The 72,089-nt window shown below is 40.9% G+C and overlaps 1 protein-coding gene and 1 pseudogene across 3 annotated transcripts; both read left to right on the forward strand.

Annotated features, from left to right (window-relative positions):
- The first annotated feature begins 16,631 nt into the window (after positions 1-16,631).
- Positions 16,632-51,691, forward strand: KLF3 (KLF transcription factor 3). 3 transcript variants are annotated; one of them, XR_010024444.1, is made up of 7 exons: positions 16,632-17,067; positions 31,821-31,916; positions 38,876-39,362; positions 40,025-40,175; positions 45,295-45,455; positions 47,780-48,890; positions 49,964-51,691. XR_010024444.1 is itself a non-coding variant. In XM_063108002.1 (6 exons), exons 2-6 carry the CDS (start codon positions 31,860-31,862, stop codon positions 47,959-47,961), a joined length of 1,038 nt encoding a protein of 345 aa, XP_062964072.1. In that variant the 5' UTR covers positions 16,632-17,067; positions 31,821-31,859; the 3' UTR covers positions 47,962-51,691. The 3 variants fall into 3 exon arrangements, 2 of the variants coding, with proteins under 2 accessions (XP_062964072.1, XP_062964073.1); XM_063108002.1 differs by having other exon boundaries at positions 47,780-51,691; XM_063108003.1 differs by lacking the exon at positions 16,632-17,067 and adding an exon at positions 26,260-26,386 and having other exon boundaries at positions 47,780-51,691.
- A 2,127-nt stretch (positions 51,692-53,818) lies between these two features.
- On the forward strand, positions 53,819-54,682 carry LOC134385683 (keratinocyte-associated transmembrane protein 2-like; annotated as a pseudogene).
- Positions 54,683-72,089: the final 17,407 nt, after the last annotated feature.

A 72,089-nucleotide genomic window follows, 5' to 3' on the forward strand; every position in this document is an offset into this window, starting at 1 on the left:
GATATATTCAAAATACTAAAAGACAAAGATTGCCAGCCAAGAATACTCTACCCTGCAAGGCTATCCTTCCAAAATGAAGGGCAAATAGTATATTTCTCAGACAAACAAAAACTGCGGGAGTTCACCACCACACTACCACCCTTATAAGAAATTCTCAAGGGAGTACTGGGTTTGGTTCCTGAAAAATAACTACCACTGCCATAAAAACCCAAGAAAAATCAAAACCCACTAGTATAATAAAAATGGCATTCATGAAGAGAAAACAAACAAACACAAAGGTTATCTACAACCCAAGGAAACAACAAACACAGAAAACAAACAGTAAATCAGAAAGCAAGGAACAAAAGACACCTAAGACAACCAAACAATAATCAATAAAATGCTAGGAATAAGTCAACACTTTTCAATAACAACTCTTAATGTAAAAGGCTTAAATTCCCCAATCAAAAGACACAGACTGGGTGACCGGATTAAAAAGGAGAACCCAACTATATGCTGCCTTCAAGAAACCCACCTCACCCATAAAGACTCACATAGACTAAGAGTGAAAGGATGGAAAAAGATTTACCATGCAAACAGAAAAGAAAAATGAGCTGGAGTAGCTATTCTTATATCTGATAAAATAGACTTTAAACTAAAAATCGGAAAAAGAGACAATGAGGGACACTACATAATGATAAAAGGATTGATCCATCAAGAAGACATAACAATCACAAATATATATGCACCCAATGTTGGAACAGCCAGATTTATAAAACAAACTCTATTAGACCTAAAGAAGGAAATAGACACTAATATCATAATAGCAGGGGACCTGAACACCCCACTGTCAATATTGGACAGATCATCTAGGCAAAGAATGAGCAGAGAGACACAAGCTCTAAACAATACTCTAGACCAATTGGACTTGGCAGATATCTACAGAACATTCCATCCAACAACCTCAGAATATTCATTCTTCTCATCAGCACATGGATCATTCTCCAGGATAGATCACAAATGGGATTATATCAAACTAAAAAGCTTCTGCACAGCAAAAGAAACAATTAACAGAGTTAAAAGACAACCAATAGAGTGGGAGAAAATATTTGCAAAATATACATCTGACAAAGGATTAATATCCAGAATATACAAGGAACTCAAACAACTTTACAAGAAAAAAACAAGCAACCCAATTAAAAAATGGGCAAAAGAGCTAAGCAGGCATTTCTCTAAGGAAGATATACAAATGGCCAACAGACATATGAAATGCTCAACATCACTCAGCATCTGGGAAATGCAAATCAAAACTACACTGAGATACCATCTCACCCCAGTTAGGATGGCTAAAACCCAAAAGACTCTGAACGATAAATGTTGACGAGGTTGCGGAGAAAAAGAAACTCTCATACATTGTTGGTGGGACTGCAAAATGGTGCAGCCTCTATGGAAAATGGTATGGAGGTTCCTCAAACAATTGCAGATAGATCTACCATACGACCCAGCTATCCCACTGCTGGGAATATACCCAGAGGAATGGAAATCATCAAGTCGAAGGTATACCTGTTCCCCAATGTTCATCGCAGCACTCTTTACTATAGCCAAGAGTTGGAACCAGCCCAAATGTCCATCATCGGATGAGTGGATATGGAAAGTGTGGTATATCTACACAATGGAATACTACTCAGCTATGAAAAAGAATGAAATACTGCCATTTGCAACAACATGGATGGACCTTGAGAGAATTATATTAAGTGAAACAAGTCAGGCACAGAAAGAGAAATACCCCATGTTCTCACTTATTGGTGGGAGCTAAAAATAAATAAATAAATTCACACACACACACACACACACAAAAAAAAAAAAAAAAAAACCGGGGGGGAGAAGACACAACAATTACAATTCCTTGAAGTTGACACAACAAGCATACAGAAAGGACATTGTTGGGTGGGAGGGGGGAGAAGGAGGAGGGAGGGAGGTTTCAGTAATGGGCCACAATAATCAACCACATTGTATATCGACAAAATAAAATTTAAAAACAAAAAAAGAGAGAGAATGGGACTGGACCCACCTCCCACAGCCAGGAACCCCGCTCCAGTGCCTCGGGGCCCACCTGGGGCATAGAGAAGGGGGGGGACCAGACGTCCCTCCCACAACCAGGCACTCTGTGCCAGTGCCTTGGGGTCTGCCCAAGCACCAGTGTATGGAGCCAGGGACTGGACACTCTCCACAATCAGGCACCCCGCCAGCACCAAGAAGCATGCCAAAAACATCTCCTCCATGTGGGTGGCCCACCACAGCCACCATAATAACCATGGCTGCTGTGAAGGCGGGTAGATGCCACAACCCCCATGCAGATGGCCCGCCAGCCACTGGAGTGTGTTAACACAAGGAGAGTCACCAGCAGAGATAAAGAAAGGAGGAGGTTGTCTCTCTCCACAGAGCCCATTTCAGAGTGATGGAAGAGGCATCTGCTCTATGATAGTATTGGGGGACCTGATCACACCTCTCAGCACCGGACAGATCATTTAGGCAGCAAATCAACAGAGTAACCATTGTTCTTTCAGAGGGTGAGAAGAAATCTACGGTGATTAGAAGGGGAAGGGGAGAGAGAAAAGGTGATGGGGGGACAAGGGGCATAAATAATTATGATTTGTAACAATATATATGCTAGTAATATTGATTTGATCAACATATCTGAAGGTTGAACCCCAAAAGTGGTATAATCAATTTTGATTCAGTAAAAATTTTTTTTAAAAAAAGATGTTAATTCATTGTCTTCTGGTTTTCAGGGTTTCTCAGTTGAAATGTGTGGTCATTCCTAAGTCTATTCGTTTGTATACAATGTATGTTTTTCTCTGACTGCCTTTAAGATTTTCTCTACAACACTGGTCTTCAGCAATTTGATTATTGAGTCTTAATTTCTTTTTTTAATGAGTTTTTCAGCTTCTGGTTCATTAAGCTTCTTGGACTTATAAAATCCAGTTTTCATGAAATTTTGAAATGTTTCAGCCATTATTACTTCAAATATTTTTTCTCTCCCTGTTGCTTTTACCTGGTGTGGTAGACCACTTGATATTATTCCACAGATCACTGAGCCTCTGTTCATTTATTTTTTCAGTCTTTTTTCCCTCTCTGTGGTTCACCTTAAGTAATTAAATTGCTATATTTACAGGTTCATTAATCTTTTCTTCTGCAATGCCTAATCTGCTGTTAATCCCATCTAATGAAATTTTTATTTCAGATATTGTATTTTTCATCTCTAGAAATCCCATTTGGTTCTTGTTTACAATTCCATTTTTTCTGATTATTTTTATGTTTTCTTTTAAATACTTATACATAATAATAAAATCTTTCTAACATCCTGTCTGTTGATTCCATTATCTTGTCATTTCTAGGTCTGTTTCTGTTAACTATTTCTTCTCCTTGTTATAGTATTTTTCCTGCTTTTTAGCATGTGTAGTAATTTTATTGATGCTGATGTTGTTATTGTTGCACTATGAAGTGTCTGTATTTAATTAATTAATTTTGGGGGGTGTCTGGCTGGTATGGGAATCCAAACCCTGACCTTGGCGTCACAACAGCTCAATCTAACCAACTGAGCTAACCAGCCAGCCCTAAGTGTCTGTATTGTCTTCCTTTAAAGTGTTTTAGGCTTTGTTTCAGCAGGTGGTAAAGTTAACTGCTAATCTTCAAGCCCTACTTTTAAGCTTTACCAAGTAGGAGTCCAGCAAATATTGTAAACAGATTTTTAATTAAATCATTGCAGAATAGCATAATCAGTATTTACACCCAACCGCAGTCCTGACAGAACGAGGAGCCAGAGAAGGCACTGGAAAATCCAACTCTCTTTAACAACTTGGACACAAGTTCTACTAAAAGTGGGAAATACAGAATTGCAATAACATAGTCAGCAGTGATATTATGGCATCCAAAAGGTATAGCCTTACCATCAGTGTAATAAACATACATCATGCCCTATTTTTGAATAATCCCTATTTGATTAATAAGTGTTTCCATTCCAAATCCTCATATTATTCTTACCTTTTGCTGTTTTTTGATTGAGATAACCAAATCAACAGCAGGATGTATAAATATGTTTGATCTCTGCTTTTGTGGGCTTTGGCAAACAGCTAGAGCGTGTTTATGCAATCATAGGTTGTAGAAGTAATGTAAAGAATTAAATTTTTTTTTTTTTTTTTTTTACTGTTAGTGATTTTTCTGGTTTACTTGATGTAGGTTTCCTTGAGCTAGGGTAAGGAAAATTCTTTTCTCTTGATTTAATGCAAAGCCGTTAGGAAAAATAAGTGTGATATTCCTCAGGTTGCTTTCTGGCTACTTGACCCCATCTTAACATGACCTTTAAAATTCCTGTTGTTATATTTCTTTCATTTAATTGCATCCAAGCAATGATGATAAATAAAGATAATTGGGGCAAGGCAGTGGGTTTCCTAACCTCACACGGAAGCATGCATCACTGTCTTTGGCTATTTCAGTAAGCATTCTTCATTTAACTTCCAGTCTAACTTTATTTTTATGTAATATAATAGAACATTTTTAATGGAACTTTTTATAATAGGACATTTTGCGTGGATCTACTAATTATAATATTGAAAATATAATATCTAATAATATTTTTCTTGGGAAATAAAGCTCTAAATAATACTATTTTAGGTAAAGTTTATATTTCTAGGAATATAACTCAGAGATAGTATAGCAAGTGACAGGCAATAAGGTAAAAGATACAAAAATACAAATCAATACTATCTAAGTAATAGTATAGGTATCCTTTTTGTGGACAAATAAATTCAAATGGGAAAAATGACATTTCTATGGTCAAGGAAATTACTTGTTAGAATAATATAGAACTGTCTGTTAAGTATAGAGTTGTAACAGACAATATAAAAAAGACAAAGCCCTTGCCCTAATGAGCTTAAAAACAACTACTGGAGGTCAAACTAACTAGAAATGTATACTGCACGGGGGCTGGTGGTAATAATTCTAGAATATCAGAACAATTTTTTAAAAAATTTTTTGAAAGATTTGTTTTTTAAATTTGAAAAGGAAGTTTGAATTACACAAATTATTTTTTAAATACAATGATACAGGGAAGGTTTTCTTTAAAATACGTTCAACAAATTTTGTCTTCCTCTAGTTTCTGAAGACTATGGAGTAGAAAGATTGTTATCTGGAACTGAAATAACATAATCAACAGTGTTATTAAGGAGGGCATCAGACATAGCAATCACTGTCTGAATTATATAATGCATCTTTGTCAGGTCTTCCATATCAAATGGTCTAGATTAAATTAACTGGGGGGTTTATTTTAAAAGGATCTAAGCATACTTTTTCTCCAAGTACAGAGGAAAGTTAAGGGAAATACATTAAAAACTGTAGCTAATTTTGTCATTATCCAAAACACACTATTCATTTGATAGCACTACCACCTAATCAAAACCAAAAAGTTGAGAAGACTGGACTTTGGAAAGGTATTTTTAAATGCAACCCAACAGAGAACACCTTGAGATATTTGATGAGGGAAAGTAAGCTGAGATACCACCAAGAGTATCCCTCCTGGAACACAGTGATGAATTCTTGTCAGGATGTCTCCTATTTCCTCCTGAATCTTGGGAACTTCTCATCTTCTCAGCACCGAGTGGAGGAAAATTAATGGTATTTGAAAAATTTGACACATAAGAAAATAAACAAACACAGGAAAGGAGAGAAACTTGTATGAATCTGGGGGAAATCTTCATTTTTCAGATATCCAAGAAATAGTAAGAGAAACATAAGATGTTAATACGAGTTTAGGATTCTACCATCATCAACTTCTACTTCTTTTGAACCTTCATTTCTCTTATCTTCAGCACAGAAAAGGAAACTGATTAGATAAATTACTGCATAGCAAAAGGTAGACTCAGTAAGTTTCGAAAGTGTTCCCCCTTTTTTAAAAAATGAGTTTTTCTTTTTTAGATAATGAATTTCCTCTACTGTAATTCTACTGGGCAGAATTACACATTCTATTGTGTTAGAGCGCTGATGCCTTCATTTTAAATATTTCTCATAAACCTGCAGAATTTAAGTACTAGATACCATAATGTTTTATAGCTAACACATCCATTTGCAACAACAATGAGCAAATTTGAAACATAAGTCTAGATGGTTCATATAAAATTATTGGCTGGCTAAAATATTTTTAAAAATCTAATAAACTAAGCATCATACTGATGTGAGCATGAAGGCACTGTACATTGTAGATTTCTTGTTCCTGTCACAACCTAGTAACTTTAAATAGGCAAAGATCACCAAAAAAGTACTGTACATAGTTCAAAGTTCTCCAGATTTCCTTTCATTCCCCTCCATTCTTTTCAAATTTTCTGAAAATGTAATATCTTCAAGACAAGGGGGAGAAAAGACAAACACTGATTATATACGGAGACATATTTTAAGAATATTCACAATAGACGAAAGCACAAATCAATGAATAAAAAATGGAATAGATGGCATGCCTCCTTTGGTGTGAGAACACTTAAAAATAAGAGTTAAAATTATTTAAGTGAGGAAAGAAAAGCAGAGCTGAAAGGACTGGTAACTCTGTGGAGTGGGGGTGAGGGTAGGGTGGGGGACAGAGTCAAGGAGACAAACAGGATGCTGGGAGGTGAGAAATAAGGGTGGGGAGTAGTGGGCAATGTCAAGAGGAACTAACAAGGTCTGTTGCTTATAGTTACCCAGAAAACCTTAAGAACAATAACAGACAAACAAATGTAGCCTAGGGAGAGAAGCTAAAGCTCCCTAGCTGAGTTGGTGCACTGGTGTTTGAGAGCTGGAGGTAATCCCTCACATACTCATATCCACAACTGCTGACACTTCTGCTTCCCACGGAATCAACAGATCCTGGCGACAGACCATGGAGTGGATGAATGGACCTTGTACTCCAGGAAGTATATTTCTATTTCTTGAGAAATAGGAACTTTGGCTCTATTCAGTCTAGTCTGCTGGCTTTTCTGGTTTTTAGCTTGTTCTCTTTGGAGAGGCTTTTCAAGTATATAGATATTATTTTGAAGAAGAATTCCAGTTCCAAGAACCTGTGCAGGTCCTAGTATTCAAACAGCAGTTAGGAAGCCAGAGTCAATAAAAGGATCTGTTTGCCTTCTCCCATTGTCCTTACCTCCCCTTCAAAACTCCCAAGCAGAGAACCATAGCCCTGGGTTGACAGTGTGTTCAACGGACCACCTTGCAAAACTGTGCTTGAGATCCTACATTTAATTATACACAACTTTCCCATTTCTTTCTTAGCTATTTTTAAAAGCATACTTTTGTTACAAAAGTAATATATGCTCATTAAAGAAAAAAACAGAAGAATATTGTAAGGCAAAGAAAAAAATATCACCCTTCCAATCATTTTGATATGACCATCAATATCATTTTCAATATTTTCTTCTCTTAACAAATCTTTTTAAATTACAAGAGTGATGAAAAACTCTGCTGTTCATGCGGTCCAACCATGTGCTTAGTTTTTGCTAGAACAGATCAGCAAAACTTCCAAAGCATTTGTGAGTATAGACTGGCTTGCCAGGTTGGAAGACCAAGGAATAAAAGATTGAAATCCTCTGGGAAGCCAGCTATACCAAGGAAGCCTGTGCAACTGAGCTTTCACATGAAGGGAAATGCTTCAAACTTGAGGGTTTGAGAGGTATAGGCATGCAACACACTCAGAATGAGCAGAAGAAAGATGGCAGGGCCACTTTTCTAGAACGCAATTCTATCTCTTTGCTGGCTTCATCACTGAGGGAGAAAAAAGCATTGCATGTTTGTGTTTTTGTGTGTGCATGTGTGTGTATGTGTAGAGTGAGAGAGAGAGATGGTCCTTGACTAACGATGATTTGAGTTCAATTTTTCAACTTTACAATGGTGTGAAAGTGACAGGCAGTCAGTAGAAACTGGACTTCCACACAGTATTCAATGAATTATATGATATTCAGCACTTCATTATAAAGTAGGCTTTGTGTTAGATGATTTTGCTCAATTGTAGGCTAATGTAAGTGTTCTGGGCACATTTAAGGTAGATTTAGCTAAGCTGTGATGTTCGGCAGGTTAGCTGTATTAACTGGATTTCTGACTTAAGATATTTTTAATTTACGCTGGGTTTAAGGATGTAACCTCATCCTAAGTCGAGGAACATCATCAGGATATGTACTACCCCCTTTGGTACATGTGCCACAGTGCTGCCTCCTGCTCTGCACTGTTGGAACTTTATATTAAAATTACATTTAATGTCATTTTTATATGCTATCATGCAGCTCCTGTTCAAAAACCTTCCAGGTTGCCTAGTGTCAATTTCCAATTTTCTCCACAAAACGCCTCAGCTGACCTGTCCTACCTTGTCTCACACCACTTCTGAGTGGCCCATCCTCCTGTTGGACCGTTAGCTCCTGTGTACTTTCCATACCCCAAAATGTGACTTGTAGCCCCTTCGCCTTCAGCAATGAAGTTCTGGACAATGAACATAGATATGACCTCCTCCATGATTTGGGGGGATTTCCTGACCTGATGTGATTTCTTTCACAAGACCATAATGTCCTTGAAGACAAATACCAACTCACACATGAATATTCATATTCTTCAAACAAATAAATTAACCTTTTTGTCTGTTTAACTCCCACATCATTGTCCTTTTCTAAATTTTACTCATTTTATTCTACATTGTACAGTAATTAAGCAGAATTATATATACATATATATATATATTCTCTCAAATTCCTTGAATATAGGGATCCTATTATACATATTTCTTGCACTCCTACCTCCATCCCAGACCTATGGTAAATGTTCATGCAATACTTACTGAGCTAAATCAAATCCAAGATTTAAATGCCAATCATTTTTCCTTAATACAGAAAGGGCTAAAAACAGAGTCAGACCATTCCAAAACAAGCTGAAAAACAGCCTCATTCCAAAACAAGGGAAGTAGCTTTTCTAACTTATGGGTCTCCCATTCTTAATTCACTCTGTCTACCAGCACAGGAGAAATCTAGATGGTCCCCAACTCAGATATAAGTTGCATTCTAAATCTTTACATGTATAGCTCATTCATTTGGAAATTACAAATCATTTCCCTTTGAAGTAATACTATAAATAATATTTTAAGATCCTTGACAAATCCTCAAAAACTGATGTAAACTCTCAATAAAGCAGAAATAACACATTTGCAATAAAAAGTAGAAAACAAAACAATGGACATATTTTACTAGTAAAATAACCAATAAACAACCAAATACAAATAATCATTTTAACTTGAGTAATCATTATACAAGGAAAGCAAACTTAACTATAGAAAAGGGAGGATATCTTTCAACCATTCTCTCCTGGTTGCCATCATCCACCAGTTTCTTGGAGGTTGTTTTTTTTGTGGAATAAAGATGTGGCCTGATAGCTTAAGTCTTATTCTCAATCCCATCTGGCCACAGGTCTGAGTAATTTCAGGATCCACATGGAAACACGTTGAACACCCCAGTCACTCTTTTCTTCATCTCCTCACCTTCAAGGATCTTCTCCACTCCCCTTAGTCTCCACTTCCACAAGCACGTGCCAGAACACACTCTCCCTGGGACTGCTCCACCTTTAAATGATAAACTCATAGGTCCCCTTCCCTGACAACTCATCTAACGTTCCAGGTCACTCACTATGTTATGCCCAACACACTCCACTGTCTTAGTCCATTTTGTGCTGCTATACCAGAATATCTAAGACTGGGTAATTATAAAGAACAGAGATTCATTTCTTACAATTCTGGAGACTGAGAAGTCCAAGGTCAAGAAGCCTAAATCTGGTGAGGGCCTTCTTAATGCATCAGTCATCCCATGATGGAAAGCAGAAGGGCAAGAAAGCACAAGAGCATGCGACACTGAGAGAGTGAGTGAGTAAGAGAGAGAGAGAGAGAGAACACTAATCTTGCTTTTATAGAAAAACTACTCCCACAGTAAAGATGTTAATCTATTCATAAGGACAGAGCCCTCATGACCTAATCACCTCTTAAAGGTCCCACCTCTCAATACTGTTGTACTATGAATTAAGTTTCCAACACATGAAATTTGAGGGACACATTTAACAAGAGCATTCCACCCTTGGCACCCAAAATTCATGTCTTTCTTACATGCCAAATACATCATTCCATCCCAATAACCCCAAAGTCTTAACTTGTTACAGAGCCAACTCAAATGTCCTAAGTTCAGAATCTCATCTAAATCACATGCAGTTGAGACTCAAGACACAATTCACCTTGAGGCAAATTCCTTCCAGTTGTGAGCCTGTAAAACTAAAACAAATTATCTCCTTCCAAAATACAATGGTGGGACAAGCATAGGATAGACATTCCCATTCCAAAAGGGGGAAAGAGGCAAGAAAAAAGGGGGTAACTGATCCCAAGTAAGTCCAAAACTTAACAGGGAAAACAACATTAAACCATAAAGCTCCAGAATAATCTTTCACTCCATATGCTACCTCCTGGACACACTGGGGTAGGGGTTGGAGGTAATGCCTCAGGCAGCCCTGCCCCTATGACTTTGCTGGGCTCAGGCCATGCCATGCAGCAGTTCTTACAGGCTGGAGTCTTGTGACTGCAGCTCTCCCAGGCTGGCATTTTATGCTGGTAGCTCTACAGTTCTGGGGTCTTGGGGGTGGCCCTACTTCCATGCTCCCCTAGGTATTGCTCTAGTGGGGGCTCTCTGCAGTGGCTCCACCCCTGCAATAAGTCTCTGTCTGGGCCCCCAGACTGTCTGTACCCCTTCTGAAATCTAGGTGGAGTGTGCCATGGCCCCACAGCTCGTGCACTCTGTGTATCTGCAGAGTCAGCACCATATGGATGCCGCCAAGGCTTACCACTTGTGCCCTATGGAGCTGTGGCATGAACTGTACTTGAGCCTACTTGAGCTGTGGCTGGGGCAAGCAAAGGACACTGCACCAGAATTTGGGGAGCAGAGTTCTGAAGTGGCACAAGGTAGTGAATGCTGAGGTGCCACAGGCACCTCTCTGGACACCTTGCCCTCAAGGCTGTAGCTTATCTCAAAGATCTCCGAAATCCCTTCAGGGTCATTCTCCCATTGTCTTAATAAACAGAAAATGGCTTCATTCTGGCCATATGAATCTCTTTAGCAAATATTCATTTGGCCACATCCTTATTATTCTTTCTCAAACACTCTTTTTTTATTCTTCACATGAACAGGCTGTTTTCCAAATCTTTCCATTCTGCTTCCCTTTTAATTATAAATTCCATCTTTAAATCATTTCTCTCTTCTCTCATTTTACTGTAAGCTGCCAAAGGAAGCCATACAGCATCTTGGATGCTTTGCTGCTTAGATATTTCTTCTGCCAGATATTCTAGTTCATTACTCTTAAATTCCATCTTCCATAAAGCCCTCAGGCACGGACACAATTCAGCCAAGTTCTTTGCCACCTTGTAACAAGAATGACCTTACTCTAGTATCCAATAATATATTCTTCATTTACATCTCAGACTTTATCAGAATGGCTTTTACTGTCCATATTTCTACCAGAATTCTCATCACAACCACATAAGTAATCTCTGAGAAGTTCCAAATATTCCCTACATCTATTCTCTTCCTCTGAGCCCTCACCAGGATTGCCCTTAATACTCAGCTCATGGCAATACAGATTTTATCCAGCATTTAGTTCAAAACTGTTCCAGCCTCTACCCATTATCCAGTTCCAAAGCTGCTTCCATATTTTTAGGTAGCTGTTACAGCAACACCCTACTTCTCTGGTACCAATTTTTTGTCTTAATCCATTTTGTGCTGCTATAACAGACTGCCTAACACTGGGTAATTTATAAAGAACAGAGGTTTATATCTTACAGTTCTGGAGGCTATGAAGTCCAAGGTCAAGGGATCCACATCTGACAAGGGCTTTCTTGTTGCATCATCCCATGGTGGAAGGCAAAAGGGCAAGAGAGCACACATGTGAGAGAGAGAGAGAGAAAGGAGGCCAATCTCATCATTTTATCAGAAACCCACTCCCACAATTATGACATTACTTCATTCTTGAGGACAGAGCCATCATGATCTAATCATGTCTTAAAGGTCCCACCTTTCAACACTGTCGCATGGGGATTAACTTTCCAACACATGAACTTTGGTGGATACTTCAAACTATAGCACTCACTCTTCAACCTGTTAGGAATCTCCAGTGCACCAGTCCCTTGGCTATCTCTCTAGAGCCTCCTTCAGTTTCATCCCTCCAACTTAGATTCCAAGATCTAACATTTCAACTATTTGGGGGCCACTATCCTTTGATTGCACCATTCTTCCAAACACAATCCAAGACAATTGTCCACCTGCACTAGAAATGCTGGGAGGTCCTGGGGGGAAAGGGGTAATCACACATCCAGTTTGATCTTTATCAGAACTCTGGGTCACCTAACTAAACCTCAGTATTTTTAGACAATTCCAAATCGGATGGTTGGATGGGAGGTTGGGAAGGAGGAGTTAATAAGACAATGTTCCTGCTTTCATGGAGCTTACATTCTAATAGGGAAAGAAGGTAACAGACAGACAAACAAAATGAATAAGAAAGTTTTAGTTAATGATATGTAAAAAGAAGGAAGTAAAAAAGGACAATGACTAGACTGTGAATGGGATGGGGAGGTGTGATATTTTAGATTGTGTCGTCAAGGAAGTCATCACTGAAGAAGCAATATTTGAGCTGAAAACCAAATGGTGAAAAAAGAGTCATAGCCACATGGACATCTGAAACCTTGGCTTTCCCCTCATGGTTACAAGGTGGCTGCCACAGCTTCAAGCATCACATTCTCACATAACAACTTCCAAAGCAGGTCTAAAATTTCCTTTTATCAGGAAGAAAAATATTTCCCACAACACCCCAGCACACTTCCTTTCACGTGCTACTTGTCACAACTAGGTCACATACCTCCTTCTCCAACCAGCCACCAGCAAAAGAGACTAGGACTACAATGATCAGCTGAGAGCAATAATGGTTCTTCTGCTGGGCCAGCGAGGGGTATCCTTCCCTGAGCATATGCTGTCCTGAACCTAAACCAGACCAGCCTGCTGTCAGCAAGAAACAAGGGTAAAGCAGTTACCAAAAAGACAAGCTTGAGGTATGTCATTTATCCAGGATCTACTGAACACCTAACCATGTGCCAGGCACTGTGCTGGTGTTAGTGATAAAAAGAAGACCACTTTTACCATCTGCTATAGGTTAAATGTGTCCCCCAAAGGTTCACATATTGGAAACTTAATCTACACTGTAACGTTAGGAGGGTGGGAAATCGTATTACAGTGATTAAAAGGCAGAGTCTTAAAGAGTTGATTAGATTGTGTGAACTGTACCCTCATGAATGGATTAATCCATTGATAGTTTAATGGGTGGTCATGGGCGTGATCCTGATGGCTTTAAAAGGAGAGCATGTGAGGAGGTTAGCTCTCTCTTGCTCAGCCATTCCCCATGTGATACCTTATGCCACTGTGGAACCACCAGCAAGAAGGCCCTCACCAGATGCGCCCCCCCCCCCCAGACTGTGGACTTCCCAGGCTCTGAACAAGAAATAAATTTCATGTTCTTACAAATTACCATTTCAGGTATTCTGTTATAAACAACAGAAACAGACTAACACACCATCTCACTCTGCTCTTTAAAAATATTCAGTGAAAGGAACTCCGTCTTCCTTCCTCTTCACTATTTCAAGGTCCTTGGATTTATCAAGATACATGGCCACTTGCCTCCCTGAAGCCTCTTTTCATCTCTTCAGCTCGGAATAACTTCTCCTTCTTCTCAATTTATAAAACACATTTATTCATTTGACAAATATTTGCTGCACATCTGGGCCTTGGAAATATAATTTTACTGAAAACACAAGGTCCCCCAGTCTCACAGTTTCCATTCTAATGCCAGAGAGAGATTATTAAACAGCCAATTACGAGAAAGAATGAAAAGTGTTACAAGAGGTGAAACACAGGCGCTACCAGAACACTAAGGAGCACTTCACTCATCCAAAGTTGAGTTGAAGAATGGTGGTGAGAGAAGATATATTTTGAAGAAAGTATCATTTAAGTCAAGACTTAAGGGATGAGTAAAATCTAGGGCAGTGAGAGTGGAGGTCAGGAGTTGGGAGAGAAGGCAAGGAGGTTTTTCCACTTACAACAATGAGCATGTGCAAAGGCCCAGAGGTGGGGAAAGCAAATTGGAGGGAAGGAAAGGAAAACAGCTCAGCATTGCTGGAGAAGAGCATGGGAGGGGAGAACAGGGAGAGATGAATCTATAATGATAGGCAGAGGCTAGGTCAGCAGGGGTGGTAAGTTCTTAGACTTTATCCTATATCCTAAGGGAAGTCATTGAAGGAACTGACATGACTTTGGAAAAGTCACTTACTCCCTAGCTCCAATTCCTTTCCCACACTTCAGCTGCGCTACAAACAGCACGACCAAGAAACTGTGGCAATTGGCTGGACCAGGGTAGTGGCCAGAGAGTGAGTAGTGACCAAGGAGGTCCAGGATTCAGTGAATGATGGGCTATAATCTGCTAGGGATGGGTAGGAGTCAAGGATGACCAGCTAGTTCTGGTTTGGGGACCTGGAAGGATGGTGGTGTCCTTCGCTGCGCTACCCAGCACTGGATAGATTCCTTTTTATACAAGTTGCTGTTCAGCTGCCTCCCACAGGGCACTGAACACAGTGTGTTCATTAACTCTTTTTTATGGCTTTTCTTCTCCCTCTGGCATCTTCCATATCAAGACCACTCCCTTCTTATCTTGGATCACACTTTTCTCTGACAGGCCTATTTCACTCTTCTTCTTTGGGTTCACACCCACATGAACAATGTAAAAGAAAAAAAAAAAAAAAAAACCACAGTTTATGTGCTTCAAGTTTTCATCACTGTGTCCCTTGAGTGAAACCCACATATTTTGAGCCCCTTATATCAGCCAAGCACTAACATGCAAACAATTCCATCAGTTTTTCCGAGACAACAGATGTAAGGCATGCCATCAGACATTTCATGATGTCAGTGATCAATGAATTGCAATCAGTAATGGATACGAATCCAACTTATTACATCTTTTGTGCATTAAAAAAAAAACCTCACCCCTTTACATTTTAAAGGTAAATCATCTGGGACAGCATGATGGCACAGGAACTGGTGTCAGTTCTGGGTGTCTTCCATGTGGTCTTTCATGTACGTGCAGTATTTACAACATGCAATTTCACTACTTGAGGTTACCGGGTACTAACTTTATAATCCTGTGTAGCTACATGAAGGGGCTCGGAATATACTATATCACTATGTCCTAAGTAGTACCATGCCTGGATGAAGCATCAAAGTGAGAATGGTGAACTTAAAGGGCCTTTAAAACATCTTGAAGCAATAACAAGCCATAGACCGAAGCAGGGGTGTTTTTAAACATTACACTGGACTAAAACAATTGAACCAATTTGTCCTTTGTTCTTTTTATTGCATTCTTTATTACATTAATACTGTTTAAAAAGAAACTCAGAAGGTATCAAACTCTAGTACCAAGCTATACAAAGTCCTCCAACGGGCCTGCCTTGGACAGAGAGCGCGTTTCCTCAGGGCCGTGAAGGCTACTGAGCTCGCTCGCGCTGGCTCCCAGAGAAGTGACATGAAATCAAAGGTCTCCGGGCCGAGCCCCCGGCTGGCCCCGAGCTCTCTCTCTCTGGGAGGGACAATCCGACCAAAGTTTGCCAAGTTTTCAGGCAGGCCAGCCTGAGCAAGCAAATGCCGCCTTTTCGCTCCAGTGGCAGGCCCGGCCCGTGGGAGGTTCGCCTGGGAGCCTCCCGGCCTTCAAGGAATCGCCTGGCGAGGCGGGGGGCGCCGCGGGGACCGCCCCTCCGCTGGGCCAGAGGCCAGGGGTACCCGGCGCTCCGGGCCACAAAGAAAGAGGGCGCCAACGAGGTGTCGAGGGACCCTGGGAACTCAGGATCCTGTTCGGCTCCAAGTCCCCCCAGCGGCCCACCCCATCCCCAGCGGCCGCGCTCTCTCCCCGAGTCCGTCCCGGTCCACCGCGCTCCGGCGCCACCGCCGCCTCTGCAAGGCTTTTCCCTCGGATAGTTGTGTGTACTCGGCCGAGGAGGGGCTGCGCTGGCCGCGGGGCCCAGCCCTTCCCGCCGCGCCCGGGCCGCCCTTCCCGCTGGAGCCGGCTGATTGATGGCCGCGGCCGCCGGGTCCCCCGCCTCGGCTCGCCCGCGAGCCCGGCTGTGTGTTTTGGACGCGGCGCAGCGGGCTGCAGCCGTGCGACGCCCGGAGCGGGCAGCGCCGCCCTTCCTTCCCCCCGGGCTCGGGCGGCGGCGCGGCCGGGCGGGCGGGGCGCGGGCTCCGGGGCGGAGGGCGCGGGGAGGGGACGCGGGCAGGGACTCGGGCGGGGGCGCGGGGCCGGGCGCGCCAGGCCCGGCGGGGGGACGGAGGGCGGGGGCTCCGGGGCGGGGGCCGCGCCGCGCCTCGCGGGACAGGTTCGGCCGGCGGGGCGGCGCCCGGCTCGGGGGAATAATGAGTGTCTGTCAGGCCGTCCCCGGGTGACTGGGCGGGGCGGGGCGGAGGCGGCGAGGGAGGCGGGGGTGGCGGGGGAAGGGCGCAGGGCGGGGTGCGTGTTTGCGCGAGTGACTCGGCCGACCCCTTCGGCGGCTGCCTCCACCCAAGTGGGTGGGGACCCGCCCAGCCCAGGCGGCCGCGGCGGCTCCCTCTCCCCTCCCTGACCCTCCCACCCCGGGTCCCAGCCTCTACTTACCCGGCCAGCCCCGGGAGGCTCGCAGAGCGAGCGGCGCCGGCGTCATGTGACTGCCCGGAGTTGGTGCCAGGAGCCAGAGGGGAGCCAGGAGCGGAGCCGCGCGGAGCCGGGGCCCGATCCGGAGCGCAGCGCGAGCGCCCGCCGAGCCTAGCCGCGCCCGCCGCACGCGCGGCGTCCCCGTCCCCGTCCCCTGCGGCCGCTGCCGCCCACGCCGCTCGGACTGGAGCGCTGACATTACTGCGCGCTCGCGGGGTTCAAGGCAGCCCGGATCCGGGCCTTTATCTCTCGTCGGCCGCGCTCAGCACCGCGCCTCGCAAAGTAAGTCCCCTCTCCCTCACCTTCCCTGCCCGCCGCCCCTCTTTTCGGCTGGTCTGCCTTCATGTTTTCTCACGGAGGTGAGGGGCGCAGGGAATGGGTGGGGGGCGCCTGTGGGCTTGGGAAAGTGCGGCCGCTCCTCGCCGCCGGGGGAGGGGGCGGGGAGGGAGGCGCGGGGGAGGAGGCCCCCGGGATCGCGGCCGAAAGTGTGGGATCGGGGAGAGGCTCCGTGCGCTGCGGATGCGGGGGGCGGGGGAGCGAGGCCGGCAGCGCCCGCCGCGGCCCGGGGAGGCGCGGGCGGGGGCTCACCTGTGTGGTCCCCGGCCTCCGCCCGCCCGACCGCCCTCCCGCGATTCCCTCCAAAGCCCCAGAAATCTGTGCTGTCCGCGTGTGGCAACGTTGTGTGGAGAAAGGTAGCGCCGCGGCCGCGCGCTCCTGCTCCTCCCCCTCCTGGTCCCCCCCGCCTCACCCGGGCTCCCGTGTCCCGCTCCTCCCCGCCCTCCTCCCGCGCCCCCAGCCATCCCTCTCCCCGGACGGGGCGCGCGGTCGCTCGCCTGGCGGAGCAAACTTGGAGCAGCCTCCCGGGTCCTCCGGGAAGAAACTTGGGGCAATTCGGGCCTGGAGGCAGCATGCCATTCTCGGTCCTGGGAGTCCAGGAGCTGCCAGGGCGTCTGGATCCTCGGGGGCAAGAGAAAAGGACTGGCCGGGCTTGGAGAGTTCTCCTGGGGGCACGGAGAGAACCTGCCGCAGTGCCTCGAGCGGGGATTGCAGCGTGGCTGGAGGCGGAGAGTGCCTTAGGCAACTGGCTGCAGCGTTAGGTGCGGGTGGGACTGAGGGACCCATCCCTGGACCAGGACCCGTGGGACCTACCTAACATTTCAGAGTGGCTTTCTTGGAGATGGCAGATAAGACCTGGGATTGTCATATCCATTTCTTTGGCATGTAACAGGGAGAAACACTTTCCTGCTTTGAATTGTACAGCAATATACAGTATAATACTAGACGAAGAATGTGAGTGAGACTTATTTTTACTGTCAGATTAAACGGAAATTGGAAATTGCTCGCCTTCTTGTGTTTCACTAAAATAAACATCTTACACTGAATCACTAAATTTTTTACTAATTCGGAATTTATTTTTTCATTAATATCACTCAAGACACTTTAAATGTATTGGTTATGTTCTCACAAGAGTCTGGTATGTGGAGAAAAAGTAGGAAGGTATGAAAAGTATGAAGTGGTATTCTGACTTCATTTAGATTTAGTATCTGTAATTATTAAGCGAAATCAGGTGGGGAATAGGCCACCTGATTCATTATAGCTTTTTCCACACAGCAGTTTTGTGCTTTCCTTTTCTGAGTGCTTTATGTATGAATTTGAGGAGCATTTTTTATGAGAGATGCATCTGGATGATAATCTCTCTCACCCTAGGGAAACTTGACTTTAGGGGGAAAAAATCTGATAGCATTAACATCTCCGAAATTGCGAGTTAGTAAATATTGTTTAAAGAAAAAGTCCAAAAGTGATTTCTTCTGGCTTGAAACACAAGGTATGTTACTTGACCTTAGGCTGTTAATAGAAACCTGAAATAAGATGTTTAAGTTAAAACTCCTTAGAAAAACTGATTTCTTAATTTCTAGTCAGTGTGGTTTGCTGCAGAACTATTAGAAGAAGAAAAAAACTAACATGTTATTGGTAAGTTCAATGAAGGTACACTGGAAGGAACATTTGGCTTGCATGAAGAATGCAAATATAAGTCTCAATGTGAGAATAACAAAAGAAAAGTAGCTGCTTAGACCACAAAACCTTGTCAGATATAAAACAATGTAGCTTTGGAGAAAGCTATTGTTTTCTTCTCTGCAAAGTTTCTAAATTAAAACCCAATCTTGTTGCTATGGGTGCAGTGATGCTGGGTATTCTTTTTTGATTTTTTTTTAACCTGTAGTTATATCTACACATAGATTCTTAAATCTTTGATAATAGAAACATGAGTTAAACAGTCCTGGCTAACAAAGTAAAGAGAAATAATGGGAAAGGGACTGTGAATGGACTTTATTATCTTAAAAATACCTAAAGGAAAACAGACTTTTAGAATATCTTGTAAAAATTTGCACTGTACAGATTGTGTAACAATTTTGGATTAAATGAAAAGTCAGAAACAGAATCACATTCTCAAAAGGTGGATTTCTGTAGATGTGTATGCGTGTAGACAGCTCCATGCAACTGTCTGCATTAGAAGAAGACAGCGAAAATTTGGGGTGACTATAGATGTCCTACAGTCTGTGTCCTGGAATTTAGTTCTGTGACTATGGAAGGCTTAAAATTGGTCCTGTTGCAGTTATGTGGGATAACCGAGTTGTAATCTGAATTCTTAACAGCAGTGCTCTATCTTCATTTTCCTCAAGACGCGCTGAGGCTGACCGATCATCATTACCCTAACCCAGAATTTGATCAGGGCTAGGGACTTGCTTGCCATTGGGTTAGGGCAGAAAGGGACAAAAGAAATCAGGAGGGAGGCTGGTGTTCATTAGGAAGGGCTCTGCTGCCTGAATATGATAAAATCACATGTTCACTTATGATGTTTACTGTATGTGGCAGCTCCTATTTGTAAATAGGGCAGGTCCCCTGTATAAAGCTGGTGTTATTATTCACACCCATAGAACAAACACCTCCACCCCCCTGTTGTTGTCTTAAAAAACTCCAGCTGCTCATGAATATAGGGTCAGGGAGGGCCGGCTAAATGTTTCTCTGTGCTTTCTCTCCAGCACAGCCAGCAGAGCTGTTTCCTGTTCTTTGTTTCAAGGCTGGGGTTTGCGTCATACATTCCAAGTGGCATATGTGTGCTCTTTCCTGTTTCAGGCTGTTTTCTGGTAGATCAGTAGCCCAGACCAGGCCGTGGTCCCTGCCCCTAAACTCCATATCCCCACCCAGGGAGTTATCATGTCTCTACACACTTGCTATTGCTTAAGATGCCTGTGTTATGTCATAATGAGAAGTCAGTTAACCTTTTTACATACACCCTTTGCCCCACTGTATTTATATGGGTGAGTAAATACTTTTACCTTCTTAATTTTTCATTGCCAGATTGTGATTTTAAGAAATGTGTGTGCATATTGGCAAAGAAATCTAAAGGATGTTGTTTTTGTTTGTAATTCCCATGTTGAGGTGGATAGGGTGTTTGTTTTAAGATAGGCGTTTTGCCCTGAAGCTGTCAATTTTGGATCAGGATTAACACCTTACAGTTTAGAAGACCTTAGCATTCTCTGAAAGATGTGGCCCACCCTTGTTCACATGTAACACAGGCCACTCATGGCAGGCTTTGGTGGGTGGAGAATTTAAGCAGTCTTGGCAGCCTAGGCTGAGTTGAAAGTCTTGTTTATGTTTTGAAAGAGAAATCTTTAGAAAAATTACTGAAGCAAATCATAAGATACATTGAGAAAATCCCAGGATTATTTCTTTTTAAGGACAAAGATTTAAATACTGGCATAGTTTTTTAAGGACAAAGATTTTACTGTATTCTAGATCTGATTTCCAAGTCATTTTAAGAATAAAAACCTCAAAGAAAAGGAGAACTGGCAATAAGAAATTCATTTAATGATAATTTGGAAAATTTTAATCTTATAGTTTGAAAACAGAAGGAAAATGCTCCTGTTCTTTTTTTTCCAATGACAGCTTTTCCATAATTCTATTTTTTAAATAATCTGTCATTTGCAGGTTTATGAATTTCTGGGTAAACTATTTAAAAGCTACCTTAAATTATTTTTCTCTTGGTACTTCTGAACCAAATGGTTCTAACCATTTCTTTTCTAAAAGAAAACTTTTGTTAAGTTTCTTTTTTAAAGCTTTTTACTTGGGGGTTTTCTTTAAAATCTAAAGGAATTATCTACAATGTTATCTAATGGAATTAATTCAGAGTTGCTGAAGCAGCAAATCAAGCCCTATACTCCCTAAAATTGATGATAATAGTGTTTTGGTTTTAAATGTCACATCCTACCATAGTCTTTCTTTCTACTTAAAAGTATAAAATATGATATTAAGAAAGTTACTAGGATCAGATAGTAGGTTACTGATAACCATCCTTGAAAAGAAGATGAGAATTTTGCAAAGTCTCAATAAAAATTTTTCCTTTCTCCTCTGGGGAAAGCAAATTTGAAATATTAAGCTGATTTGTAGGACAAGAGGCCTTTAAACTGAAATTCATGATTAGCCCAAATTAAAGCAGGTTTTCTTATGGTTTAGTTGCAAAGATGTTAGTAACACAGCTAGATTTAATAGTCTTTATTTAGCTTTCTTCAAATCATTCTGTCCTTTCCTTTTTGTGGGGAGAGGGAGGTGGTTAATAGAGATGATTAGGTTCTAATTATCCTATCAGAAAAAAAATTCTGCAAGCTTTTAAATGCTAACCTAAATAACTGAGAAAAATTATACTATCTGATAGTTACTATAATTACAAAAAATGGAGAATAAAGTTTCATCTCTTGACCATGCACATCGTTATTACTAATTCAGTTACATTGAATCTCCAACCCCCCCTTTACATACTTGTGTTTCTTAGTATTTCCAAATCAGCATTTTTGCTATAAAATGGCAGTATTTCTTACTCTGTAGTTTCATACCCAGTTGTGTTTAAGAAAAACAAATATAAGCAACTTCATCTTTTAAATACTAGGAATTACATTATTCTGGAAATTGGGGTTTTTTTCTGAAGTGCTCCATTTATCACTGGGTCTAGCTTTTTTAAAAAAATCCCTGAAGTCTTAAAACAATCAATGTCTGGTTTGCTAATGTGTGATATTCTAGTCAAAATTCATCTTGGAATGAGTTGGAAGAGGATTATGATGGTGTTTGGCATTCTCATTTTCAAGCCTGATCTGTCCCTTTTTTGGACCCCGTTTCTCATCATAAGCAGTCATGCTGGAGCTCGAGACAGGAAACCAGACAGCAGTCTGCCCTGATAAGGGAGAGTATTGTCTAAAGGAGGTAGCCCTGCTTCCCACCCCCACCCCTAAACTCTCCTTCCTTGAAATTTAGTAGTAATAAAAGAGACACAATGCTGTAGACACAGTTTCTGAACCAGAACTAGGACTGTTTTCTCTCACAGAAAAAAATAAAAATAAAAAGTGTGTGTGTGTGTGTGTCTCATTTTAACTGGCCTATTCTGATTGTGGAATGTTACCGTATTCAATGGAACATTTAAAAAATTATCAGTATGCTATGTATCCCTTGGTCAGAGTGTATATAGTTCTTTCTTTAGCAAGACAGGTTGCTGGATGGAGGTTTTCGAAACTCCATTGTGTTGGCAGGCTGAATACATTATCATTTCCCCATCTAATTATTAAGGGGGGCTGGAGGCAGAAGTAGTAAGTTAAGTGGCCCTTCAGCTCATGCATTTCATGTAACCTCTGGGTTAAGCTCTTACCCTGATTTCCAGGAAGGGGGTGCTCCCTGAGGCAGATGCCTGCCAAGAGGACCTTGAAGGGCCCAGTTTAGTGTGGGACATACTCAGGGTAGTTGCCAATCTCTGGAAGTTTGGGGATCCCGCCAGGGATGGCCCAGAGCTAGTCTCAACCCAAATCAGTGGAGTTTGGCCAAATCTAGACAGAAGATATCTACTGGAAATTGAGGTCGGTCAGTGCATTCTACCCTGGAGAGCGACCTGTGAATCAAGTGTGGGTTTTTTCTCCTTTGGCCTATCTGCTACTTTCTACTCCTACTGTTCCTTGAGTCTCATCACTGAAATCCACTCCTGTATCTGTTCTCCTGCTCCAGTACCTCCCAACACTTTGCACCCCCAAAATACTTTCGTTAGTAAGGTCAAGTTTCTATTCTGCTTAGTTCTTCAAATGGGGGAGTTTTTCCACTCCCAAGCCTTCCGAAGTTTTCACATTTATTCTGCATTTTAGAAGATGATTTTTGAGGCTGGCTTTACTGGCCTCCAGACAGATTTTTCATGTGGGACACCTGGTATATAATCATCCCAAGGCTCTTGCCCTTAATCTTATCCTAGCATGTGAGAAGTGTAGTTTGACATCCATTCATTTATTCATCTCACAAGTATTTATTGAGTACCTACTTATTAGAGCTAATCTCACAGTATGTGCAATCATTATTCTGAGTTATGCCACAGGATGGAGTAGGTCTGCAGTGATCTAACCTGAAAAGGCATTTTGAAATCTTAATTGCCTGCTGGAACCTCCCCACAGCACTGCTCAACATGGGCCAGAGCGGCAGTGCTGCATATCCACACCCTCCGTACTTGGGGAGTGACCCCACTAGTCCCAGAGCCCGGGCTCTGAAGCAGAACAGAAAGAGTCCTAGGTGTGCAGGCAGGAACACTTCTGTTCTTGGCTGCAGCTCCAACCAGCTCTGCGAATTTGGGCAAGTCATTTCACCTCTGTTCCTCCATTTCCTCATTTCTAAAATGGGGATGAGGACCTGACCTCTCCACCTTTGTACAGTTATTATGAGGATTTCCGTATTTACTTCGGTAGAGCTGCCAATTTTTCTCAGCAGTTTTATGGACAATTGCAGGTGCATTGGCTAGGAAGAATAATAGCCTAATTTGGGGCCTTCAGAATGTGTCTTTTGATCTTGCGTCCAGGCATGCACGCTAACAGAGAGGGTGGGCAGCAGGGGCCAGTTGCGAGGAGTGCAAATCGTTGCTACCGTAAATAGACTGTCCCTGTGTTCCATATTCTTTAGGGACCAAGCTTTCAGCAGAAATCACTATCCCGCTCTTACTGTTTGTGGTGTAATGTTGTCCTCTGCCTGGGGAGGTGGTAGAGTGTGATCTTGGGCGCCTCTGTGTTTCAGTGTTCTCATCAGAAAAATGGGAAGGTAGTACCCACCTCACAGGCATTAGATAACACAGTCCCTGTAAAGAACAGCACCTGGTGGTTGTCAGTCATGAAGGTGGTGGGGATCCACAGGAAACCTGTGACAATGCGTAGCCCTTGGCTTGGTCAACAAAAGTATACTTCTTTATAACCCAGTGTTTGCCCCCCACACGCACCCCCTCTCTCTGCAATTGCCTCCTCTCCTTCCCCTCCTCCTCCTCCTTCCTCCCTACCCCGATCCCATCTGCCTCTCTCTCTTGTTCTATTTTAGATTTTAGAACAGAGTAGAGACCTTGACACTAGACTTGTTTAGAAGACCTCACTGGGTGGATAGTAAAAAATTCTTCGAGGATGGTATGATAAGGTCTCTAGAGGATTCTTTGAGGATGATTCTGATAAGGTCTCTGGAGGACCCTTGCGAGTCAGGGTTAAGGTTAGGGGCAATAATTTTTTTTTTTTTTTTTGAGGAACTTTGATCTATGTTTTCTATAGGTTTAGGCCCTTTCTCACCCCCATTACTCACTTAAGGGAGATTTCAAGTGCATTCGATGGGAAAGGGAAATGGCTGTAGAACTCCTACTATGGGCTAGATTATAAATTAGCTCCTTGGGCCTGAAAACTTCACAAGCCTGATCTCCTTTGAGGAGTGGGGAGAGAGTCCTCTAAGGAAGGAGGAGGCTTGTCTGCCCTTCAGGTGCTCCCAATCCTGGTGGTGGTACGGGACGTACCACTGAGAGAGTTAAAGGGCCCCCATGTCTAGGTGAGAAGAGGCAGCCTCAGCTCCAGGAGCCATCAGCTGGCTGCACAGAGCAGAGAGGGCCTTCAGCTGGTCTTTGAAGAATTAGGAGGATTTAGATAAGCCGGAAGGGGAGGGGGGCATTCCACGCCGGTTGCCCAGCATCAGGGCCAAAAATGAACAAAGACATAGGGTGGGGAGGGGGGAGACAGGGCAGCCAGCACGAAGGACACTTGTTGGAGCAGGGGGCACATGGTTGGAAGTGGGGTCCCCAGCATGGGTGATGGACCCACTATTGGCCCTGGGGATCCTGTTGGAGGAAGGTTTGGGAGCTTGGGAAGGACTCAATGAGAAAAGGACTGTGGAAAATGTAGGTGGCAAGGGGGTCGGGATGAATTGGAGGGGCAGAGGGACTGGAGGTGGGGAGACCAGTGAAGGGAAAACCCCAACAACAGTCGTGAGGCACAGAGGGCCTGGCCCCCATGGCAGTAGTAGAGATGGGAAGAAAAGGAGGTGAGGAAGGCTTCAAATATGGCCTCTAGGTTTCCATGGGAATGCCCAGGAAATAGGGTGAGTGAGAGGTGGGGAGGGGCAGTCTTTGGAGGCAGGAGCAGGAGGAGGAACATCTGGGTTGGGGCTGAGTTAAATAGCAGTGGTTCAAATTGCTTTTCTGTTTCTTTTTTGTTTACCTCTGAAGGGAGAGGGCAGTGCTACTGGTGGTTTTGTATCAGGGTTCAGTGGCTCTGTGAGCTGCATTTTAACGGAGAATCCTCAGGAGCGCCTGCCATTCTTTCTGGTTCTTTTTAAGGTTCCAGTCGTCCCTGTTCAGGCCGGAATTTCCAGGAACTGGCTGCTGCCTGGAGCCAATTGGTCCCTCCCAGCCTCCCACTCCCTCCAGGGTGGGGCCCCAAGGGTGGAGGCCCCTTAGGGCGGAGCAGGGTGGGTCCCCAGTGATAGGGAGGGCACCAGCAGAGAGGCCCGTGAGAGGAGTGTGGCCTCACGCAGCCCTTCTGGATTTGATTATATAATGCTTCACAGAAGAGAACTGTGAGGGCTTAGGCGAGGCCTTGTGAGATACGCACACAGCAGGATTAGACGTTATGGGTATTTTTCAATTTATCTTGGGTTGCTTGCTTTTAAAACTAAAACACAAAATTGTCAGAGAGCTTAAAGAAGGAAAACAAGTGTGTAACCCTAGTAAGGAGAATGATTCGAGTTTGCTAAAATTTCCTTAAGAAGATGTGTGGAACACTACCAACCAGGTGGCCTTGAACTTTGGGAGGTGACCAAAACAGTAGTGAGGGTTTGGCTTTCCCCCCATGCCCACCCCTGCTTTGCTGGGCCTGGGTCTGTAAACCTGTAGGGATATTGCTTGGTTGTCACCTTTGCACCTGTCCTTATTTACATGCAAAATCAATTGCTTCACTTGGTCTTTCCGAAGTACAGGGTGTGGGCAGAATCTTATCTGAAGCCATGTCCTGTTTGGACAAGTTGGACTTGCCTTGGCAACTCTCCATAGGGTGGAGCAGATGGGTGGAGGCAGGAAAGTAAAATTGGGTGGCTTGTTAGCAGAGAGAGCAGAGAGGGCGGATTGTTTGCTCACTGGATCATTATATTTCATCTGAAACGAAATAATTAACTTCTTTTTCATCTACAAAACACATTCATGAAAAATAACTAATTCATGAGGGGCAAAGATTTAGAAATTTCGTGGAAATTTTTTCTCCTTTCAAACCAGCAATAGAAGACTGAGGTAGGTGAGAGCCTTCGAGTGGTACGAGTGGTACAGTGGTACGGGACATTTCCAGGTAGGTGCCAGCATTGAGCTTTTCTTAAAGGAGCCTCCAACTTAAAAATGCCTACTTCCTTCTGTTGCCTGTCCCCTTGTATTTCTGGCCTGGGCAACTGCCATTAAATATTATTCAGCTCACTGGGAGCTTTTGAAAGAATTTGGGTACAGAATTGAAGAAAGAAAAATTTTCCTGGAAAGGAAGTTTAGCTACAGGGAAGTTTCTTGCCTGCCTGGCCCTCCTGCTGGCCAAGAATCACACACGCACACGCACACCATACGTGTACACGCATACACAATACACAGGCACTCACCCAGAGACTGATCGTTTGTTTATTTATTTATTTATTTATTTATTTATTTATTTATTTATCCCTGAAGTTCCTTTGGGGAATGTAGACTGGGGGAGGTAACATTGCCTCCTCTAAAAATCCAAACACTTACAGAATGAAAGGGGGCACTTAAAGATGGTGCATTGGTTTGATCATACTGTTTTTCTCCTTCCAGACACCTGGCTGAGAGAGGCAGGTAATTTTTGGAGCCTTAGGGTCAGGCCAGGTTGGGGGAAGATAATGCAGGGACCCTTTCAGGAAGTGGGGAGAGAAATAAGGATGTAGAAAGGGGAATCAAAAGGGAGAGGAGAAGGGAGAATGTCAGAGGCGGGTCTCCTCGTGTCCCCAAGAAACAGGGAAGAAGCCTTCTGATACACACATTCTCTCTCCCTCTCTCTCCACCTGTCTCCCCCCTCCCCCTCCCCCCTCCCTCCTGCTTCTGAGGAAGGGGCAGTCGTGTGTGTGTGTGTCTCAGCTCTGCAGCTCATTTGTACCCACCACCCCCACCCTATCCCTACCCCCATCCCCCGACCCCCACCAAAGCAATCGTCAGCAGGCCTCACCAGGGACTGACTAGGACTCTGAAGTGTACCTCTGTTGCTTCTGAAACTTCATGGAAATGATTCACCAAGCTTTTTAACATATAACCACACAGTTTCACATTTTGACAGAAATCTGACCCTTATTTTGACATCTGAAAAGTAAGTCAGAAGTATAACTGGAGGGAGTGTGAAGGGAAATCTCTTTCTTCCTTTTTGAAGAAAATTCAGTTTTACAGTCCCTTCCCAGCAGAATAACATAGCTGGGGGAGATGTGGCACTTCCTCAACTTACAGAAAATTATTTTGGCGATGGCGATGTTCCTTTATTTTTGCTTTTGGCATCTTGATAACTTGTAAGTTTAAAAAAAAAAACAGGTCTGCCTTTTTTCCTCTGTCTTTTTCTGTTTTGGTTTTTGCTGGTGGGTACAGGGACCGAACCCTGGATCCTCTCTCTTTTAAATGTAGTTTTGTTGTCCTGGGATTGCTTAGTTTAGCTTTAAAATGTGTTTCTGCTAAGCTAGTTAAATATAATTAAGATGTAAATGTGTTTATGATTGGAAAACAGTTGTAAGAAAAACTGGACCACATTCGGGGCCTCTTCATTTCTGTGATACCCACTTCAAATAGTTAACAGAATTCCTGAGCCTGGTTAAAACCCACTAGGTTTAAAGACCCTGGGGTTGGCAAACTCAGTTGACTGCCAGTGCCCTAGTCTCTAATACCTGTTTTAGTGCGCCACCTACTGGTTCTACTTATTATTGCTGTCAGTGCTGTGTAATAAGTTTTCTAAATCATTTGTGCTTTATTTAGCATTCTTTTAAAAAGATGGCTGCCCAGAGCACTGAGCTACCCATGGGTAACAAAGGCCACCAAGTTTAGGGACTCTAATTCTTCCAGTGCTCAAGTTACTTCTCAGTTATGGGAGACACTTTGGAGACATTGCAGTCACTCTTTTCTGATTCTAGACCAGCACCCATCAACAAAGTCAATACCAATGACAAAAGTGTCTATTCAAAAATATGGATGGGATATAGAAATTTTTTTGCAAATAAATAAACAAAAGCCTGATTTATGTTAATGTGCTTGATTCTGTTCCTAAGTTCGGTTCCTTTCTACCTCAGCTTCTCTCTTGTTTTTATTAAAATTTTTAATTATAGAATTAATAAACTTAAAAATTAGCAGATCTATATAAAGCTGTGCCAACTCCACTCCCCAAGATGCTCTTGCTAACAGTTTAGGGTGTCTCATTCTAGGCATTTTCTTTGCATGTCTTTCATCTCGTTTCATATCTTGTGACTATCACTAAAAGTATAATCATTTAAAAGTTATTTTAGAAGCTACCAAATTAAGAACAAAGAGCTGTTAGACATGTGGATGGACAGTGAATTTGGTCCTGTTCATCACATTTGAATTTCACACAGACTTTTTTTTAATTGTCCAGTGATGTGTTATTTAATTAGGAGTTTCAGAATGAAGTATTCTATCATTCCTTCTTCGTTTATTACCTGAAATACTTATAATGAGAAATTTCTCTTAGTCAACATTTGGATTACTTTGAGTTACAGTTTTGAGCAAATAAATATACCTATAATTTTTTTTTAATAAAAATGAATCAGGCTTTATTAGGACCAATGTTTTATATTAGACTTTATGTTTTTCTCATGATTACAAGTCTTGCAAAGCACCAATTTCCTTAAATTTAGATAAAACATAAAAAAGAATAATCATAAGTAAAATAATGTCTTAAAATAATAAAAGATATAGTAGGTTAATGTGTCATTCATTTCTAAATGGATTCTGTAGTCATCGCTATAGGCATTAGACAAAGTCATTAAAAGGTATATGAGCTAAATGGTAGTTAAAATTTGAACCAAAAGGAACTCCAGAGTCCATCGTCTTAATTTATTCTACTGTGCTGCGATTACTGATGCCGAAGGTGCAAGGTGCAGAGATGCTAGCCTAGCTCAGCTCAGAAGCCACTGCGGTAGCACAGTGTGAAGGGACAAGCCCCTGTAAGAGTTCTCACGCAGGATGTAGACAGCTGGTAACTTTTAAACTGAATTTAGTCTGAGTTTTATTTAAGGGTGAAGGCTAGGTATGTTATCGAGGAGGTGAATAACGACATTGCCCCAGGAGTTGGAACCAACAAATTTTGTGTTGTGTGTACAATATGTATATCCAAAAATTGTATGCATATTTGTTGCTATAAAAAATTTAGAGGGCAAAAGGGTTTGCTGGTTTTTGTTTGTTTTAATCTCATTTGGTTGTCCGAAAACCTTGAGAAGTAGGAAAAGGAGGTAAGGTATAGTGGTCTGCATTTTACATGTGAAAAGAGTTGCTCCACGGTAGGACTAGCTTGCAGTCTGCTTGAGTCTCAAGACCAGGGCTCTTTCCCTATACACCTGAGAATGTGAGTGCTTTATATAGAAGGTTTTGCATCAAGATACTGTGTGAGAGTAAATTCAATTTCAAAGGCTGGAGTGGGAGGGAGGCTGCAGCCATGAGTCAGGGCTGCTAAATGATCTGACCTCACTGATGCGACTAGGAGATCTTACATCTTTTGTTTATGGTCCGCTGTGGGGCACTGGACAACAATTCTTAGAACCATGTCCATCTGTACAGCTGCTAGGCTGGGAACTGGTTAATAATAGATCCTAAGACACAAAGGCGTTTTCATCGTTCATTATGAAATCATGCATTTTTCACCAGCTGTTGGGGTTTGTTCTTGTGGGGATACACAAGAGGGTGGTAGCACCATTGATTTGAGCAGCCTGGTATCAAATTGTGTTCGCAGATTATAATACAACCTACATGGAGGAAAATATAATTTTGAGGTCAGGACCTTATGTTGAGTTATTGATGAAATTCACATGTTTTCATGAGATCCGGAATGGGCTTTCTTCAGTGAAGCAATGGAGCACAAGAACTACACAGCATTACTTCCATAATTGTATGTGAAGATGTCTTGGCTTAATGTAGACTAGTGTTAGAAGTAGATTAGTATAGAACACAGAAGAAAACAGGATAACAAGCAGAAGAACAGGCAGGATCAAGGTAGACTTTTCCTTTACATTAGAATAATTTCCTAATGAGAAATTGAAGTGAAAACAAACTAATATTCTTTATATATAAAAAGTACTTAGAAAACAATAGAGGTGGGGTGGGGGGTTGATGACTTGAATAAGCATTTCTCAAAAGAAATGTAAACAGTCCATAAAGACAAAAAAAAAAAAAATCCAACTTTAATAATTAAATCAATTTAGAATAAAAATAATTTGCCATTTTGAGACTAACAAATTGGCAAAATTTTTATTAAAGATAATACATGTTGCTGTTAGAAATTTGGAAAACAGTTTCTATTTTATTAATGAAAATAACAAACCGTCTTTGTTGGATGATACATCAAATGCTTTGGAAAATGTACATGTATCTTGCCCAAGAATTTCCCTTCAAAAAATGTGTTCTAAAAATTAATGAAGGATGTGCAGGAGGATATAAGTATAGAGGAACTCATTGCTGTTTGTAATAGAGAAAATTTAGAAGCACCCTAAGTGCCCAGTAAAAAGGGATAAGTTAAATAAACTGGTTTGTTCACAGAGTAGCACACTGAATTTGATGATGTAAAACCATACTTTCTATGGATGGACCTTGAGAGAATTATATTAAGTGAAACAAGTCAGACACAGAAAGAGAAATACCACATGTTCTCACTTATTGGTGGGAGCTAAAAATTAATATATAAATACACACACACACACACACACACACACACACACACACACACACACAAACCGGGGGGGGGGGGAAGAAGATATAACAACCACAATTATTTGAAGTTGATACGACAAGCAAACAGAAAGGACATTGTTGGGGGGGAGTGGGGGAGGGAGAAGGGAGGGAGGTTTTGGTGATGGGGAGCAATAATCAGCCACAATGTATATCGACAAAATAAAATTTAAAAAAAAAAAAAAAAAAAAAACCATACTTTCTGAAATAGCCTTTTCCCAATAAATTGTTAAGTGAAATTATAGGTACTAAATAGTCTGTATACTATGATCCCATTTCAAAAGAGGGTTTAGTAGGATAAAAACAAAAATATCAATGATGGTTCTAGGTTTTCTTTTTGATAATCTTTTTTTTTTTCCTGATTTTTTTGTAATGACCGTAAGGGAAAAGGGAAAGGTTTTTAATAATCATATGTACTGTGAACTTCTATTGAGTTGCGCAGCAATCCCAAGCAAGCTTTGCTGCTCAGAGGGACTGTACATATTGTTCCAGAAATGTCAGGTTTTATGTATTTGAGTTAGAAATGCTGGTTGGCTCTCATCTGCTTATGACCATGGAGTCTGGTTTTAATTATATAAAATGGCATCTTTCATAGGTAAGTGAAACAAATTCCAGCCATTCCCCGGGGCGGAGAGAGAACAGTGGAGAAGCGGGGGTGAGGAGTATTATATTTTATTTTTACTAGTTTATATTTAAAGTAACCTCAGGATTTAGATGGACACCCTGTTTTGTTTTCTAGGCCAAACACCAGAACACCCTAGAAGGTTTAACTAAAAGAATGCTCATGTTTGACCCAGTTCCTGTCAAGCAAGAGGCCATGGACCCTGTCTCTGTGGTAAGTTTTCTAAAATTGAACACCTCTACTTGTCTGTTCCAAGTGATGATAACATTATTATTGTGCATTGTGTTGTTCTTTAAAGTTACTCATTCCTTGACAGGAATTTGATAGGCAAAGTTTTCTCAAAAGTCCCTGGTAGTAAGTGAGGTAAATACCCTCCCAGCAACTGTGCATCCTTTGATAAAGGGGACCCAGGCCTCCTTAAGACCCGTGCCCCACATCCCCCAAGATAAGATCAGCAGAACTCAGGCCACAGGTAAATCTGTTCATGACAGAAGTTGTTTTACAAAAACTACTCAGCCCTTTTATATGTAAAAATATATTAAGAATAAAATGATTTACTTAAAAACCGTTGACAACAGCCATATGGAGCTGTGACTATGAGACATGACTGAGGAGAAGCCAGCGAGAGAAAGAACTTGGCGGGGAGGCTGGAATCTCACTTCACTTGGAAGAGTCTGCGGCGGGTGGGAATTGTGTCCATTGTCCTTTTCAACACCTTAGTGCTAAGCTGGCCCCTCTCGTGAGCCAGACCACCAGACAGTTTCAGGCCAGCGGGAGACTAGTAATTAGTCCAGGTGTTTATATCGGTACTAGTGCCATGGGGATGAGACATGGTGACAAAGAAAGGTGTCTGGCTTCAAAGTGGGGAGTGGTTTAGACTGGAGGGGATCTGGTTTAGTGAACATTGAATAAGGAGGCAGCACTCCCACTCCGTCTTGCTTTTTTCTTCCACGGGCTTGGAAAATATTCACAAGGGGAAAAGCTTGGCCTGAGTTGTGTATCTGAAGGTTGGTAATGACACGCTTGCAAAATTAGATCATCCTTATGCATTGGCTATGGAGGTTCCTGCCAAAAATGTTTATATGAGACACAGGGGTCACTCCAAGGCCCTTAGAACTGAGTTGCCTTGGATAGTACTAAGACAGTGAAATGTTTACCAGCCTCTATAATGAAAGGTTAAGTCACAGTGGCTTTAAGGAAATAACATTTACATGCTAGCATGATAACTGGATGACCAAGTGTCTGAATAGAATTGAGCGGTAGGACTTTTTTAATCAAAAAACTAATGTTATTCGGTGCTGTCATCGTATTGTCAGATCCACCCCCATCCCCCAACTATTGCATGATCACATTAGAGGAAAATTAAGGTATAAAATTTCCCCATTAATTACATCCTTGAAGTATGAATAGGTTTTTAGTACCAGAGAATATGATTAATTTTATAAATGAGGCATTTTGCTCTTCAGTGTACTTCCAATGCTTTTAATCAAGCAAAAAAATGTGGCTCAAGAGCCTAATTTAAAGCTAAAATGAAGGTCTACATTGCTGAGTTGGTATGATATCAGTAAGTGCAAAGAAATGCACTTACCTGAAAAAATGGGAAATAAATGAATTGGAAGTAACTAAAACTTATAATGTAACTTGTAGTAACACATGATATCAAAGTATGTAGAAGTACTTTTGCAAGTAGTCATCTTTTTCTCCTTTACACTCTAGTTTTCAACTTCAACTGACACAGAATTCTGTTTCACCAAAACTTACTGTCAGTCCTTGCAATGAAGGGTTTTTTCTTAATTCAACAAAACCTCAGTTAACTGAAACATTTGAGGAGTAGGATGGTTTTTTTTACTTAAAAAAATTAATAAAAAGCTTTTGATTCCACTCTTAAATGTTCAAATTTCATCTTTCCTGCCTTCATCTTATTTATTATAATAAATAATAATAATTTATTATTCCTTTTTCTTTTTATTTCTGTCTTTGACCTAAAGGTCAAAGTCTTTGGTTATTCAGGTCTATGTTGTAAACATTAAGGCAGTATAGGACATTGGTAAGGTTCTTTTAAATTCCACATGAATAAAAATGTTTTATAGTAACTTACCTCTCCCTCACTTTTAAAAGAAAAGTACAACAGAAGCAATCTGCTTATTTGGTATTTTGCTATAGCTTAGAGAAAGTGAGAAAATATGATTTGTCTGTTACCGAAATACAAGCCTTCTTACCATTCTCTGCCAAACCTTGTGCTCTGAGGCTTAGGATCACCCTGTTAAAATTTGCAAGAATGGAGAACAGGGTAGACCCTTCCTCCTCAGGTCTATGCCATGTACCTCTGCTACTTAATGTCCACCAAATGTTGGCAAAATCACCAACAGCCCCCAAGCCTCCTTTTTTTAAAAAAAATTTGTAAAATGTGAAACACTATGTGTATATAAAATGCACATGTAAAGAACTTGTTTTGACCATTTTCAAAAAGGTTGACAATTACAGCATTTAATTCAGGAAGTGAGAAAGAAAACATTGTTTTAAAAAAAAACCACCACCAAATTTTGCAAAATATTCTTCTGTTACTATAGGAAGATCACTTTTGAGGAAAGTATATTTCTTTCTTCCTGTTTTCTTTCTTTTTAATGAAAATTATCATCTAACAGGCTCCTTATAGATTGAGAAGTACTAAAAATCAAGTTTCCTCTGCTGTGTTCTAACAGAAACTTTTCATGACTTTTCTGAGCCTGGTAGAAAGAGAGCTTTCTACTTTTGTTTGCATAGAGGGGCATGACATTTGCTGCTTCCAGAGTGTCTGTTTATACATGCACCACGCCTGGCTACGCCTGGAACCCCACCCTCAGTATGAAGAGGCCTTTGACTTGCCCTGTCACGGACATTCCCTTTTTTTCTTATTAATGAATAGTGAAACAGGGACCTCATCCATGTTTCATTTAGTCACTCCATCCACTTAAACTGTCCTGTAATGGAAAATTCACCAAAACTCTTCCTAACAAAATACAAAACTATTAAAATTCTCACTTCGGTATAAAGCAATGGTTAGGGCTTTGGGAAATTCTCCAAACCCTGTGCCTTTTTTTCCCATCACAGTTAAAATCATTTTTTCCAAGATTCAAAAAGATTGGTATTATCCTTAGCCTTGTCAGTAGTAAAAACTTGCTAAAAGAGTGTGTTAATTCATTTGATGCGTTCATGAAGTATCTATTGAGTACCTATGCCAAACCCTCCTCTCATATTCCTAGGAGAAGCAGCAGTCTGTAAATAAATACACACTGTATGGAAGTAAGATCTTGGGAAGGTGCGTTAAAATGGTAGGAAAGAACTTTTTCTTAATAACAGGTCGTTTTGAAAAGAAAACCCTTTACCACCCCTAGTGAGGGAAGAGGGGCAGAGCCTTGCTAATGTCTTGTCTCCGGGTTGCTGTGTGGCAGAACACAGGATTTCCTGGCATGAGGAGTATGCTGAGGGGGCATTGGATGTCCACCCATGGCCAGAGGTGCATTTTCTGCTTCATCAATGCTTGCCTCTGATTTGGATTTCTGACCAGTACAGTCACAATGATTTACATTGCTTTGTTAGAAGATAGGAATGGTCTGGAACGCAGGGGAAGCAACTCTAAACAGGGTGTGCCTACCCAAGGCACACACCCTGATCGAACCCTGTATCAGCCCTGGCACTGTGGAGAACAATTATTGCCAGCTAATTGTAGCAACTTGCGTACTCCACCCAAATAATTAAAGTAAACATGTCTTAGAGAAGGTTCTGGTAAACATTGCTATGAAATTTGCCAGTGAGCTGGTTTGAGGGACCATATTTCTTCACCCTTTTGTGAAGCAGTTGGACTGGAAATTGTTAATTATGTACTCAGAGTTGGGTGCCTGTGTCCAAATGTGTCTCCCCCACATTTAGCCTTGTACCATACAATAAACACACATCCAGTATAGGGGACAGGGACATTCATTTGACAGCAAACTCTCAGTGAAACTGTGCATAATGTTTATAATAAAACTTAGTTGTATGTGTGGCTTTCTCTTTCTTGATGACTTGAGAAACCTGAGAATTTTATTAAATTTGCAAATCTCTCAGTTTCTAAATTCCTTACTTTCCTTAAACTCACCCCATGGATAGAAGAATCCAGCAATGACAGCAATAAAAATATGTCCTCTTTTTGATTCCTGTTTAGCTGCCAGTAACTATTGGCATTAAAATCTAGGTCATAGAGAGGTCTTGGAAGAATAGAACTGAGAATAAGGGAGAAGAAGCTACATTTTGATGAGTAGAAACAATGTTGCTTTCCATTTCCTGAACTTTTTTTCCTGGTACCAGAGCTTTTGCCCCTTAGAGAATTATATAAAGCACATTAAACTTTAGAACTAGGAGAAATCTTCCTGCCCTCTGTATTTAATTACTTCCTGAAACCCTCATTGTACATAATTTATAACTTTTTTTGTTAATGAACTTTGTGCCTCTTTTAATAATGTCCATTTTAATATTTAAATTTAAATATACTTATGATTTAATATTAATGTTGCTGTATAGTTTGGACTTCTCACCTTGTGTTATACTTGCGTGTGCCTGGCAGAAATAATAATCATTTGATCCTTGATATATAATGTAAAGCTCTTATTAGAAATAATAATTTATATGTTTTGGATTTCCTGATATTCTTGATGTCCTTGTTTGTAAAGCGGTATTAGTAGTGAAAAAATACTCTCCCTCTTTAAATTGATCTTTACTATATTTCTTTTATATCTCTGTCATTTAGAGCCTTGCTGTTCAAAAGGTAGTCTGTGACCCTTTGGGCCACTCCTCAGTAATTCAGAATCTGCTTTTTAACAAGATCCCTAGGTGAATTTGTGTGCACAGTAAAGTTTGAGAAGCCCTGGTTGGAAGCAGCAAAGCCCATTCCAGTGAGCATCTCTTGTAGAAAGGACAAGAAGGGACTCCTAGGAACACAGTGTATCAAGCATTATGTTAAGCTCATTACATAGATTATCTCATTGAATCCAATTTTAATTTTAACCTCACAGCCTCCTTGAAGGTGGGTATTCAGTACCACTTTAACGAGTTTTGCCATGTCCTCATAGCAGCTACACTTCTAATATTTAGTTAGTAATTTTTCTTACATTCTTTTATAGAATTGCTTTTTTAACATGATAAATTTATTTTGAAAGGGAACTTTATACCACTTCTGTAAAAAGTATGTATAACAGTTTTTCTTGCACATTCAAATAAACACATAACTATTTAATGTGTGTCCATCATGTGCCACCTATAAGCATCTTAGGTACCCCAAGAGAGATGTGCACCATACTGCAAGAGTCAGTGTTCTGGGAGGTTATAAAGGTTATAGTGATCTGGATAAAGAAAGGACAAGGAAGAGGGGAAAAAAATTTATAAACATATTCTTAATGATGAGAAACTGGCATCAAAACCAGATAAAGATAAACACAATTATGTGATCAACAGTTCTACTGCCTGGGTCCCTACTGCCCAATACTTTGCACAGTAGGCCTGGAGTAGGGACCAGGCATCTAGAATTTTTAAAACAGCACAGATGATTCCAGTGCATATCTGGGTGGAGATTCGCCAGTCTAGGCCTGGAGAGGAAAGGATGTGATCTCAGTAGTCATCCCAATCAAAACCACTGCTACCCCACTATTATTATAACTCACAGTAGTGGCCACTAGAGGGGCCAGGGGGCTCAGAAATTAATAGTGCATTTAGATTGTTTAATTAGGCTCCGTTGTTGGGTGTGTTTTTTTTGTTTGGATCATGAGTTAGTATTGCCTTCAAATTATAAATGCATAGGACTTTAAAGGTATAAGACAGGCATGGTATGTTGCTTATTACTGTTACTGTAAAACATTCAAATGCAAATAATTTTCTGCAAGTGGATTTGATATGTTATCACTAAAAATGTCAGTTTTCTAAAATGACTACAAGTAAAGAAAATGGCTTATATTGAGTTTAATTTTTTTAAAAATTATTTTGCGTTCTACCACAAAGTTTTTTGTTTGTTTCAGTAAAGGGGTAGAAGTAATTTAGGTGAATTCCGTGGTCAAGGACAGTACCCATAATGTGAAATTATTGTGACCGATTGTATTCAAACCTGGCAGATGGAAGTTAGGTTATCCTCATATTATAAGAGAGAAAGGTGGGTTTAAAGATAAACTAGGTCAGTTGTGGAACAGATCTTACATTTGGGAGGAAACAGACTGTTTTGTCTCTCCTGCAGTATCTTGTTAGGTTGTCTTCCAGTCTTGTTTGCTGAGTGGATAGCAGGGTACAGAGGAGAGAACACTGGGCCGCAGCTGGTGTGCCAGTGACTTTGTGCACCACATTTCCTTATTTGAGTCATGTCATGTTGGCTGTTTCTTACAGTTCTGCGTCATCCACAAATTTGAAAATCAAGTCATTATCTACAGCTTCATTCAGATTGTGAATAAGAATATTGAACAAGTTGGGGCCAAGGACATAGTTGCCCTTGTGAGGGTGTCTGTCTTTCAGTACCTGCGTGTATAGGGTGACTGACCCTCCTGGCTTGCCTGAGACTGAGGCATTTCCTAGGATGTGGGACTTTCAGTGCTAAAACCAGGACAGTCCCAGGCAAACTAGGATTGTTGGCCCACTAGGTATGGATTTTTCAGTGGCTGACACGCATCAGAAGATACATATGCAGCCCAATTTCTCCTTAATATACACAAGTATATCATGAGATGTGTTAAATGTTCTGTAACCACCCAGACAGCATTTCCTGCCCATCAAGAAAACCCCATCAGAAAAGCTACGAGGCTAGTTTGGCTTGGCTACTTCTTGGTGAACCCCACCTCTGACTCCTGATGATAAAGACCCACAGGCCTTTTGTGTTACAACCTGCTTTAGAGTTTTGCCAGCTATCAGCCTTAACATTTGGCTTGGGAATCCTCTCAGAATTAAATTTCAGATTTTCCACGTGGCCCAGTAACCACATTGACCTTGGTTGTAATGTTCATTAGGCCATCTCTCTCAGAAGCGTTTTTTAGGTCAAGCATATATCTAAATCTAAAACGCTTTTTAACGCCCGTGTAATTGTCAGCACCCTGTTGTGTGTTTGTGCATTCGCGTTTCAGACAAATGCACTCGGTGGCGGTCTGCACGTTCTGATTTTTCCCCCTCGCCCTCTCCACTAGTCCTACCCGTCGAGCTACATGGAGTCGATGAAGCCCAACAAGTATGGGGTCATTTACTCGACACCGCTGCCCGACAAGTTCTTCCAGACGCCGGAAGGCCTGTCGCACGGGATGCAGATGGAGCCGGTGGACCTGACGGTGAACAAGCGCAGCTCGCCGCCCTCGGCCGGGAACTCGCCGTGCTCGCTCAAGTTCGCGGCCGCGCACCGGAGGGCCTCGCCGGGCCTGAGCCTGCCGTCGTCCAGCCCGCCCATGAAGAAGTACTCGCCACCGTCCCCGGGCGTGCAGCCCTTCGGCGTGCCGCTGTCCATGCCGCCCGTGATGGCAGCCGCCCTCTCCCGCCACGGCATCCGCAGCCCGGGCATCCTGCCCGTCATCCAGCCCGTCGTGGTGCAGCCCGTCCCCTTCATGTACACGAGCCACCTCCAGCAGCCGCTCATGGTCTCCTTGTCGGAGGACATGGAAAACTCCAACAGCAGCATGCAAGGTAACCTGCCCGCCCCACGGCGGGGCTCCCCGGCCTTCCCCAGACAGTGCGGGTGAGCGGGTGAGGAGGGGGCGGGAGCTGCTGGGGGCTCTTCCAAGGAAACACTCGGCTGCCTGAGGCATTTCCTCTTTTGCTTTTTTTTTTTTTTTCCCCCTTGATGTGTTGATATTGGAAGAGCTCCCAAGAATTAGGCCGTCTGTTTAATACCATGAGATGACTTTCACTGTATAATTGTCAACTTCGGGGTAGTAAGAATCTTGACTTTATATTTTGCTTTAGTGAATACCAACATGGTTCTAAGTACAAAAGACATTTAATAAATACTTTCTGATCGTGGTGATAACTAATGGCTATTAAAAGCTACCTTCTTCACCAGCTGGTCATAGACGGGACTGTGGGGTTAAAGGGAGATAATCAAAAATCATAAGGAAGAATCATTTCAGAGCTGGTGTCCTAGTAGTCGAGGTCCCTTTGTTTATTGCTTTGCTGACAAAATAGTGGTCAGGAGAAATGAGAATCCCCCCCAGAGTTGTTCCTGCTATGGTTTTGCCAAAGGCAAACAAATACACATTAGTGTTGTGTATAGGAACCTTGCAGTGAGCTTTTTAAAGCTGAAATTGGTAAACTGTTTGTAGAGTGACTTTTCTATTTTTATTTTTCAGTACCTGTAATTGAATCATATGAGAAGCCTGTATTACAGAAAAAAATTAAAATAGAACCTGGGCTCGAACCACAGAGGACAGATTATTATCCTGAAGAAATGTCACCCCCTTTAATGAACTCAGTGTCCCCCCCGCAGGCATTGTTGCAAGAGTAAGTATATTTGGGTGTACCCAGCGTTTGTGTAGTAGCACGCACCTTGGGACCTGGAGTGGAAGCGCAAGATTTCAAGCATGTGATGTGTGTGGATGACCAGGAGCGCCTTGTAGTATATGACAGCCCACTGGGCAGTGGCCCAGTACCACTGGTCAAGATGGGAGAATCTCTGCAAAATCAATGTGCTCTCTGTTACACAGCAGCGTTATGACAATAGTTACATCAAGTTTTCAGTGAATTAGTCACCCATGATTTTGCACCTTACCACAATAAATCATTTTTCTTTTCTTCATCTTCTCAGGCTGTGTATACAGTTTTCTCATAATTGGAATCCTTCTGTAGATTGAATTTAGTGTTCTAGATATTCCATGTAAGCTTGAATCATGAAAAGTTTTCATGTAGACACACAAAGTCGTCCCAATTGTCATTTCAAATCTAGTATACTGTTTCTATTATGGAGAATGTCTTTAATCAAAATCTTCCGGCCAACCACAAGACCAAGAGAGACACTAAAACAAGTCCTATAAGTAGTGTTGACAACAGAAAGTTGTCCATGTAGCTCAGAGAAGCTCAGCATTGAAAGAACTCTGTTCTCCAGTTTTTTAATCCTGTCTTGTCTGTAGAGTGTTCAGTCTCCTGTATAGTTGCCACCCAGTAGGAAGGTTGTGCCATCAGTCATCATCCGAGAACCTGAATGGTGGTTTCTTTTAGGGCTAACATGCTCTGATGTGCTGGTGCTGCACACAGGTTAAATAACATCATTCCTGGGGTTTGCCACTATAGAAATCCTTGACTTCTGAAGTGAGTGTACTGGAGGCTGTGTTTGTAGAAGCCGAGAAGATGGCCTTTGGATCCAGTGTCTTGGATTCAGCTCTCCTTTCTACCATATGTATAACCTTGGGCTGGTCACATAATCTTGTGCTGTTTCCTCTTTGTTTTCATTATTGATTGTACTTGCTGTCATAATTGTCTTGGATTCAGTAGCCAGCTTCCTGATACAAAGGCACACGTTTTCTTACATCCTCTTCCTCCCCCATCACCTTTTCTCCAACTTGAATAAATGTTCTGCCCACCTTTCTATTTTATCTTCTCTACCCTGCTCCTTTAGTTAACTCTGCAGAAGAATGTGAATTCTGTGGCTTTAGAAAAGCTATTATCTGGTAACAGCACATATAATCTAGTTGTACCCACATTCTGCTTGGGTAGGTGCCTTCATAGCAGCTCATGTATTGTCTGCTGCGCTAAGTCATAGTCTTTTCTTTTTTTTTTTTTGTTATCATACACATATTTTCCAGTAGATAAAGAAGAGGATGAATCTTCTTACCCAACTGCATCAGTGTCCCTGATGGGGTTGTACATTATTACTGTTCGCAATTGTATAGTGCCCCCTCCCTTCTCAAAAAAGAAACTTTTCCAAGGGTTTTCAAAAAAATTATTTTATTCCCCATAACAAGTGGGTGGACGTCAGAGCAAATAGAGAACTGAGGAGTCAAGACATTAAAAAAACTCGCCTATAACCACTGTTAACAACCCACGGGGACCCGGGCTTGGTCTCCTGCTTCCGGATGAGTGCGCTTCCTGCAGTCCTGTCCTTCCCTAACTGACAGCAGCTGCTCATGTGCTCAGGTGAAAGGAAAAACAGAATGACTCAGCAAAATGGACACATCCTGTAGGCTGAATTACCTCTTTTTTATTATGAGGGTTTCTCTGGCAAAGTAACTAGCAACATGACATGCACTTGTAATTGTTTCTACAATGATGATGAAAATATGCCATAAAACGGAAGTAAAGCCAATAGTCTACGAACAGAGGGACCCATTGACTGAAAGAGCATTATTCTAAAGTCTAGGCTACTGTAAATTACAATGTAAAACACTACAGAAGATTTGAAGGCACTATTCTGTGCTATGAGTGTTGCTTAAAAGTACTTTTTTCTTTCCTATTTGAAGTAATGTTCTTTTGATGATTTCAAGCTCAGCGGTTCTTAGTGATTAATGAGTAATGTGCTTATTTTAATGCTGACCTAAGAATGCATTTTGCTCCTCAGAAAAATTCAATAGATTAGCCACAAATGGAACATGTACTTTAAGTAATTCTCTCACAGATGTGATTAAGTAATGTCTTGGAGCATGCCCAGTAGCAGCCCACATAGGCAACCAGCTAGCCAGGAGAGAATCATTTGAAACCAGGAGCCTAGCACCATTGCCGTGAGGCAGCCCCAATAGTATTTGCCTTTGGAAATCCTCCCTTTCCAGAGGCAGACTTTAAAACACAGCTTTGAAGTCCATTTGCTTGGTCGTAGAGTCACAGCTTTAGACTTATTTTTAAAGACACTCAAAGGTACATCAAATTCCTTTTGTTATATATTTACATGTATGAAACTATTTAGAATGAAGAGCTTGAAGATCACATTTCCCTGCTGAGTTGTGTATGTGAATTGTAGCGAACTTAAGAGGTGCCGGCTTGACTCAGAACAATGACGCGGGTATCCGATATTTAATAGATATTCTAACGTCTTTCTTATAATGGTTTCAAACCACCTCTTTAAAAATGAGGAGCAAAGAGATCAAAAAGTGTGAGATCCCAAGACCCTTATCTCTAGCTTCAGCCTGAACCAACATCAAGCTCTTTAGAAATGGGCTGCTAAACACTCAGAAAGTGTTGTTACCTTTCAAGGTATCCGTTAGCCTGAATAGAAATTTCCTGGTCTGGTTTTGGGACATCCGCAAAAAATCTCCTCATGAAATTAAACAGTTGTAGGGTGCAAAGTTCCAAATGGGTAAAGCATTTCTGAGCCTCAGAATATTAACAGCTACCATTTCGTAGTTTTACCTCTGAAGTAGACATTCTTGAGTGCTTTACGTACATTACAGTAACCTGCTGAGATAATATTATCATTTTTCACAATAATCTTCCGAGATGACATTGTTATCATCATCCCCATTTTATAGAGAGGAAACTGAGGCACAGAGAGGATAATAAATACCTTGCTGAGGATCACAGAGATGATCAGTGACAGAGCTGGATTTAAAGTTGTAGCCCACAGCCTTTCAGCACACCTTTATCAATAAAATAAACAACTGGGAAAAGCAATCATAATTACTGCACCGACACAATTAGATTCCCAACCCATAACATACACTAATTGGGAGAGATTTCTAAAGTTGTTTGGGATACTCTCCCAGTGTCCCAGAAACATACTCTACCAGTACCCCAGGTAATAGCTAATTATTAAATTTCTTCCCCAGCATTTTATTTCCTGATGTTGTCTTACTGAAGAAAGTTAAAAATAAACTGTTTTCTTTTTATTGAAGGATTTTAAATGAATAATTCAGTCTTATAAAAAACTATTTCTGCCCATAAACCTCTTCTCTATTTTCTCTATTTGTTTTTACATATATGAGGGTACTTCAAAAAGTACATGGAAAGATTTGTATTATCCTTTAATTCTATTTTTCTGTGAAGTTTTTGAAGTACCCTTGTATGTAATTGAAGTTCTTGCTTGTTTGTTTTTCCCCTTACTATTTCATGTTCACTTTTCCATGTATCTAAACTTGGCTATTTCATCCGTCTGCTACCCCCACCCACTCCAGGCATCAGGGTAGGAAGGTGAAGTAACACTCAACACTGACAGTTTTCGTTGCTAATAATAAAAGTGTGAGAAGTAAATACGGTCACTTAAAATGAGCACACTTTTAAATTCTTTTCCTAGTGGCTTTTTAGCATTCCTGAAAAAGTTACTTATTGACAAGGGATGTGTATAAAATATTTACCAGGACAAAAAACAAGTTTCATTTCAGGGACCCCCTTTTGATTTTTTTATGGTCATATTTTATTGTCCTCTTTTTTTCTTTCTTTTTTTTATTTTTTTTATTTTTTTTAATCCCACAGGCTTCAATGTTTGCCCTCATCAGATTCTTTTTTTCTTTTTTATCAATCTTTTTTTCTCCCTGTACGCACTTATACAAAACATTTGTATATTATTTGGAATATTTGAGAACTACAGACAAATTTAAAAGAAGTCTTTCAGTACAGTTGGAGGGCAACTACCTAAACTTATAATGTATCAAGTAATTAGTCATTAGGAAAGTGAATGAATGGATTAGAACTTTTTTAATTACTTACATTAATCAGCAAGATAAGCCTGAGAAAATTTTACAGACTTTTCCCAGCTCTTCCCCATCTACCTTTTCTCTACCACCATCTTTTCTGAAAAAGAGAAAGTTCATGGTAGGGATGTTTAACAGGATTTGATTTCAAACCAACCCTAGGACGGCTGTGCACACACAGGAACGTGAGAAATCCAGAAGGTAGAGAGAGCTAAGGAATGACAGACAGTGCTTTAAAGCCAGTGTCGTGGGTGACACTTCTGCACCCGACTACTAACTCTGCAGTGAAGTTCTCCCTTATATAGGAATGAGAGAGACAAGGAAGGTTTGCGTTTGTTCAGACAGCAGTACCAACTTTTTTTTTTAAAAGAACCCAGCATTTGAAAATTAATTGTGACTGGGCAGTCTTGAAACTAAGTGCCAGTTATATAAAGGATAAAAACTAAGTGCCAGTTATATAAAGGATAAAATGCAGACATTCCTACAGTGCGGTTTTCTGAGTCTTAGGAATTTGACCTTTTTCACTTTTCCCTAAAAAAACAATAACGAAAATCAGGGCAGCTTGTGGAAAGATAATAGTACAGAGTTCAGCATTGCCTAGTACCACACAGTTCTGTAAGCACACAGATTTTTATTGAGGGAAAGAGCCTCTGACAGCACTTTGTGCCTCCCTCTAGCATAGCACCTAACCCTTCTTACTGTCATTACTTATTTACATGTCTGTCTCCCCCCTAGAGTGTGAGCTCCTCGAGGGCAGGAACCCTGTTTTTATTCATCTTTGTGTGCCGGTGCCAAGCACAGTGCCTGGCTCATGGTAGGTGCTCACTAAATGTTTGTTGAATGAATATAGCAGTGCTTCTTGGGTTGATCAGCTAATTTCTTTTTGTTTCTTTTGTTGGGGTTTTTTTGTTGGTTTGTTTTTGCCCAGTGTTGTTAATGCTTTTAGTAAACAGAAGGAAAGGAAGAGCCTTCTCTCAATATTATGCGTTTAACCTTGGCTTTCATAGGAATCACCCTTCAGTCATAGTGCAGCCTGGGAAGAGACCTTTACCTGTGGAATCCCCAGATACCCAAAGGAAGCGAAGGATACACAGATGTGATTACGACGGATGCAACAAAGTGTACACTAAGAGCTCCCACTTGAAAGCACACAGAAGAACACACACAGGTATTAGAACCACCAGACATACTTCATCTTTCTTCTTAAGAAGCATTAGAATGGAATGTTAAAAACAAGAGTTCTGGCTTTCAAAGGTTATTTATAGTGAAAGTTTTTCAGGCATCTCAAAAGTTGCCATAGTTATCTGCAGATGTCTCAGTAGGTTGTGAAGAATGAAGTTTTTGATAATGATTTATCTAGGTAAATAGATTCAAAGTAATCCGGATCATGAAGTCCCTTACAATCACTTGCAGTTCTGCAGACTCTAGGAAGGGAGGCAGAAAGGGATGGGACCTCCACTGCTGGAACCAAGGGGGAAATGCTTTGATGTCAAGGATGCGACCTTCATAAGCGCTGTCATTTAACATATGGACATTATCAAATTCACGATAGCAGAACAAATAAATGCAGCAGTTTAGCAGAAATGGAATTCAAATAGAAGACTCCTTGAAGGAAAGAAAAGCAAAGAAATATGGGTAAAATTTCTATCTTCTAAAATTGAGAGGACGCCTGGGGCATTGCCTACCATACTTATTCTTGGGTGTCTTCCATCTTGCCCAGTATTGAATATAAAGAGTGAACAGTGGGGTCATATAAACATTGCTCGGTAGGTGAAGAAAATGTGAAATTGTTCCCAGGGCTGAATGTCTTAGTAGCAAAACATCTTAAGGAAATTATACAAAAATGTTTAAACATCCTGATTGATTGCAGCTGGTGATTAATGTTTACAGGCAGGTGCATCTCACCTCCAACTCTTCGATGTGAAATTCTAGTCTTAACAGCAATTTCCCTGTATACATTTTCCTTAACTCAGAATGTAGACTGTTTTTCTGAGTCTTGTGAGTCCTTCTTATTTGGAATGTTTACAGGGAGAGAAAACTGAGGTATTATGGAAGAGAAAAGGGAGGGGAAGTGTCTGGCAGTGTGGAAGTGAAGTTTTTCAGAGAATGCTTGGGAAAACCGGCCTACATACAAGTGTCATTTTGCTTTGGCATAAAGTTACTACACAAGAGCTGAGGGTGATAGCCTTGTGTTTAGAGCATCACCCAAGCAGCAATGCCAGATAGATCGGTAAAAGCATCCCTGGGCATTAATTAATTAACAATTAAGACCCTAGAAGTGGATGTTACCAGTTTCCAGACTAAAATTAAAAAGACTTTGAATATTTGGATGACAATTTGGATGTAGGAAAAATGCCTCTTTGTGGATATATTCTGCACAGCAAAGCAGATATTACAAATTCTGAATAATCTCATTGAAATGCTAAGGAATGGCAATCCTGCAAGGTTTCTAGAGAACAAGTGGTGGTAAATGGGAACTTGTGACACTCATTACCCATTATTACTAATTTAATCATGTGATATTGCCCTTAACAGCCTTTTTATCTGTAAGGGCTTTATACTAGCTCTCCCTATCCTTTTTGCACAGGGGTCTTCTGTTCCTCACCCATAAATTATCATTAGCCTACAGGAGAGGGTTGCAAAAACCTGGCTCCTGACAGGTGAGGAGGGAATACTATATTTTCAGTACTTCTGGATTAAGGCATTATATTGAGGCATGATTGTTATTGATTCATCAAGAAAATATGATGTTTGAAATCCCTAACTGATATTTTAGTTGATAGAGACTGCGTATTTTTAGAAAACAATTGAAAAGTGTCAGAAAATACTGCCAGCTTTCCATTTGGACTTCTCATTAAATGAATAACACTGCGTATACGATGGTGGTCCTGTAAGATTTTAATACCATATTTTTACTCTGCCTTTTCTATCTTTAGATATATTTAGATATGCAGATACTTACCATTTTCTTACAGTTGCCTCCAGCACTCGGTACAGTAACTTGCTGTACAGGTTTGTAGCCCAGGAGCCATGGGCTATACCATTTAGTCTAGGTGTGTCACAGGCTGTACCATCTAGGTTTGTGTAAGTACACTCTATGATGTTCGCACACCAGCGAAATTGCCTCATTTCTCAGAATGTCATTAAGTACATGACTGTGATCAAGCTCCCATAGAGGTTTAAGACTTGGAGATATGTAAGTACAGATGACCATGTGTTTATTAAGTCATTATTTGGTGGTCCCTTGGGATGGATTTCAGTGCCTTTATGATTTAAGAGCTTTTAAAATCCTTCCCCCTTTTTTGGCAGACAGCCAGTTAAACGTTAAGAGAATTTTTTTCCTTGCTTGTCCTGTATTGGTTTATAAGGCACTGTTATTAAGTCAAGGGTATGAACATATCTTGGAAACAATATTTGTCAAGAGCATTAGCTCAAAAATCTTTACTGTCTTTACAGACAAATTAAGATCTTTGCTTTTTTTTCTTTTTGCAGGAGAAAAACCCTACAAATGTACATGGGAAGGATGCACGTGGAAGTTTGCTCGGTCTGATGAACTAACAAGACATTTTCGAAAACATACTGGAATCAAACCTTTCCAGTGTCCAGACTGTGACCGCAGCTTCTCCCGCTCTGATCATCTTGCCCTACATAGGAAACGCCACATGCTAGTGTGAATTGCCTCCAGGTCCTGCCTCAACGCGACTCCCCACTCACCTGGCTCTCTCTCTGTCCTCCCTCCCATTATCTAACTCATTTTTTACATGTACATTTTAATTTTGATTCAGCTGGTCTGAATCTCTGAATTTATATCATTCAAAACTTCCATATGGTCAGTAGTAGATATTCTCTAATCTTCCCTCTCCTTACCACGGGTCAGACCTAAAGAATGTGAACACTTTTTTTTCTGGGGATGCTAAGCAAACCCTTCTTACAGATAACGTTTAATGTAATAAGAACAAGGGAACATGTAAACTATACCATAACCAATTGTCGGTTTCTCCGTGTATTCCTCAAAAGAATGTCAAAGTAAATGTATTAGAAATACAGTATCCAGCCTGCTAGTCCTTGCCAGTGACCTTCATACCTCTTTACCCTGTGATCACAGCTGATACTCAACAGCAAAAAGAAGGGTGGTCCCTTTCACCAGTTATCTAGAAGATTTCATGCTAGTGCAGTCAACTCTTCCATTGCCCTTCACAAATCTGGCTTGTCAACCTGGATTTATCACTTCATCTAAATCAAGTCCTTTGCCCTCCTTTGTGCCTGCAGCTCCTATGGAGGTCTTTGCCACCACTGGGAGATGAGCCAGAGCTGCTGATCTAGGTGGGTGATGTGTAGCAGTTCAAGGGATGGAAGCTGTGCTTCCCTAGCATGGAGTAGGAGCAGAGGGGCAGAGCAGGAAGGAGCCAGCGATCCCTCCTGAGCTAGAGGTTATCAGTGACGTTTCAACATCCGGTTAGCTGTGCAGGCATTCCTGGAGCTCAGCTTTCTGTGCTTTCTCAGCTGCACAGAACCATGCTGCAAAGCCAAATACCCATGGAGCTGTCTATGCAACTATCTCCATTCCTACAGTGTCCTTATTATGGATCATCAAGCACTGATGGTAAGGACTCCACAAAAATATTTGTCCAGCAATGGTAAAAAGCCTTTGGGTAACAGTATGGATGGTTTTTCTTTTACCCAACCTGATTATAGCTTTTTTGCAAACAGGGAAATGTTGAGTGGTACTTGTATTCCCATATCAAAGTAATCACATAGCTTTTATGCAGAGACTCTTCTGTGTGAGCTGTAAGGTGCCAAGTTGGCTGTCATTTGTGTTCATGATGTATCATAAATAAGCATCTGCTAATGCTTTAGTAGATTCATTCAATTAAGACCTGAGTGACACTATTTGTAAATATAACTAGTTGTGAAGCACACATATCTTTATTTTGGGGACAGATTTCTAGAAAATACAGAAAACCACAGTTCAGGGATTCATATCTCTAGCTTGAAAATTCCTAAAAGTTTACTGTTGGAGCTGGCAATTTCTATCACACAAGTGTCCTCTCAGAAGAACAAACTGAAAATAGTGACTCGTGTTTATGTTGAAGGTAAATAGCATCATTACTGGGGGAAGTTTTTCAAAAGCAGGCTTTTGAGCACCATAGTCTAAATGTTAATAAAAATAATTCATACATAGAAATGCCATTGGTCCTAAATTTGGAGAAAGTGGGCAACGGTGGTCAAATGTGGGTGCACGTTACCAAAGGCCACTTCATCCCTCCATAAAGGATGGAGGAAGAGAAGAGAGGAGGGTGGAATCCTGGAGATTCATCCCAGCCACAGCTCAGGATCCAATACAACCTTAACCGGGAGGAATACGTTGTTTAATCATCCTTAAACCATCAGCGAATGAGTGATTCTGGAGGCCTGTGAATTGTGTGGGGAGCTTACTTTGACAGCGCTATGTTAATGAGTTTGTTGTAGGGACTGGGCACTAGGAGGTCCCACTCACCTGCCCTGTGAACCAACCGAAGGGAAATGTAGTTGAGAAAAGCAAAGAAATTTGTATCTTGGCACTTGGGTTTCATTTTCTTTGTTTTGGGGGTTTTTTTTAAAGCACAGCAAAGTTTGTTTAGAATATTAAAACATTCTAATTGGGCTTTTTTTTTTTTTTTCTTTTTTGCAACTAAGACATGAAATGGATAAAAATGGCTCTTGGAAAAGTAGGTATCGTCTGTATTGTAAATGCTTAGTCACATTCATGCCAGCGTGTTCTTTCTTGAAATGGTTCTTCCACAACACACTGAAGAATGGAGTTGGAATGCATTTTGATGGAGATAACCAGTTTATGTATGTTCCAACCCGAATAGAAAGGGGGGGAAAGGGCAAGAAAGGAGACTTGATCTTCTTTGAATCAGCTTTGAGTCTGAGTCCAGTTAATAGAAAGCTTCATGGGTTCTCATGAAATTTGATGTGTTTGCTATGGCATATTTAAATTTCATTCAAAAGAGCAAGCAAGATCGCACAAAGACTCTATTATGTTACTGTTTGGCTTGCTTAGATTATGTTAACAGTTCATTAACAAAGATCCATTTTAACTCTGAGAGAAAAGCAACCCAGAGAAGCCAGTCTCTATTCCTATGCTGGTCAATATGCTTTAGTTACCAATTGGCCCTTACTAAATTTTCCTCATATATATATTTGTATTTTACTATGATAGTTGAGGAATTTAGTGTCTTAGTCATTTTTAGCTGTTATTGTGGAAGACCTCAAATATGAGATAAGATGCCCTTTGACATGTGGTTTTAATGATGTGCCATTTACTATCAATGGTGATTTTATTGCAATATTTTTAATTGATGAGAATGATTTGTAAACATGAAGTTGGTGTCATGTAAATTGTTTGTTATAGAGTTTCTTCAATTATTAACCCAAACCTCATCTTGAAAGAGAAATCAGAAAAATTAAATCAGAATCCACCATATTTTAGAGTTTTGAAATGTGAATCTACATCATAAATGGGCATTAACATTCTAAATCACTTGGTTTGGAGAATATGTTAGCAGCAAAGCTATGTTCAACTAAGGAGATGCTAAATACGCAGAAGTTTCAAGAGCCTCAGAACAGAATTACAGGGGAACTATATATGTATATGTATATTTTATCAAACACCATCTGCACTATCAGTATTGCACTAATGTGGAGTTTGAAAGACTATATTGCTGATACTGTATATCTGCACATCATTCCTGATTAGATTGTTTTAAAGACAATCTCGAACAGCTGAGGTTTTAAAATAATTTGGTTTGAAAATATTCGTCTTGAAGGAATTGCCGTCATACATGAGGTTGCTCAGAGTTGTCTTTATTCTCTTCTTGGTCAAGGTTAACAATTTCTAAATGATTGCGAATTCACTTAAATAATACATTTACAAAGCCATTTTACATGCATTAAACGAGGGCTACAACAATATTTTACAAATACTAGCACTTTTTTTCTGTTATGTATTTAGTGTTTAGAGGGTCAAAATAATCTTTCTGCTTAGCATCTCTTAAACCATACCTGCAAATATAGCAGGATTATTACATTTACAGTACTTTAATACTTGTATAAACTATGCAGAAATTTTTAATAAAGTGTAATATATTTTATAAGCTAATAAGACTGAATGGGTAAAGGTTTTTAGCATGCATTAGTATACTTGCAAATACTGAAACATTTTGGTAATCTTTCTTACTAAAGATGTGAATGTTTAATGTACCTTCTCTGTTTCTACTCTGTAGTCCAATGGGAATTCAGTAATGACATTTTGTCATGTCAAACTGTGAACATAAATTTGTACTGTACAGTCCTCATATACTATATACAGTATGCAATATATGTATTATATACTTGTTAATAAAACCATCCGAATATTGAGTGCGATCATGTGATTACTATGTGTGCAGTGATCGTTAGGAACAAAACTCAAAGAGCAATGTAAGAACCCCTGCTTAGAAATTTCATGGGCAATCATTGTTGATGGAAGGAGAGAAAAATAGATCTAACTGGAAGATGCACTAAAGCAGTTAACTCAATCCTAAAGCTATGTCCCTCGTGTTCTGGTAACAGCTAACAGGAAGTCTTCTAAGCTCAAACCATAAAGCTGCAGAAAACCCAGTGTAAACCTACAAACTCACCTAGTACATTCTTGAAATATTTTTTGTTGTTTATGACCCCTATGTACTTCGAAAAAGAATTTTCACTGTTTTGTATTAAAAAACATGAATAATACTTTAAATGTTTGACTAGGTTAAAATATCAGGAGTTATAGCTTGGAGAGTGGAGAGTCGGGAATGGAATAGTAAATTGCAAGCCTTTAGTAGCCATGTCCACAGACACTGCATCCTGCAGCATCACAGGAATGGCGAGTCATTTTCTGATAGGGATTTGGAGTTCTTTTGTTTAAGGCAAAATGTAATAACTTCCCCTCTTCCCCCACACTCCCCCCAAAATAACTGCAATTAAGATAATGGCTTGTTAAATCTTAGCAGCTTCCTCCAACCTGGATTCATCTTAGCAAAACATGAAATAATGTCTGGCCGACACTTACCACACGACTCACCTTCACAGCCTGGAGAGTGGAAGGCAGTTGGGAAAAGGCTGAATTCAGCCTTGGGAGAACTTGCCATCAGCCTTTTCCAGGGATCTTCTCCACTTTTATACCGAGGTTGCCGACTGCAAGCTATATGTGATTGCATGTGATGTTAAGTCCTAATGGAATGTTGGCTTGGATTAGTCCAGATGACTGCCTGTGATCTTCACTATATTTCTCATGGATGACATGACACTTGCTGAGTTCAAAATAAGACCCATCCTTCTAGAAGGAGTTATGTTACTTTTTTTTTTTTTTTTTTTTTTTTTTCCGTGACCGGCACTCAGCCAGTGAGTGCACCGGTCAGTCCTATATAGGATCCGAACCCGCGGCGGGAGCGTCGCCGCGCTGCCAGCGCAGCACTCTACCAAGTGCGCCATGGGCTCGGCCCTAGAAGGAGTTATGTTACAAGCTGGATTCTGCCCAGGCGAATGATGAGGGAGGTGTCAAATGTAGATTTCATGAGAAACAATTCCCTGAGGAATGGTTGAGATAAGGATGTTTGGCCCCCCAAAAGACAATACATAATCATTGTCCAATATTTCAAGTGCCGTCAGGTAAAAGAAAGTGGGATTAGGAGGAGTCTCGGTGTGGGCAAGTTTTCAATTCTAATGTGAATTCAAGGAAAGAAATGGCTCTGTTCAGGGAAGGAAGGTGTTAGAAGATAAACTTAGGCACATTAAAATTTTTAAGAGTTTCTTTGAGCAAATGGCAATTCGTGGATCGGGCAGCACCAGACTGCAAGCAGTTGGCTCCACTGAGGGAGTGTGAGGGGAAGACTTTCATAAGGTGTTCTCAGAAGCAAAACAATGAAAGTATTCGATTGGTTAAAGTGGAAAGTCCATAATTAGAGGTTAGCTGGCGCAGGAGCTGTCTCGGCATAATGGCCTCCTAATTAATTTTTTTTAACAATGTATTGAGATAGTGGTAAATACATATACATGTGGATGTTTAAGTTATACTAGTAGAGACCAGAGTGTATGTTTAATTAAACTACTAGAGACAAATGTGTATGCATGAAACTCAGCAGTGAATTGCTCTTCGGGGGTACAGCTCACTTTAACATGCATAAACCAAACCTGTTGCCATTTCCTACTATCTGAGTACATCACAGTCACAGTAGTTGGTAATGGTGCTGTATGCAGAGAGAGTGATTCCCAAATTATAATGACACATGCTATAAGTTAGAATTATTATTAAATAATGACCTTTTGGCACTTTGTGGGGGCTGGGGTAGAGGAGGTCAGTTCTCACCGAATCTGGATGGTTTCTTCGAGAGCTTCTGCTCATACATCCTGGGTTTGCGTTCCCTACAGGACACTGAGTGCTCAGACTTCAGAAGAGAAGACAGAGGCTGGATCTTCAGGCTCCTAGGTCATGTCCCTTTCGTATTGTACACACTGAATGTGCCCATGTTTCTTCCTTTACTCAAGACTCAGGAACGCCTTCAGCCCAAGGACTTGGCCTCTAAAGAATCCTGGGAGAGGAGTCCCGTTGTGGCCACTGCTGCCCTGGAGAGGGTGAGGGGGCCGTGCAAGCGAAGCTGCTGCCCAGGCCAGGCATCCAGGCCCCTGGGGGGCTGTTGCGGTCGCTGGCCCTGGCACTCCTGCTTGCGTCCACTGCCATGTCCAGTGCTGCACGACAGACTGATTCACCAAGCCTAACTGTCCTCAAACCCAGATGTTGCTCTCCCAGATAGGAACGCTGTAACACAGGAAAACCAAACCTTCTATTTCCCAAATCAGTAGCACTCTCCCTCCCATAGCTACAGAGAAAAGCGGAGCTTCTGCAGCCCCTAGACCCTCACCTACTACTTCCCTGTCCCAAGAGGAAGCTGATAACAATGACGGCCCCAGCATAGAGGAGGAGGGTCTCACACTGAACAGTTCTCCATCTACAGCCAGAGACACTCTGGACCATGGAGATTCTGGAGAACCAGACTGTGACTGGACCACAAACCCTAGGGACGACGAGTCTGATGAGACCTTGGAAGAAAACAGGGGTTACATAGAAACTGAACAGTCAGTGAAATCTTTTAAGAGCCCATCGTTAAACATAGAAGAGGAAAACGGCCATTTCTTTTTCCATCTTATTAGTTTTGCTTTTTATATCTCTGTTATTTACATATCACAACAAAAAGGAAGATTTTCCTCCTGGTTCAAAGCAGGAAATGGCATGAGGGCCTTTATTCTAAGACAGTGGATTATCATCATCTAGACCAGAACGTAAATGAGGCAATGCCTTCTTTGAAGATTACCAATGATTATATTTTTTGAGGTACTGAGATTAGAGTTTGCTTATTATGTAACTTTATTTGCTTGACTTTGGAAATCAAGCAAATAATTTCCAAATTATTTTTTTTTTAACTTTGGAAATTTCAAGGCAATTTGGTGCTTTGGAAATTAAGTGTCACAAACAAGGAGTATATAATTTTTTATCTATATTTTTAGAGTTAAATTCAATCAGGTGTCCAAAATGTGAGTTAAGCATTACCTTATATTTATGCTGTTTTTATTGTTTTAGATTTAGTATATTCCTTCCGGAAGTATTAATGATGCTGTGTTTAAAATATCCCAAACTTGTATCTAAATTCTAACATATCTGGTACTGCTGACTTAGATTCACTCTCTGCCATCCAAATACTAGTTTTTAGGCACATATTTCATTATGGTCCTAATAATGTATAAGGATATATGTGATAATGATTTGCATTTAAGTAACATTTTTTTCTTCCATGAAAACTGCTTTGGATATTTTTAGATCGTTTAAACATAATTTAAGGTAACGATATTGCTCAATCTGACTACAGTTTTAGGGAACACATTAACTGTGTCTAGAAATTCTGGCAATAGAGACTCTACAGTTTACAGTGGACCACAGATAAAATGTTACAGAGATAGCATATTTTTGGTTTGAATCACTGAATCAAATTTAAAGATAGAAACTGGTAAAATATTAAATACATGTACAATTGCTTTTAGTTAGCGATTGATTGTAGCATGGGTCCTCCAAGGTTTCAAGCCATGGGCAGAGTTTAAAATTATATCACATTTGTTCACTTTGTTTATTATTTTATAGTAAGTTTGAATAAATCTTAGGGGCCATTATCACTTAAGTAATATTGTATCTAGGTCTTTCAAATTCAAATTATACCTGAATGAAGTTGTTTGAATACATAAAGGACATATGTGTACAATGACCTTCCCGCCTTACTTGTTTTATTTTCTTTGTTTTTTTTTATAGCAACTGGAAATTATTCGTATTTCATTTAGACTGTCTTTCTATCATAAAGACTTAATCAGTATGTAAATATGTAATTTGAACCATGGTTGACTTTCAAGTGTCGCTACAACTTTTTAGAAAACGTAACCCCCAATATGCATTAACCAAGGCCCAGGTGAGCCAGTGGGCATGTGCTGTAGAGACAGGAGAAGCAGTGCCGCCTATCCTTTCTCTTGGTGGACAATGTACTTTCCTAATAAGGAAGGGAAACACAATGGAAATACACGGGAACTGTTTTATTGCAGTAATTTTTTTCATATCTGAAATTGTATTATTTAATATTTTGAATAAGATTTTAAAAAATAAATGGCAAAGCTATAAATCCAAAACAAAGAAAGAAAGAAATTCTGGGAGAGAAGGATCTTGAGGACTTTCAAGCCTTGCCAGTCTGCTCCAGATTATATCTCATCTCTGGCTGCAAAGTCCAACAGGTTGCCTGTCAGTCATGTGCCTCCAAGTCTGTGCTCATGCAACCCCTCAACTAAACTAAAATCCCACCCACACATTCAAACCAGCTTCTTCCACATCATCTTCAGCACCTACTTCTCATGCAACACACTTGACCCTGCCCTTCCTGAGATCACTGCTTGTCCAAGACTCTCTTCCCCACCAGAGTGAGAACCCCGTGGCTGGGCTGAGACTTGCTCACCTTTGTGTCCTCAGCGCCACTGCAGAGAAGGCATCCTTAGACAGTGTATGAAAGGATAGGTCAATGTGAGTTCTACGCTAGCTCTGGCACTAACCTCTCTCTCACCCTGTCACATCCAACTGGCCACCTCTGGAAGCTCTCCTGAGTCTGTCCTCTCTGGCCTATGGCCATTGCCCTGCCCAGCTCAGGCCTCTTTGTCTCTTGCTGGGACTAGCACAGAAGTGCCCTCACTCTGTCACTCCTGTCCTCCTCCCCAACCAGCCAAGGCCAAGATCTGACCATGTTACTGCCCCTCTGTTTACAAACCTTCCACAGCCCTCACTGCACCTGAACCTGGTTCTTAATTCAGCCCTGCCTCCTTTAAAGCCTCATTTATAATCATTGACTTCTTTTGTTTTTCTCTTTTTTTCCCAAGAAACTTCAAACATTTTCCAGACTCAGAGACTCTGATGGGTGCACAAGGCATTCAGCGAGATACTCACCAAATTCCTACTCATCTTTCAAAACCCCACTCGAAAGTCACCTCTCCTTAGGGCTGTCTTTGGGTGAATTCCACTCACTGTCTCTCCACAGAGATAGTCTCCTTAACTTTTCTGTGGCCCCGTAACTCTTGCATTTCTCCTGATTATTAGCACCTATCGCTCTGCATCTTCAGTTTGCTCAACTGTCTCCTTCCCTCACTGAAACTCAGATCATCCTAATATAATTCTATTCCGGGTTCATTGTCCACTCCCAAGGCCAGGCACAGAGCGGGCAAGGGAAGGTGTGTTGAATGAGCGAAAGGGCACTAATAGCTAACATTAATTGAGTACTCACTATATGCTCTGCACTACTCTAAGCACTTTGCAGGTATTAGTTTAATTCTCAAAACTATAGGGCATGTAACTATTATCATTCTCTTTTTACAGATGTAAATTGAGGCACAGACAGGTTAAGTAATTTACCCAAAGTCAAAATAGGAAGTGGAAGAACCAGCTTCAAATTCGGGCCCTCTGACTCCAGACCCGCTGTCTTAATGATTACGCAGGTCTCTGGTCTGGGTGGCCTCCAGGTCATCTTGGTGCCTCCTCTCAAAATCCAAACCACACGTGCTTGCCTTTACCCACACTGAGCCATCTTCTGGGATGCCCTCCCCCACCATGCCAGGCCTCACTCATCCCTCCCTTACCCAGGAAAATACTGCTAATGCTTCAATGGTTGCACAGCCAGAACTCCCCAAAGGGTGAAGGAGGGGGAAAATTTGCTGATTTCCATAAACAAGAGGATTCATATAACTTTTTAAATGTCTGGTATATTGTGTAGTTTACATAAAATAAAACTATTCTTTTTAGTGTACATTCCAGTGAATTTTGACAAACACATACAGTCATAGAATCATCAAAATCAAGACATAGAACTATTCCATTCCTCCCTAAAATTCTCTCACGTTCCTTTGTAGTCAATCCCCACCTCCAGGTCTATTTTGTTTCCCTGTACTTTTGCCTTTGGTATGTATGTATGTAGCCTTTTTCAGTCTGGCTTCTATTGCTTAGCAGTGTGTATTTGAGATTCATCCATATTACATGTATTAATTGCTTGTGCCTTATAATTATTGAATAGGGATGTCCCATAATATGTTAACACGTTCACCAGTTGAAAGATATTTGGATTGTTTCCAATTTGAGGCAACTATGAATGAAGTCACTGTCTTTGTTTCTGTGTTCATTTCTGTTGGGTAAGTGCTTAAGAGTGCCAGATTGTGTGTCAAGTGAGTGAATGTTTAGCTCTTTAATAAATTGCCATTCTCTTTTCCAGAGCAGCTGTTTCATTTTGCATTTCCACCAACAATGTATGAGAGTCCCAAGCTACACCACAATCTCACCAGCAGTTGGTATTGTCAAATGCTTTGCTTTGTTTTATCCAACCTAATAGGTAGAGCGGAACCTTGTTGTGGTTTTATTTCGTATTTCCCCCATGACTTATGATGAGCATCTTTTCATGGGCTTATTTGCCATTCATATTTTCTTCTTTGGTGGAATGTCTTTTCAGATCTTTTGCCCATTTTATACTGGGTTGTATGTTTTCTTATTATTGAATTTATATTCTGGACATATGTCCTGTTTCGCTACTAGTTTTTCCCAATATGTGGTTTATCTTTTCATTCTCTTAACAGTGTCTCTTAAACAAGAGAGGTTTTTAATTGTGATGAAGATTAATTTATCATTTTTTTCTTTTATGAATTATACTTTTTCTGTTCTATCTAAGAAATATTTGCCTAACCCAAGATCACAAAGATTTTCTCCTCTTTTTTCCCTTCTAAACCTTCTAAAGGCTTTGTAGTGTTAGGCTTTACATGTGGATCTATGATCCATTTGGGGTTAATCTTTGTGTAGGTAATATGTATGTCCAATTGTTCTAGCACCATTTACTGAAAAGACTTTTCTTTCTCCATTAAATTGCTTTTGTACCCTTGCCAAAAAATCAATTAACCATATGATATGGGTTGAACGTGTACCCCAGAGGTTCTCATATTAGAAACTTAATCCCCACTGTAACAGTATTGAGGGTGGGAAATCCTATTATGGTAATTGAAAGATAGGTCCTTGGAGAGGTGATTAGATTGTGAAGACTATGCCCTTGTGAATGGATTAGTAGTGTAGTTCTGATGGCTTTGAATGAGAGCTAGTGAGGAGGTTAGTCTCTCTCTCACTCAAGCCATTCACCATGTGACACCTGCATTGCTGTGAAGAGTAACCACCTACCAACAAGGCCCTCACCAGATGAGTAATATTGACTTTGGACTTCCCAGCCTCCAAAACTGTAAGAAATAAACTTCATTTCTTTACACATTACCCAGTTTCAGGTATTTTGTTATAAGCAAAAGGAATGGAATGGACCAATACACCACATATGTTTGGGTCAATTTCTGGGCTCTCTTTTGTGCTCCATTAATCTGCATGACTATCCTTTCATCAAGACTGCACTATTTTGGTTACTGTGGCTTCATAGGTAGTCTTGAAATCAGTTATCATGAATTTTCCAATTTTTTTAAAATTTTGGCCGTTCTAATTCCTTTGCTTGCCATTTAAATTTTAGAATCAGCTTATCAGTCTCTCAAAAAAAAAAAAAAAAAAAAGCCTGCTGGGATTTTGATTGGGATTATGTTGAATCTATAGATAAATTTGGGATAATTGACATCTTAACAATTGCATCTTCTAGTCTAAGAACATGGTATATTACTCAATTTACTTAAGTCTTCTTTGACTTCTTTCATCAGTGTTTTATAGATTTGATGTACGTCTTACACATACTTAATTAGATTTATACTTCAGGTTTTTGTGGTTGTTGTTCTGTGCAATGGATTGGTTTTAGCAGGCACACAGGGACAGAGATGACAAGGCCTGGCTTTGGGTGAGAGGAAGAGTTGAAACTGAGACCTTCTACACAAAATGCCTGGACATAAGCAAACACAAATCACTTGTAGAAGAACATCCACTTCGAAAAATTCATGGAAAAATAGAATTAAAAGATAATGTGAATCTTTCCATGAACTTGTTGAAGACCCACTTATTCTTAACCCGTGACACAGAGGTTTTTGCAGAGAAAGTCTTACTTTGATTTAAGTTCACAGACCACACTAACAACACATGTAAGGAAACATTCCTTACGAGCAAGAGCCAGCAGACATAGCAAAGAGCACAACACAAGATATTCATATGGTAGAACTGCCAGAAAACTATAAAATCAGTATGTTTAAAGACATAATAGGATTAATCTAAGCCCTATGAAAAGTGCATCTGATTCCAGCCACGGTGTGAATAAATGCATTCCACGCTATTCCTCCTGCTAATTACATCTAAAAAGTCTGGAGTAAAACATATAACACAACTATCAATAGACTCTGAAAAGTGAAGAAAAGATGGTAGACTGGCTAGAAAACTTAGGACTTGAGGGACAACCTAGCAGTAAGTTCGTGGGGCATTTCCCCCCTCCTTTACATGCTGATCTGGGAACTAGAGCAGCCTACAAACAACTGAAACCACTCCAGGTACAGACCAAAAAAAAAAAGAAGACCAAGAAAAACCCACTCTGTCTCAACAAAGGACCAGGAAGAGGATGGCTGGCAAGCTGGACAGCTTTTGACCATACCTGCTGTAGTCCGGGTAAACACCATAAAAGACGCTCGCCGTCCCATTGCCCCCCATGCTGCACAGTCTGTGGGATGGAGCCCAATCAACAGTCCCCACTCTGCACAAAGTGAGCATCGACAGAGAAGTGGCTCCCCTTCCCCTTTCCACTGCGCAGTGACAGCAGACACAGTGGAAGGAGTCCTGGCTATTGCTGTTCGCATTAAATTAACATAAGAGAGGCAGCAGTCCCTCCTCGCCACCAAACCCAGTGTCTGGAGACTGGGATGGAGCCCTGTGGACAATACCTGCCCAACACTAAGCCCCAAAGGGCACCTTCTCTTCCCCCTTTCAAGTAGACAGTTGGGAGAGGATTATGGAAAGGAGGGAACAGAAGAGATGCTTTAAATCTAAATCTGAAGTCCCAGGCTCATCTCTGAGTGACCCAAGCATCAAACTGACTAGAATTGACACTGAAAAAGCTTTGAGAATTGAACTGCAGTGTGGAATACCACCCAGGTTTCAGACTGGCCTCTGAGCAGTGCACAGTGTAGCTGACCAGAAGAGTAGTGCAAAAGTTCAAAAACTAAATTAACATTCAAACCACAGCCTACAAAAGTGGGCCAGGATGTGTGTTCTAAATCTAAACAGGTGGATTGCCTGCTGAAATAGAAGATTTAAACAGGAACCAGAGTCTCATAACATAATACACAGAATTTCTAAGGTACAATCCAAAATTACTTGGCATAATAGGAATGAGGAAAATCTCATCTTGCATGAGAAAAGAAATCAACAGATACTAACACCCAAGTGACAGAAATGTTGGAATTATCTGATAAAAATTTTAAAGTAACTACAGTATCATAAAAATTCTTCTAAAAGTAATTATGAGCAACCTTGCAATAAATGGAAAACTAGAGACTCTCAGCAAAGAAATAGAAGATATAAAAGGAAATTTTAGAACTGAAAAGTACAATATCCAAAATAAAAAACTTACTGGATGGGCTCAATAATAGGATAGAGATTACAGAAGAAAGAATCAGTAAACTTGAAGATAGATAGTAAACTATGCAAATGATCCAATCTAAACAGCAGAGGGAAAATAGATTGAAAAAAATGAACACAGCCTGGGACTCCTGGCACAATAACAAAAGATCTAACATTTATGTCATTGGAGTTAAAAAAAAAAAGAGAGAAGAAAATGCAGGACTGAAAAAATATTTAAAGAAATAATGTCTGAAAACTCCCCAAATTTGTTGAAAGACAAAAGCCTATAGATTCAAGAAGCTCAGCAAACCCCCAAAAAAACAAACCCAAAGAAATCCCCACACATCGTAATCAAACTGCTGAGAATTAGAAAAAGAAAAAAACATGTAAGGCCAAACATAACATGCATGAAGCATAATATTGAATTTTTACATTGGCAACTAGATAGATATGAAATACTAGAATTGTAAATGGTTTTATTTTTATTAAAACATCTAATAATATTTAATTTTTCCCCAAAATTACCTTCTCCCTTTGCTCAATCCTGTTTCCCTCACTCTCATGCAAGACTCCCTTACTACAGACGTTATTCCCCATTAAACCATCTGCATGCAAACATCTATCTCAGAGTGTATCTCCAGGGAACCTGACCTACTCATGTGCCAATTGGTATAGTGGCAGAAAGAAACAGCCCCGGTCTCCTCTTTCAGACGGTGATGTAGTGAGACAAGCAATTGGTAAGCTTGCTGGTAGATATTATTACTAAATGTACTCTTATTTTATAGTTTATTTTAAATAGCTAGCTTTGATTAAAATTTTTAGACATTTAAATACATGATATTGCTATGGGTTGAACGTGTCTCCCAAAAGTTCATGTGTTGGAAACTTGATCCTTATTGTAACAGTGTTAAGAGGGTGGGAAATCAGACTATGGTATTTGAAAGGTAGGGCCTTTGAGAGACGATTAGATCATGAGGACTCTGTTCTCATGAATGGATCAATCCATTCAAGGATTAATGGGCTAATCGTTTGGTGGGTCATCATGGATGTGGGGTGGTGGCTTTATAAGGTGAGAACACATGACAGCTCTCTGGCCATGCTCACCATGTGATACTCTGGTCATCATAGGACTGTGCAGACTTTTCACCAAGAAGAAAGTCCTCACCAGATCTGTTCCCTGGACCTTAGACTTCCCAGCCTCCAAAACTATAAGAAATAAATTTAATTTTCTTTATAAATTACCAGTTTTAGGTATCTGCTATAAGTAATAGAAAACAGACTAACACAGATGTAATCTTCATTTGTATTCCTGTCCCAGGTCCCACAAATGTTTGGAGTGGACTTCCTCTTCCCTCTTTATTTCTATTATATTTTCTAGTTTCTGGAACAGAGGAACACTGTTGATTTTATAATATCATCTTCTATCTGGCAAACAGGCTGAGCTGTTTAATTATTTCTATTACTTTGCCTGATGATGCTATTCCTTTGTTGTTGTTGTTTTAATACCTGCAATAACTACAGTAATAACTATTTAATTTTTCCCCTCAAGCCTCATATTTCTTATGCTTTTCTCTTTTTTTTTATGGTATTGGCTAAATTATGCAACTCCATGTGAAGCATTAGCAGCATCTTTCTGCATCCTTGTCTTTTCATAATCTTTATGGAAATCTGTCTAAAATTTGTCCAATAAGCATAATTTCTGTTATGGGGTTTGGGGCATACAGCCTTTATCTGGGTAAAGAGGTTTCTTTTTTTTTTTCTAGTTTTCTGAGTGTTTTTAATGTAAATAGGTACTGAACTTTAATAAATGCTCTTTCTTCTTCTATTTAGATACTCTTATGATTTTTCCCCTTTAGACCATTAATACAGTAAATGACAGTGACAGATTTTTATAATGTGGAACTGTCCATGCATTTCTTACATAAAGCCTACTTATACACAGCATGTATAAATAGGTGTATATTAATAAAATGTAAAATTTGGTTAGCTGATGTTTTATTTAGGATTTTGTATCTATGAAAACAAATGAAATGAGCTTATAATTGCCTGATCAAGGTTTTACTAGCTTTCTAAACTGTGTGGAAATGAAGAAAAACCAACCAGATGAGGATAGGCAAAGGCATTTTATTCAGATCTAGTTATAGCAAGGGATTCAGTCACCATCACTTGCATTTTGGCACAAACTCAAAGACTTCAGTAATGCCCTGATTGGAAGCTGTCATCTTGGGAAAGTTGTGGGAGGCTAACTAGGCAGGGCATTCTATGTGATTGGTTAGGAATATATATTTAGCTTTCTCTGGTTGGTCCTAAATTGGAAGGAGGGACAAAAATTAGGGATGCTGTTAATTATTAATCAAGTCTTGGCTATTCTGGACCAATTGTTACATGGGTTATTGTTTGGCTTCCTGGACTGTTCGCTAGAGATAGTGGTCTGAATTCCTACAAGTCTGGTTTGTAGATAGCAGACTGGTTTTCTAGGTTGGTTACTATACATAGTGGGTTAGTTTCCTGCGTTAGTTGTTACAGATTGTGGGTCAGAGTTCTATTTTCATATAAGGTCTGGCCATTATCTCTTTATATAGTCAGTCACAGCTGATTCGGGCAACTTTCACTCTTCTTCAATTTTCTGTAACATTTTATAAACAATAAAGATTCTTCTTTGTAAGTTTGGTAAAATTCCTCTGAAAAACTGCCTGGGTCACATTCTGGACAGAGGAGGTCTTTGACTACCTTTTGAGGATTTTAAATAATCATTACTCTACTTAAACATTCTATTTCTCCTTCCACCATGTAGCGCTCTGCAGTGGCTAATGTTGGAATCCTGCCGACATCCCCAATGGTCAGGCTCTTTTTACCTGCCTGTAATCCTGCAGTGACTGGGCCAATTGCCGAGCTAGGGCTGGGTCTGGTGCTCACAGACCCCTCAAGCCCGTTCCAGACTGGGTCACAAAACCTTCATAGGTCAGGCTGGGTCACCAGACCCCTCACACACTGGTCTATGAACTAGGTAACTGGCCAAAAGGTCCTTGGAAGCTGTAGGTTGGAAAGCATGGCTGTGTGCAGTGGTGGCTGCCCGAGGCAGTAAGCTCCAGCTAAGGTGGCGACACACCATGCAGGTGCACTAACTCCACCCACACACAACCTGATCACAGCAAATGCTCGGTGGCAAGATTCTGAACATCTGAGGGGTCCTGACCATTTTCCTATATTTTCCCAACACACCAATTGTCCTTTATATTTTTCTAGAGATATATCCAGCTCATCTAAGTTACCATATTTGTCAGAAAATACTTAGTCGTAATAGCATTTTAAAATTCTTTTCATCTCCAGGTCTATAGTTGTTTTCCTTTTTTTAATACATATTTGTGTGTTCGTGTCATCTTTTTTCTTTTCTTGATCAGCCTTGCCAGAAGTCTGTCTTCCCCTTTTTTTTCAAACTGCCAAATACATTTTGTTAATTAATAGTCTGGAGTGCTTTTTATTAGTTTGTTAGTATCTAATTCCAATAATTTCTGTCTTTATTATTTCCTTCTATCTTGTTTCAGTTTGCATTGTTGCTACAGTTTTAAAATTTCTTGAGATAATTGCCTAACTCATTTGTTTTCAGTCTCCCTTGTTTTTTGTAAAATGTATTTAAAGTTATACATTTCTTTCCAACTTCTGCTTTAATGTGGTCCCCTAAATTTTGGCACCCAGGCTGAGTAGTCACTAGCGTAATGCATTTTGCTCACTGATCAAGCCTGGAGGAGGGGGTGCATGGAGGCTTTCTGCAGAAAGGAAGAAATGCTGTTTCTTTGCACAAAGGGACCTTTAGCTCACTCCTCACAGACCCTCAGGGTTGCTGTCGCCCAGGGCAGATGCCTCTTTGTGATTCAAACAGAGATGCCACTTAAGTTAGCAAGGGTCCTGAGATGGGGCTGTTGCTCAGCCCTGAGGATTTTATTTGTCTTACGGTTTCTTTTAACCTAAGAGTTACTTAGTAATATTTTATTCAGGTTCCATATATCTGTGATTTTGTTTCAGTAATACACTAGAGTAAGTAGAGGCAAATAGACCAATGGAATTGAATAGACAAGTCAGAAATACACTCTTGTGTAATAGGGGGATCTTGATACATAAGACATAGTGACAAACATTAATGGGGGGAAAGACGTTTAGGAAACGATATGAGAAGAACTGGATCATCATTTGGAGAAAACAAAGCTGGATTTGCTACCTTATCTCCTATACAAAGACAGAAGCCTGGTGTAAAAGAAAAAAAACTGAAACCTAACTGTTGGGAAAATAGAATAGTTTGGTCAGGACCCTTGCCTAGAGTCCAGTTGGGTGTGGTTCAGCATCTTTTGTAAGCAAATTGGGGGGGGGGGGTGGACTTAGTAGTTTTGTTGCTATTCTTGTGTTCTTTAGAGATGGGGGGGAGGGAGAGAGAGAGAGAGCGTGCGCCTGTGAGCTGGTGAAGCAGGTGGGCAGGTTTCTGCCTTCGGCGTCCAGCCCATGCAGCCATGCTTTCCAACCTACTGCTTCCAAGGACCTTTTGGCCAGTTACCTAGCTCATAGACCTGCATGAAGGGGTCTGGTGACCCAGCCTGGCATGTGAACGGTTTGTGACCCAGTATGTGAATGGCCTTGAGGGGTCTGGGAACTCCAGACCCAGCCCTATTTCAACAATCGGCCCAGTTGGTGCAGGATTACTGGCAGGTAAAAGAGCCCAACAACTGGCATGGTTGCCTAGCTTTACAATTGGCGTCATGCACAGGATTAAGAGCTAGCCAATTGGCGACGTTGGCAGAATGTGTGACGTTAGCCACCACAGTAGCCAGACACTAACTAACAAAAATGTAGGAGTCATCACTGTGAGTTCTAGGTGGGGAGAGGTTTCTTCCACAAGGCTGAAAATGTATAAACCACATGACAAAATTTTGATGGATTTGACTGTACCAAAATTAATTTCATTCAGCAAAGTTGGTGACAGTTAACAGAATGAGAGAAAATATTTGCAGTATCTATTGACAGATCTCAAAAACAGAGCGATAAAAGTAGGAAACAATATTAGTATCACATACCACTCATAAATTAGATACACAAACACATACAAAACAAAACTACATGTTTCACAAGAATATATGCATATTTAAAGCCTCAACTTACATTAAAGTTGGTGTCAATGGGAGCAGGAGAAAGGGAATAGGAACAAAGGAAGAAGGGAAAAAAGAAAATAAGAGGGACTTACAGCTCAGCTCAGAGTGTAAGATCGTCACTAATCTATACATGAGTAATTCAGTTCTGTGCAGGAAAAAAATCAGACTAGAAAATGTTTGTAAAATGTCTAGCTAATACTGTCACAGGCCAGCTGTTTAGTTATAGTCGGTACTTTCCCCACTATTACCTTGAAAATCCATGGAAGTTTGTACAACCCAGTCCAGGTTTGCTGTTTTTTTTTCAAAAGCTTTCAACCTTACTAATCAGAACTTCCTTTTGATTAAAAATAAAATGGTTGAACAAAAAGCTGAACCCAATACCTGAAATGAGAAAGGAGTCTGGCTAATTCCTTTTAAAGGCCTCTCTTCCCTAATAAAGAATGGAGTGAACAATTAGTTGTAGATGAACTTTTGGTTAGACCTAATTTAATATGTTACTAGTATTTTGCCTACCAGGTGTCGCAAACATCGCTGCTGCTGATTTTACAAGAGTTTAATACATGGGAAAACAAGTTGGCTGGGATTAAATAGGAGATTTTCTTGCTAAGTGAGAATGACAAAAAACGTCAAGGAGAAATACAACCTTATTGGGAGCGGTGGGGGGGTAGGAGGGATGGGCAGGAAGCCACACCTGAAATGAGTCTCAGAAATGCAGTGTCATTTAGTCAGGGGCAGGTCCAGGTTTTGTGGGGCCTAACGCTTACCTGTTTGGTGGGAGGCAGGGGGGCGGGGGAGATTTAAGAAAAATAATATAAAAATATGAATACAAAATCATTACGATTATGAGTATTTACTTCAAATGAGAAAAGAAGTCCCAATAAACTACAAATTTTAAGAGCTGTTAGATATGTTAAACATTACAAAATTTAGAAAAATCTCATAATGTCTCTTAATGACCTGCCTGACCATTTCTACAATACTTGTTTTCTACACTTTTTAGCTACATAGTCTTTATAGCCTCTTTCTATGACAATAACTGCATAATTTTAATAGAGTATCTGAGAACAAGATAGTCTTTCCCTTAGCACGAATGATTAAAATTTCTTTTTTATGATTAATAATTAGACGCATAAAACGTAACTTCACACACAGATATTCTCACTTTTGTAGAACTGCTATAAGTTTGCACCCAATAAATATGGAAATTGTGATAAAATCTATTTCATGTGATTCCATCAAAACGGGAAAACATAGATGACTCATTTTTAACTATATTTTTTGCATTATTGAATAAACTCTTGACAGGAAAGAACTTCTGCTGGGACCAGATGTTTGTGAGAACTGAGTCCCCTGCTTATAACCTTACCTGCCTGATGACTGGAAGAATTTTGGGTGGGTTAGCCCCGGCCCTGCACATTTCAAATTTTGTTTGTCTTCCATTGGCACATCTGGGCCAGATGTCACAGGACATACTATTACTGTGGTACAATCTCTGGCCCTGCAGCTTCATGTCTCCAATCAGGCTGAGTCAGCACTGCGGGTGATAAAAGCACGAGGGTATTTTGAAAAGTGCATGGAAAAATAGAATTGAAAGAGAATGCAAATCTTTGCACGCCCTTTTGTAAGTACCCTTGTATTCCTGGCCATTATTGCCACACTGGGATAAATCGACAATACCGCAGCATGAAAGTGACGTGAAACACATGAGTATAGCCTACTAAGCCCAAATGAAATGAAACTTCCTAGGCACTGTTCCCCTAAGTGAACGCAAAGTGTCGCAGCTACTCCAGGCCTACTAATTCAAGGGAAGTCAAAAAGGAAGGAGACAGAGGTCTTGACAAACGTGCAGTTAAAATATTGTACTTCTGCAAATTTCACAAACACAGATGGTGAGGGAGCACGACACTGGGCTCCTGCCAGGACCTGAAAAGGTCTCTGCAGCTGCAGCTCCATTCGATTCACCGTAAACCCACCTCTGACCCTGCTGGGCTGCAAACCTGGCTGATAATCCAACTCATCTGCAGACCCTGTCAGAGAAATACAGACTCCGAGGTCCATCTCTGCAGACTCTGCTTCCATAGTGGAAAAGGAAGTGGTGCTTTTGGAATCTAAGCGGCGTAGGGTAAGGTGGGCAGGGAGGTGAGAGGGAGAGAGAACAGAGGGAGTTTACTGAGACCTCTGAAATCATTATCTTCAGGGCTGGTCTTGGTCACCTGTGATCCGTCCGTCATCTTTTAAAGTCACCTGCTGTTCCGAGAAATGACAGTCAGGGCCAACTTCTCCAAATTGCTATCACTGCCCTTCCACCACAAACACACACATCCTGCTTCTGTCATTCTGAGAAGGCACATACACGTGCACATACACACACGAGCACACACACACGCAAGCACACACCCCGTGTCTTCCTCTAAATCACGAGGCTACTTCCAAACGTTCGTGGAAAAATTTGTATCATCTTTTAATTCTGTTTTTCCACGAACGTTTTGAAGTACCGTCATACTACCACGAGGGCAATCATTAAATAGGGAGCTAAACCTATCAATTGGAATCTGGCGCTGGCCACTTGGGAACTGGAAATCTTTGGTCTTCTCTCTGCATTCTAGAATAGAAGTGATTATACTTCCATTTATCTCCCACACTGACAGTTCAGGTGAGTGACTAAATCAGTGTGATCCACCTGGAGTTTATAGGAAGCTCCTTAAATCCTAAGGATGACTTTCCATCTAAAACATAAGCATTTATTTCTGCACTGCTAGAGGGTAAAAGACTTGATATCATAACTGTGTCCCCAAGATGCCATTTTAATAATCAAATGCCAACTAAATAATATTCTTTAAATGATAATAACCTTTGTCATTAAATCTGTCTCTTTTTGACACCTTTGTTCCTAGGGGCACAGGCTTCAGCACAGACTGCCTTAGTTCATGTTCCTGCTCTGTCTCTTACCATTATGTACTTCTGACAAGCTATTTAACCTCTCTGAGCTTCAGTTGCCTTGTCTGTAAAACAGGGGCCGTTTATAACTAGCTGATAAGGTTTCTAGGACTAAATGAAATAGAGTTTGTAAAGTGCTTAGTGCAACATAGTGCTTAGCTCAGTAAATCATGGTTATCCTTTTCATTGTATTGTGCTTTCAGAATGAGCAAGGAGGACGTGCAAATGAAAAGAAGAAAGCAATCCCAGAGTTGTTGAGACTACAGAAAAAGGACATTCTTGAACAGTTTTAATAGGAAGACTGATAGAAATATTTTACAAAGTAATTTGATTGTGTTTGTCAAATATTAATATGTACATATCTAATTTCTAGGAACCTGTCACAAACTGATCTAGACTAATCTTACTGGGCAACAATTGTCAGTTTCTCTTGATAAAATTCAAATGACCCCAGTGAATAGAGGTAGATGATACAACCTTAATACCAAGAGCCACACACTTCAACTGCAGGTTTCTGATTAGGGTACTTCAAATACTAACCGTATCCCCGAGCTGTAGACAAAAGATACGCTATCATACACACTGCTAATGCTCACGGTGGTGGTGGTGAACTGCACCTCTGGCCAGGTCCACACTACGTCCTTCGAACATGCCTTTGTAGAGGAGGAAAAATGTTTTCCTTCTACCCTTTTAAGTTTTCAGCTGGGGCTCTATAACAAAAGACGATTAACAGCAGAAAAATCAACAGAACTTTGTTAACACATGTATCTCACATGAGGGTTCTTTTATATTATCTTTTAATTCTATTTTTCCATGAACTTTTTGAAGTACCCTCGTATATATACAAGAGAAACTCAGGGATGAGTAACCCAAATAGGTGGCTAGAACTTAGGTTTTCACAGCCTCTTAAAAAAATGAAAACAAAAAAATAATAAATTTCAGAGACATGACAAGATGAAAGAAAGGACTTTGGTTTCTAGTGGGGCAAATTGTGGGAAGGAAAATATGATGACAGACTAATGGACGATCAGAGCTAGTCAATAAAGTTTGTTACGTAGAGTCCTCTGGTGCTGTCTTTGGACTGATAGAGATCTAGGGTTGTTGAAGATTAACTTCTGTACAAATTTATGTCCTGCTTTTAGGCAAATAGGGGGAGGGCCAAGAGCTTTTCTTGTATCTGCTTCTTCTCAATTGCCTTCAGTTCAAAATAATCCTTATGACAAATTCTGCTCTCCTTTACTGCAGAGCCTGGAAAACGAAAACTTAGATTTTCTAGACTCTCTTGCAGCTGAGATTTGGGATGAGAATGAGGTTCCACCAAAGGCATGTCAGCTGAGTTAGAAAATATTCCCCTTTTTACTGAAAGTGTGTACAGTACGGGAAGGTGAAGGCTAAGCTGAAGGACATGCTTAGTGCAAGGTCCAGGTGACCTACTAATTGAAGTCCAGGATCTGGCCAGCTCACCTGCCCAATCAGGGCAACATAGGACTGGTTGAGGCCTTTCCCCTTGGTGGGTGGAGGGAGCTGAGGGAAGACGTGCTAACACTTAGGGCATGATGGAGTTTGGATGTGTCGTCCCCTCCAAAACTCATGTGGAAATTTGATCCCCATGTGGCAGTGTTGGAAACTGACTGAGTCATGGGGGTGGATCCCTCATGAATGGATTAATGCTCCCTGGGGGGGGGGATTAATGAGTGAGTTCTCGCTCTATTAGTTCCCATGAGAGCTCGTTGCTTAAAAAGACCCTGGCACCTTCTCTCTCTCTCTTGCTTCCTCTCACCATGTGATCTGCTTGTACCCGCTGGCTGCTGCCACTTTCCGCCATGAGTAGAAGCAGCCTGAGGCCCGTGCCAGATGGAGCTGTCCCAGAACTGTAAGCAAATAAACCTCTTTCCTTTATAAATTACCCAGTCTCAGGTATTTCTGTTATAGCAACACAAAACGGACTAAAACAGGGCATATAGAAGCAGAGGAGAATTTGTGTTTCTTGCAGACAGTTCACTCCCAGAGGAAGAAAAGGATGCCCTGAGATGAGCCTGCCAAATGTTCCCAAATTCACTAACCAGTGATTAAGCCACCTCCTTCATGTCCTGACCACCGAAGAAAGTGAGAGGAAGAGAGAGGCCAGGGATGTCACAACTTCCCCCAAAGGAGAATCACCAACGAGGGTGGAAGGGCTCACCCTTAGCAATTACCTATTGGCAGGAAGTCTGGTGAAAAGGGGCAAAGAGAACCATCACTGTTTCCTGCACATACTCCTACTGCTTTAAATTGATTTGTATAAAGATATGATATTTGTGTACAACTTGGGTAATTAACAAAGAAAGAAAATAAAGAACCCTTCTACTTCTGTGTAGGAGAGAGTAGCCTACAGCAGACTAAAGTTTCTGCCGAGCAAAACTGGAAAATCTAGACCAATTAAAATGAAATCTTTTGAAAGCATCAGAGGGCTGAGGGAAGCGATAAGGATTAGAAGGGGCCCAATTCTGGAGAAGGGAGAACTACAGATGGATGAGCTGCTAGACTGGTCACCACTTTTCCCCTGGGGGATCCTCATCCCGCAAGCGGTAGAGGAAAAGTGACT

The sequence above is a fragment of the Cynocephalus volans genome, chromosome 9, assembly GCF_027409185.1.
Source record: "Cynocephalus volans isolate mCynVol1 chromosome 9, mCynVol1.pri, whole genome shotgun sequence".
NCBI classification, from domain to species: Eukaryota; Metazoa; Chordata; class Mammalia; order Dermoptera; family Cynocephalidae; genus Cynocephalus; species Cynocephalus volans.

What these genes read in the sequence shown, in the direction of transcription:
- KLF3 (XM_063108002.1), top strand. Translation starts at nt 31,860, where the DNA reads ATGCTCATGTTTGACCCAGTTCCTGTCAAGCAAGAGGCCATGGACCCT. An exon ending in CTCCAACAGCAGCATGCAAG is followed by an intron (nt 39,363 to 40,024) that starts GTAACCTGCCCG and finishes TTTATTTTTCAG; the next exon opens with TACCTGTAATTGAATCATAT. An exon ending in ACACAGAAGAACACACACAG is followed by an intron (nt 45,456 to 47,779) that starts GTATTAGAACCA and finishes TTCTTTTTGCAG; the next exon opens with GAGAAAAACCCTACAAATGT.